Here is a 69589-nt window from a genome sequence, read left to right on the forward strand (position 1 = left end):
ATTTTCATGGCTTCTTTCCAGTGAGTATTGGTAAGAGCTTCAGTAACAGTTTTAGGTTCAATAAGGTGTGTGTCAATTTGATCTAGGGATGTATGCAATCAGAGTGATGAAGACATTTTTGTGGCTATAGAGGTGATGCATTGTTTGGGTTGAGGTAAGTGACCTGTTTTGGCTCTTGTGAGCATGGGATGAATATTTCTTAAAACATGTAAGGGAACTATTTCTATATTTTGTTATGTTGAGGACAAATTGTTCGATGAGTTTGAGAGGGGAGGAGAGCCAGGGATAGATTGAGAGACTGGGGTGGTGTTCAAGTTAATGGAAGTAATATGGTTATTATGCTGGTTAGACTTAGATGTGTAGCTGTTTGAGGTGTTAATTGTGATAGTGTAGAGGGTGATGAATCAAATTGATATGGTAGAGATCGTGATATGGCAATGGATCTTAGAGGAGAAATATGCTTAGCTAAGTGTGAAGGCACTGTATAGTGATGTGAGAATGTGAATGTATGTCTATAAGACAAGTCTGAAGTGGATAAATTTTCAGCTGAAATAGAGGATGTTGTAGATTGGAGCTGTTGGAACTGAGGATCGTGTATGAAGGGCAGTTCTGTGTCATTGAATTTTACACTTTTACCATATAGATTCTGCCATATGGGGCAAGACACTTGTAACCTTTATAACAATGACTGTAGCCTATGAAGAGACATTTCTCTATATGAAAATTTAGTTTATGGTTGTGGAAAGGTCTAAGAAATGGAAAAACAACATAGCCAAAAATTTTGAGTTGAATAATTGGGCTTCCTATTGAACAGTAACTGAAAGGGAGTTTAAACCTGTAGAACTAATAAAAGAGTCCTATTGATGAAAAAGAAAGAGGTTTAAAATGCATGCCAGCAGAATAGGGGGCCAATTTCCACTATGTGTTTGTGTTTTCTTTCAGCTCTTCCATTCTGTTGATGGGTGTGGGGACAAGAGTGTCTAAAGAGATGTCTTGACTACTGCTCAAGACAGAATAATAATAATTTAAAAAAAAAAAAGAAAACTACTGCTCAAAAGATCAAAAGATCAAAGTCTGTTATTCCACTTAAAAAAAAAAAACACAAATATATAGTATGAAAGAAGAAGCAGGAAAATGAAGTATCAAAAAATGCGAACACACTAACCCTATTATCCTTCTGTCAGCAGCTCTTGTTACAGTGTTTGTCAAAGGTCACCTATTTTTGTTTAACCTATGCAGCTCTGCATAACGTGGTCTTGTGGCAACACTCCTTTTCCCAATCGACTTATTGGTTTGCTTGGTAACATTGACTGGTGGAGTGACAACAACTGGATATTAGGTGAAGAATAAAAACTCGGAAATATGATCAGTAGAAGATGCCTTGATGGATTTATCTTCTCTAACAGGTTTTGCTACAAGTGGATTGTCCTTCTGAGCCCTAGTTTCAGGTATAGGGGTTTGTGGAATCAGTCTTTCAGTGCCCATTTTCCTCCTCATCATTAAATACTACGTGAAACAATTTTTTTTATTCCCTTTTTAGCTGAAATTGACATAGCAAAATGTAAATCTTCCAATATTTCAAACAACTTCCTCTGCTATACATTTGGTTTAAAGCATAAATGTGGTTTAGTGGAAGACTTGGTAGAGGAAGTGCCAGAGCAGATGGGAATTTTAGTGTTTTCTTTGTTACTTTATTTATATTAACATTAACTTCACTGTGAATGAGGATGGAAAGTGTAGAGCTTTGGGTTTGCTGTTGCTGAGAACTTAGGGGTGTTGATTAAAATAGTTTTTTTTTAAATATCTTTTTTTTATTATATATATATAACTTAAAATATAAAATATCTAAAATATTTTTAGGTTTTATACTTATCCAGCCAAGACTCACCCAATCAAGTATAAACTCACTCAGTCAAGACATAAAACTTACTCACTCACTCACCTAATCAAGACTGAAATATATAGTGAAATAAGATGAAAATGTAAAAAGAAGGTTGGGGCCAACCACCTAACTAACCAATTTATTTTAAAAAAACGGTTGGTCTGGTGCTTGGCCGCCCGGCCAATCCACCAGCCAATCCCAAATTTCATAATTTTTTTCTTTTAAAGACAAAGTTAACTTAAAAAGGGATTATATTTGTCTAATAAGAAAAAAAAAAAAGTTATATATGTATAAAAAGGCAAACAAAATGACTATTTTAATCAATATCTAAGATAATTTATCCATAATTTGCTCATAAATGATTCTTCATGAATCAACTTTCTTTTTGGTAGCTGAATTAAGAAGAAACTGATCCTGTCTCTCTCGACAGTTGAGATGTGCACAGAGGGTAGCCAATTTGTCACAAAAACCTTGAACAAAAGTTTGTAGAAGGGTTAGAGAGGGCAGAGGCATAGAACTAGATTTTGTCTAGATCTTGAAGACACCTCCGATGAGAGTGTCAACAAACTTGTTTATATCCTAAGATGCGTATCATCATGATAATTCAACATAGAATATAACACAAAGAACAATACATAAAATCAAATTTATTTTTTTAACAAATTATCAGTAAAGCTCGACTGCCTGACCCAGTGGCTCTACAAACCAAATTTATTCTTCATGTTACTACTGCAATAGAGAGAGAAAAAAAGAGAAATAGATAATGAGTTTTCCTCTTTTTTTTATTTTTATTTTCCATGTTTATTTTTAATTCACCTAAACAATAAAATTACAACATAAAAAGGCAGGAAATGATGATGAATGTAAAATGCTAATGGATTCATGCTTTCTTTTTGGCCGATTCTCTCTCCTTCTCTAATCGTTCAAACAGGCTTCCATCGTAAACACTTCTTACTGTATCTTTCTGCAACAATCCATTTTTGTCTTTACCTAGATAATTCAACAGCGTCCATTCTGTGAAGCTCGAAAACCTGCAATATTTTCCATGTACATCTTTTTGTTTATAATTTTCATTTAAAAAATCTTGGCATCTATGTATACAAATTCATGTACGTGTTAACTTAAATGAGCATGAGCAATGCTATGTGTATCTGATTTTTAATACCTGATTGATTATTGAATAAAACTGTACGTATAAAAAAATTATATAAACTGAGATAACAGTTTTTACTTAAGTGATGTAATTGTTTATTTTTTATTTTACTTCAAAATCACTCAATTAGATGTTATTATATCAAGTTATATAAATAAATTTGCATTATTTGTTTGTACATATAATATGCTCTTGATTATTGGATATCCCCATTATGTGCGATGATGTGATTTAATGATACTTTATTCTTAATTTAAAAGTAATCACATGATGATATATTATCTATAAGAAAATATAAATATAGTTTGTGTCTCAAAAAATCAACCTAGAGTGTCTCTTGAAATATTCTGTTTTTCTTTTTTATAAATCAGAGCAATTATAAAAACAAACAAACTTGTAGCTAACAATAATATATCATCATGTAAGGGGTGATTTCACATAGTGTTACATACGAAAAAAAAAATTTTCAGATGCTTTCTAAGATAGTAAAACTAATCATTGATGAAAATTTAAAAAACTAGAAAAGGAGAAAGAATATCAAGAACAAAATTACTTGAAGAAGAGGAAAGAAGAAAAATACTAACCATCCTTGGCGATCGTTAGGTTCTCGGTTGGCCTTGCGCATTGCTGTTATTTCATCTGAGGTCAAAGCATTTTGGTGTGTACGTGCATGCTTGCTGAATATCTCTTCAAACTTTGAAGGAACAAACCTACAAATTTATGGTAAATTTATTAATTAGACTCATAAATCGATCTAAATAGAAATTCGAAAAAAAAAAGAGCAATATTTTCTTAAATTTCCGTCTCATTCTCATTGGTGCAATTTAAGTAATCAATAATACTTTATACAATAACAAGTACAAATATATATAAAAATGTTAACATATCATTATATAATCAGAAAAATTGTTTAATGTCGATCTATTGGTTAGACAAAGATTAATCGTCTTCATCTGATTGAAGAGACTCTTCGTCTCTTTGTTGGACAAAGACGGTTCGTCTTTGTCCAACTAACCTGCTCTGATGGGTAGGTTGATTGTTAGAGAAAAAAATATTGGAGTGGTAAGCCGATGACGATAGTGGTTCTCATCACCGAAGAATGAAAAAAAACTTTATGGGGCAAAATAAAATTTTCAAACTCTTGGATAGAGGAAAATTATTAATTTTTTAAACTATGAAAGGAAAAATGATATAAACCCTCACAGTTTTAGAGTTTAATAATAAAATAATAATTTTATCTTTTATAATTAATAATTTTGGTTAAAGTTAATAATTTATAAATAAGTATTTAAATTTTTAAAACTCTATAAATAAGATTTTTAGTAGTGTATCAAAACTTGGATGGAAATAAACCCTTTGGCCTATAAATAACAATAAGAACAAGGCATCCTAATCAAGACACAAGCAATATAATTCTTGACAAGAAATAATATTTTATTTATATATATGTATTATATACCTTCCTTCAGAATTATAGACACCAGAATCGCTGCCATGTTTGGCCTTGTGGATATTTTTAACCTCAATTGGGAATAGAGGATTAGGAAACCTTCCCTGAACCACGGGGAATTTATATCAATTAATTAGTAATTTCTAAACTATATTAATTAATGGAACATGTCAGCAAATCTTAATTAAATTTTGGGTTTTCATTTCTTACTGATAGTAATTAAAATTTAATATTAAAATTGGCAGAAGCATAATTTTTTATGAGGGTGAATTTGATTTGAATTATTGAAGGTTGAATAAAACAAACCGAATTTGAATGAAGAATTTAATAAATTCTAATAAAAAATAGAATGCGAATCGATCCAAATATTTAAATTGAATATAAAATAAAATTATTTTCAAATTTCAATCTATCAATATCAAGTTTACTCTTTTAGTTTCATATCAATTTCAAGCTAAATATTGTTTATTTTTATTTGAATCGAATCTAATCTAACTTCTCTAATTAGGCTATAATAATAGTAATTAATGCAAATTAAAACTGTAAATTGATAAGTATGTTAATTTTTGTACATGAATACATCTAGAAATCATGAAAACTTGATTAAAAATAAGTAAAATTGATCAAACATTTACATTAAATAATATTAGGGTCTTAAACTTACATTTATAATTTATTAATATAAGCTGATGTGAAATAAATTATTTATCCATGGTGTGGGAAAATAAATCATATTAAATACTTTTAGAAAATTATTAAAAATTTTTATTTTCAAAATTTCAATGTAAAATGCATCTTAATTCATAAAAATTAATAAATTATTTTGAAAAAAAAACTTAAAATAATTTAAGTAATAAAAATGGACTCTATAAATAACATAATATATTAATCACACGTCACTAAATAATCTTCTAATTTACCTTATGGTAAAAATTAGATTTTTTTTTATCAAAAAGGATATATATAAGATTTCAAAGGTTAATAAAATTGATAAAATATTAAAATTATCACGTTAGTTAAATTTTAATTTATTTAATACAGTAATTATAAATTTGATTACTGTATTCAAGGTTTATCCGGCCAAAAAAAATATATATATATATCAGAAAATTACCGGACGAGTTTGGGGACCGATTTTCATGTTGACCAGAAAGGCAGCAACTGTGGACACGACGACGCCAGAACCGATTGCTTTAAATCCTGTAGAGATCATAAACAAAATGAATAATCATCGAATTATATATATGTATGAAATAAAATCTCAAGCTTAATGAAGAAGATGAAGGAAATAAATGAACCCTGAAAGGTTTCCCACGGATAAACTATCCCATCATGATTCCGATCAAAGAAAGCAACGTGCCTCTGCAGCACATCTTCTTCGTTTGGCACAAATTTTCCTACTCCTGTAAAACAGCCCGGAAAGACAGAAAAGTGGATACAAAACAAATAGTTGAAATGTATTTTCTTCAAAAATAAAATATAAAAAACATGAAAAAATTTATAAATATGAAAATATAGGTATTTTTTTATAAATACCAAATCCAAAAAAAAAAATACAGCGATTATGTTTATTTAAAAAAATATAGTAATTTTCTAATAACAATAAGTGTGTACTTATCTAACTTGTGAAGATAATTGATTAAAATATAAGATTTTTTTTTTTTTATGAAATGTGTTTTGAATTTTTTAATAATTTCAGAACACCTCCGAAATATTTTGTATTAATTTCGGAGCATTTCGATTTTGAAAAAAACATAAATGCACTATCCGTGCTTCTTAGATCAAACATTACAATAATTAAAAATAAATAAAATACCAAAAAAAATAATTTAAAAAATTTAAAAAAAAAATAAATTGCATGTTTAAACATACCTTCAGGTTTACTGATTGATGACAAAGCAAAAGAAGCCAAGAGGATGACGAAGAATAAGAACGAGAACAGACTGAAACTGAGAGAAAAGGAGGAGTTGGGTTAGAAATAGAAATAATTATTAAAATATATGAAACTTAAAAAGAAAAATTGACAAATAAATTAAAAAATTTTATCCATGAATGTAAAATATTGCTAAGGAATTTACCCTTTCTTTTTGGTTGTTCCTCTCTCCTTCTCTAATCGTTCGAACAAGCTTCCATCATAAATGGCTCTTACTGTATCTTTTTGTAACAATCCATTTTTGTCTTTGCATAAATAGTGCAACAGCTTCCATTCTGTGAAGCTCGAAAACCTACAATATTTTGTCTCTTTCATTTTATAAATCAAGAACAACTATATATAAATATTATTATATACTTTCCAAATTGTAAAAGCAACCATCGATGAAAATTGAAAAACTAAAATGAGAAAAAGAAAGTCAAGAACAAAATTGTATGAATATGGGGAAAGAAGAAAAACAAAAACTAACCATCCTTGGAGATCCCTAGGTTCTCGGTTGGCCTTGAGCATTGCCTTTACTTCATCTGATGTCAAAGCATTTTGGTGTGTACGTGCATGCTTGCTGAATATTTCTTCAAACTTCGAAGGAACAAACCTATAAATTATCAATTTGTGGTAAATTTGACTTATAAATCTATATGAACATTGAAAAAAGAGAGAGAGAGAGAGAAAAAAAAAAAACCCTCTTGTTATGCAAAAAAAAAAAAAAATCACCTAAGCTCGAGTTTGATTTGTTTCAGTGAAGTCAAGTTCAAACTCATTTTAAATGTATTCAAGTTTGACTCGTTTAAGAGGAGCGAACTTAAGTTAAAGCTCGAATCAAGCTTTGAGCTCGATTCAATACTAAAACGATATTATTTTGACATGTATTAGTCAAAACGACATTGTTTTAATCAATTCGCATTGAATTTTTCAAGTTCACAAATTTTTCGAATCGAACACTCTTAAAACTCGAGCTTGAAAATATTTAACCCTCAAACTTGAACTCAAGCTCATTTGAACCCAATTTATTTCAAACTTGTTTAAATCAAGCTCAAACTTGAATAATCTTAGTTTGAACCAACCTTAATAAAAACAATATTTTCTAAACTTTTTGTCTCCATGTCCCATGAATATACAATTCAAATAATCATTAATACTTCATATATTAACAAAAGATAAAAATACAAGTATAAACTCTATCATATCATTATGTGAATAAATTATTCAGATTAAGCATAAAATAATATTTAATTACATAATAACATATCAATATTTGGACCTAATTTTGTACTCATTATTAATGCATGAAATATCTTTAAGTAACTTAACTTTTTTTCATTTAAAAAAAAAATAAAACTATGCTAGTTAGGGTTTCTACGAGCTGAAACAAATGATGTAAAGATTAAAGGGTTGTTTGACATTTTTGCAACTTTAAACTTAATCAACTTTTTTAAGACTTTGCAAAAGAATTAGTTTTTAACAAGATCTTGAAAATATTTGTTTAATATAAAATTATTTACTTTTAATAGCATAATTATATATTTTTTATAAATATATTAATAATATTTTTAAAAATGAAAAACAAAAAATATTTATCAACTACTATACATTAATAGCTATAATTTATAAATTTAGTATTATTTATTTATTAATGTTTTCCTAAAATTACACCTTTAATAATACTCAACAAGCATTAGGATTAACAAAATTAAACTCTTGTATTTAGTTGGCGCTGCCTTGATTAATTAATCAATCACATAACACAATTAGATGAATATATAAATAAAAATTAAAATAATTCTTAACAAGAAATAATGATTAAAAGAAAAAATAGAAAATATATGCATATATACCTTCCTTCAGAGTCATAGGCGCCAGAATCACTGCCATGTTTGGCTTTGTGGATATTTTTAACCACAATTGGGAATAGAGGATTTGGAAGTCTTCCCTACATCACAAGAAATCCATATAAATTATTTAATAATTTCTAAACTATGTTAACTAGTGGAACATGTAAACAAATATCAATTAAATTTTGGGTTTTCGCTTCTTAGTGGTTAAAATTTAATATTACAACATGTAGAAGTATTCGGTTAGATTTGATCTAAAATAATTGAATTCAAATTCAAGTTTAAATCAAATGAACTGTATTCAGACTAATAATTTAACTCATTTTTAAAAAATAAAATTATTTTTTAATCAAATTCGAATTTCAATTTGTTTATTTTAAAGTAGCTTTTATAGGTTCAAATTAATTTCTAATAAGATCTTATTAAAACTTGATTTAAATCGAACTCAATTCTAATATTTTATGAGTGGTTATTTTAATGGTTCAATTTGGAGAAAGTAACCTGGCGAGTTTTGGAACTCATTTTCATGTTTACCAGAAAGGCAGCAGCTGTGGACAAGATGAAGCCGCAACCGATTGCTCTGAAACCTGTAAACGTCATGAACACGATGAGCATAGTTTTATTTTATTTATTTATTTATTTTTTTTTTACAGAAATAGAAATCTCAAGTTTAATGAAGAAGAAGACGAAGGAAGTAAATGAACCCTGAAAGGTTTCCCAAGGATAAACTATCCCATCATGATTCCGGTCAAAGAAAGCAACGTGCCTCTGCAGAACATCTTCTTCTTTTGGCACAAATTTTCCAACTTCTGCAAACCAACCCAATAATCATGCATGTCAACAATTATAAAAACCAAAAAAAAAAGAAAGCAAAACTGCATATTAAACCATATACCATGTTGTTCAATTTTTGAAGCCATGAAGAAGAAGGAGAACAGGCAGAAACTGAGAACGAGAGATGGAGGAGTTGGGTTTTAAGTTCTAACTTGAACGGATTCTGAAGACTACACAAGGAATCACACAGCTATATATAGAAAAGAAGGAAATAATAGTTAATTATAATAACAATTAAATAATTTGTAATGAACATGCAACTTCATTGTAACGCTATTCAATAAATCTGAACATTAATTTTCCGCAAGCAACAGTATTTTGAGCTTTTTATTATTATTATTATGATTATTATGGTGAGTGTGGTCTTGAGTTTTTGTTCTTCTTTCCAATTCCGGAGGATAATTTTCATTACTTTTTAAAATTTCTAACTCTACCGATTCCGATCCATTAAGTATTTAAATTGACTCAAACTCATTCTATATACAATTTGACTAACTTATAATATTAAAGAATGATGCTATCAAACATCTTTTTGGAAGCATTCATGTGATACTAAAGAATGATGCTATCGAACATCTTTTTGGTTGTATTTATGTGATATCAAACATAAAATATACTGTTTTTTGCTGCATTTTGCTCCGGTAAAAAGTACGGTAAGAGAGTTTAAATATTATTTTGATAATTTATTTTTTATTATTTATATTATTTAATTTAATTTATTAAGTAATAAAGTATTATCATATTTCTTATTAATAATAATAATGTGATAAGTAATGTAAGATATAATCTGATTATCATTTTTATAGAATTAAAAAATAATCAAAATAATTTTAATTTGATTATAAATTAATTATATACATATTATTTTTTAAAAATAAAAATAAATTTATTTCAATTAATATAATAAGTAACATGAACAATATTTTAAAATAATTATGTTTAAGAGTATTTAAGTAAAATAATATCTTTTGATTTTTTAGTATCTTTAAACTAAACATAATAATAATTTATACTTATCAATTTTTATCAAATATAATAATAATAATTTACCCTTATAATTTTTTAAGTAATCTATATTTATTATAATTTTACATTTTTAATGATAAATAATTACCCAAATCAAACACACATTTAATAGTAGTTTTTCTAATTGAATTTTTTTATGGACAAGTTATATCAGATAATTTATTTAATATGGATTACATTTTAATATATAATTATTTTGACAAAATTATATTGAATGACTTTTAATTTTTCGTGATTTGGAAATTTAAATTATTGTTATATAAATAAAAATAATTTTCCCGACATTTAATTATTTTGGCAAAATTATTTTTGTTTTTGGGTTTTGTTAGCTTTGGAATTAAATTATTTGGCTTGATTAGATTTATCTCGGACCCTATTTTCCTCCTCATTGCAAATATGAATAATTACATTCTTCAATATTCATAGTTTTCTCTAATGTTTCGTGACTTAAAAATAAATAAAAATTTAATCGAAAAAAAATGTTAAGAGGATTTAAAGACATTATTTTCATAATTTTAATGAAAAATATTTATATTTTCATTAAAACTGAAATATTTGTACTTTTAATAATCAACTTTTTAAAATTCATGTTATAAACTGATGAATCTGCTGTTATTAAATAATATCTAGTAGGAATTTTTTCCATAATTATTTATCTATAATATGCAATACACAACACTGCTTATGGCAAAGATGATGAAATAAAATAAAACTTTTTTGAATTTCTAATGCTTTATTTTTGGAGATGACCAAAATACTTGAATTAGAACCATGAACATTAATTACTCGACTTTTACTTTTGGTTTTGGTTCTTATATAGAATTAGAGATGATAATTTCGATTCAAATTTAAGGTTTTTGATCTTCCCCAACATTAACATAAAAAGGTGTTATAGATTTATATTACCGAACCCCAAGATATTCCGATCCGAACAATATAATAGCGGAAAACAGGAAAAAATATAATAAACACGATATATTTGGTTTGGATTTCGTAAAAGAAATCCTACATCAAAGGCAGAGATGTTCCTCTAGTCAAATCCACTAATATCAAGTTCAATTACAATATACAAACACACAGATCTTAATCTCTGTACATCCAAAACAATATACAAAGCAAATACATGGTAAAACAAAGTCAAAGAGAACTTGACTTCACCGATGAGACACCGCCTATCGAACTTGGAGAGCAAAACTCAGCCACACAGCAGCCACAAGACGCACAAAACAGAGAAGAAGAAACCCCAGCAGCCTGCTGCCTCTATTTTTTTTCTTCTCTTCTACAGCTCTCAGCCAATGCAAGCTTTATATACTTAGGTCAAATAATGTGAAAGCCCAACAGAATTACTAAACTGCCCTTACTTAATGAAAGTAATGACTCGTGCATCCTTAGCTCTAATTACATTACTGCCCTTATAGTTTTTAAACAAAACATTACAAACTCCACCTTATTTGAAAACTATAAGACTCAAAACATGAATTTAACTGCAAAAACACCTCTGCAAGACAGACTCACACCTTTCCAATTTGTAACAAGTCTAAGGCACTCTTAAACTTGTTTATTGGAACTACCTTTATCAAAATATCAGCAGGATTAACCTTTAAAGCAATTTTCTCTAGAATTACCTGACCTTTAGACAAAATTTCCATTATAAAATGCAACCTAACATCTATATGTTTTGTTCTCTCATGAAAAACACTATTTTTAGACAAATGTATTGTACTTTGTGAGTCACAATAGATCACAAGAGTATCACAATGCAGCCCCAATTCTTCTGTTATACCTTTTAGCCATAAAGCTTCTTTTGTAGCCTCTGTCAATGCAACATATTCAGCTTCTATTGTAGACAAAGCAACAATATGTTGAAGACAACTCTTTCAACTTTTCACATTGTCACCAAAAGTGAAAATATAGCTAGTTAGAGACCTCCTCTTGTCTAAATCTACAACATAATCTGAATCACAATATCCTTTAACATGTAAACTGTTAGTATCAGATGCAGTGTATACATTGACTGGTAGAGTGACAACAACTGAATAGGTATTAGATAAAGAATAGAAACTCGAAAATATGATCAGTAGAAGATGCCTTGATGGATTTATCTTCTCTAACAGGTTTTGCTACAAGTGGATTGTCCTTCTGAGCCTTAGTTTCAGGTATAGGGGTTTGTGGAATCAGTCTTTTAGTGCCCATTTTCCTCCTCATCATTAAATACTACATTAACAAAAAGAGGATATTTTGATAGAAACAAGAACAAAAACAAGGACGAAAAATATCCTTGTAATCGAAAACGGGGATACATATGTCCTTACCTTGCCCTGTTTTTGTTCACATCTCCATCTTTATCGCCGTCCTTTTATATTAATATATTTGTTTGAAATACTAACATATCCTTATAGATTTAGATTATTTATGTTTTTAAATTTATTTATATTTTTGTTATGCATATTAAGGTGATTAATATATGATATTTGTGACATCCAAAATACTGGATTAATTTTAATTTTAATTAAATTTATTATTTAATATATTTATGTTGTGTTTAAATGGTATGGGTGAGGAGTTTTTTCCACAAGGATGGGGACAAGGAGGCGATGAAAAAGAAATTTTCTTTATAGGTGTGGGATGGGACGAGAAATCTTTATCATTCCCATAATAATAATGAAAATTAATCTCTCTTAAGAAAACAAGGATTAAGATCCTCTACTTGCTTCTCCCCTTGTCATCTCTATATGGAATTAACCCACTCCAAATAGATTTTGATTCCAATTTTTTTGAAACCAAATGGTTTTGATTCTACCTTAAAAAGAATCAAAACTGATCCAAAACTATATCAAGAATCATATGATAGGTACTTAATCTGATTGGTTTTTTTTTTTTTTTAAAGAATAGGAGTATATGTATAATTTTGTATAGAAATAACGATATATCATCATGTGATTAAATAGTTAAAAATTAAAAATAAAACAATACTAAATTTAGATTTTCAGTAGTTAAAATAATACCCAATCATATGAAAATATATTATTATTTATATATAAAATTATATATAAAAATTATATACATAATTTTATTTATTTATACATAAAATTATATATATAAATTATGTATGTAATTTTATTGTTTTTTTAAACTTATGTAACAAAAGGTAAACCTAACTTTCTTTCCTTATTCCAATCAAATTAAAATAAAAACATATAATTAACTACTCAATCTCTTACACCAAATTTATTGTCATCCACCGAACCTTTTTTTTTTTAAAATTATTATGCTGTGTTTGTTTTTTAATTAAAGAATATTATTTGAGGTAAACCGTTTTTTAAAGCCAGGATCAATCAAATTAAAAAGGTTAAACCCTAAATTTAATAATTAATTTTATAATTATTAAAAACTTCTTTTTTATTATTTAAAAATTATTGTTTGGAGATTGCTTTGCCTATGCCTAACATTAACAACCTATTTTTTGTTTATTTTTTTATTGTTATATTATATTATCCATGGTCTTTTTTAAATATATTCCAGTTAAGTAATACTTCTACTATTATACATGATTAATAGAGGATGAGAATTATATTAGTCAAATTATATATTAAAATTTTAATTTTTTGTATTATATGTCAAATATTATATTGTATAATATAATTTTTTAAAAGTAAATTAATAAAAAAATTATAATTAAGACATCATTATTTTAAAAAATATCAAAAAATCTTCAAAATTTAAAAATTTTTCATGTATATCCTACTATATCATCGTTTTCTCTAAAAAAGTATATTGATTTATATTGATAAAAATATATTATATCATATAATATATTTATTATATCAAATTAATTTAATATATCTATAATATGTATCATTTTTATATTATATTGTATAATATGTATTATATATGTACACTAATAATAGGTATATAATTTTTAGGGCAAAGGATTATTTCCCACCCAAAGTATGTCTTTTTTTTAAGTTTCCACCTCATAACTTTGAAAACTCTATTTACCCACTCATGGATGGTTAAAATTAACTAAGTCTGTTAGTGATATCATTTTCCCCATAAACCTTAAAAACTAACAATTTCCCTCTAACAAAACTTTTCAAAAACAGCATTTTCCCTCTAGGGTTTTCAAACTTTCAGACAAAGTTTTCTGATGAAGAAGAGCTTATCTGATGATCTCTATGCAACATACCCACCCTTAGACGCATCCTCTTTTTGGTAGCACTCCTTTCGACTCAATGGGAGTCGTCTTCGTTGGAGAATGAAGACAACTCATCTTCGTCAAAACGAAGATGACCTCCACCGAGTCGAAAGGAGTGCTGTCGGAAGGAGGATCCTTTGGAGGGTGGGTACATTGCCTAGAGATCACTGGAGAAGCTCTTCTTCATCGAAAAACTTTATTTGAAAGTTTGGAAACCCTAGGGGGGAAAACACTATTTTTGAAAAGTTTGGTTGGAAAAATTGTTAGTTTTGGGGGTTTATACAGGGGAAATGAATTCAAATTTAAATTTATTTTTAATATTACAGATAAAATGATAATTTTACCTTTGAAACCGTTTATTTTAATCATTCATGGGTGCGAAACAGTGCTTTGGCCTAATTTTTACAGCACTTTTTATTGGAAGTATGACCATGTGTCGTGTCCTGGTCATTGGCAATATCGGCCCAGTTCCTTGATGTAAATTATATTAATTAATTTAGGATGATAGAGAAGCTTTCCCTTCAAATTCCTTACGTTCCAAACATCAATGAGAATTGACAAACATCTCAGCTCATATTGTTTGTAAATAAAACAGATTGATTTTGCTATTTTAGAAAAAAGAAATCTCATTTACAGTTAAAAAAATAATAAAATAGATAAAATTTTTTGTAAAGGGTGCATGTACATACTCATTCTCCAATACACATTTTAAGTCCCAAATACATGTGTATATCCTTTTCCAACAAGGAATTTATTATACCAACTGATAATTTCAAATTAAATAAAAATTTGTAGTCCCAAAATTTTGGCTTATTGTAAGCTTAATATCACCTTAATTTTGATTATTTGTGTCTTTATAGGATTGAGTGTAGCAAAACGATGGAAGAAGACAATAAGCAAGAAGAAGAACAAGTTTTCCAAGAGAAAGAATGACTGGTCCTAACTAAAAACTTTAAAAACAAGCATGAAGACAACGAAATAAACGTTTCAGGAGGAGGAATTGACATTCTAGAAAGAATAAATGTTCCTCATTCCCCTGACTTTATTTGAGTTCAAAACAGATGTTCCAGCCATTCCATCAGTTTTATATATTGAATTGTTATGGTTTTTATTTATTTTAAGTCTAAAACTTCTTAGATTTAGAGCATTTTCTCTAAACTTTCATGGATCTTTGGGAATGATTTTAAAGGCCAAGGCTACTAATTGATAAAAGCGGGCTCGATCAATCTCGTGATCCATCTTGTGGGTGATCTACGGAAGTCCTTTTTACCCATTTTCTCACTTAGTTTTTGCACATTTCTTGTGATAATGATGTGTTTTTCTCTTCAATTTGATGGATTTAATGTTTAATGTTATATAAATAGCTAATTTTCTTACATTAGGGCCATGTAATAACCAATCTATGTAATGTATTGTAGTTAGGCTTTATTTTAATTAAATAGTTTTGGATTATGTTAGGTTGTATGATAATGATTTTAATGTTTGTGTGAGTGTTTGATCTTCAATTACATCATTTGATGTGTGGTTTTGAAACTGAGAGGAGAGACATGGTTTCATTAGCTATTATATACCATGAAGTAAAATCGACTAGAGTTAGAATTCGATTATTTTATACAATTTTCAATGCTAATGTGTTACTAAACGAACGTTGACTTTTAGACCCAAATTATGAGATAAGGATAAAATTGAGGTTTAACAAATGTTAGGTAAATGAAACATTTAATCTAATCCAATGGAGAGCTTATTCACACAACTTGATTTTGGGCATTTTCTTCTATGGTAAACCTTCAGGCTTCATTTGGTTATTCTCTCAAATCTCAACTTTGATAATTATTATTTAGTGGTAGCCATCAAATCAAATAGCCTCAATCCACCAAACCTTTTCTCTAGCATATCACAACTTGAGCTCGAGCTCAAGTATTAAGTTAAGCTCAAACTGAGTTACACCCCTAAACATGCTAAGCTAATTGGAGAACTAGAAGCGGGCTTTCAACTCAAAATAAAGCTTTAAAGTGTGTTAGAATCGGATAACATTTTATTATCCAAATTAAAAAATTCTCTTAAAGATAAATTCTTTAAAAATTATAATATATAAATTATTAATATGTTTAACAAAATTTAATAAAATTTGATAGATATTAATAATAATAATTTTTTTTTAGAGAATAAAAAAACATTATTTTACTTAAATTTCTTATAATATAATTATTTAAAAATATTTTTATATTATTTGAAAATGAAATCATTTTTTAAATAAAAAATTAATAAATAAGAATATAATTATAATAAAATTAAAATTATCTTAATAATCTTTTAATACCTAATGTAGAAATGATAACCAGAGTATCTCTTATATTATTTGTCACATTACTATTAACAATAAAATAGTATTAGAATATTTTATTATTTCACAACCAAATAAAATAATGTCAGTAATAAAAAAAAAAATTATTAGAATAATTTTTTTATACATTTAAGCAACCGCCAAACTAAACAAATATTTTCCGCCTAAACCCACACATAATTATATCATCGAATGAAGCCTTGATTCAACAAGCTAATTTCAAACTTGTTTTTATCTTATCCTTTTTCGCTTGAATCATTCTAGAGTACCCACACACAAAAACAGTAAGGTTCAACATACTGGCATTGTTACATCCAGAAATGTAATACACCTGAACGGGAGGAAGATGAGGATAAACTACACAGTTAAATGATGAACATGTCATTGATTCATAAAGAATCCAGCTTATTTAGCCACCATTTGATGAAGCTAATGACAACTTTTCTCAGACATGCATGGAACTAGCCGCGGTTCAAATAATCTATATTATAAACCTTATATATACATTATCACCTGCATACAAAGAGTCTTTCAGCGACTCAGAGAATACAACACTTGAGCACTAACCCCTTGTGATCCACCCTCGCATCTTCATTGCCTGAAAACACAATATGTTATACCTACTACCCTGTTTTCTCAACCTGCAAGAAGCATAAAAATAGGTTCGGACAGAACAGAAAAAATACATTGACACACCTTCTGGAGGTTGAGGAAGCTTCCAATTTTGAGGAGACATCATTTCTTTCTTCAGTTGAGTCAAAACGTCCTCCATTGTGTAGTCCCTTTGCCAATTAGCAAGCATTGGGAAAAGACTAGGTTCAACCTGGTTATTTAATTACACATTGGTAATTATCAAAATCACTACCGTAAGCATATAATTTCAAAACTGTCTAATGAGGAAAGACACTGACCACTCCAGTCTCTTGATTGACACAGGTTATGTTTATCCGGGTTTGAAATCTAACACTCGGTGGATTGTCTGGATAATCTGTGCCACAAAAAAGCTTCAACTGGTAGATACGCCCCTCATGAACAGTCTGACATGAAGAATCAATACATAAGATAAATTTTGCTTCTGAAAAAACGATAAAGATTGAGATATAATATGTACTCATTAGAAAATTACAGTCAAACTCCTAGAAATGTCAAAAAATCATATTAATCCAAACATAATTAGTTTCCAGTGTTGTTGAGTAATCTAGCTGATTGTATTGCAGCTAAGATCTGTAATCACTAGATCAACCCAATTCACCAATTCAGCTTTGTGTTACAGTCAATATGTTTCTCTGCTCTGAAATTAATTAGTTCATTGTTGCTTGATGAGCTTTTATTGTTCTGTTTGGCTGGAATTTGGCTGGGTTCTCATCAGATTCACTCAATTATATTTCTTTACAATCCAGCAGCTGACTTCTTAAGGATTATAAAGCCTATAAACTTTCAAGAACATTCGAAGCAGTCTTGTGAGCCAAGCTCTCACACCTTCCCAAAATAAATCTCTCCTTGTTTCTCTTTTATATTCATGCAATCATTCTCTCTTACAATCTTTAGTCTCACTTTTCTTCAATTAATTTCTTTCACATAAGTGTATCAAATTCACTATTCTTTTACCTCTCCAATTAATTGGTTCCTTTATACTTTGTGAAGCTTCCTATTCTGTACCAAACTCCATGGAAAGGCTAAAACGAAACTCATTTTTTCTCTTTTCTTCCACTCTGCCCTCTTTCTTATGCAATAACTTTCATGAGACAACCAACAAAAGCATCGGCAAACAGTGAAGAGATGATGAATGATGGAAAAGAGAAGTGGAAATGGAAATGGAAAGAGAGAAAAAGAGAAGTTATGGAACGGATGCAGTTAAGGGAGCTTGATCTGGGAAGTCTAGATAAAAAAGATGGGTGTGGTGGTTTATGGTCGAAAGTCATCTTATTTACTTTTATTTTCACAATAAGAATGTTCGCAAGTTTGGATTTGTTGCACTTGTACTAGATATAAGAGAAGATTTGAACATGTAAGAGCCAATATCAGGACACATATAATACAGTCAAGACTGTTATAAGAAAAACCAAACTCCAAGTATTTAGAAAACTAATTGTGTAAAGATCTACATGTATCACCCTTTAAAATTTTTTGGGTGAAGCAAATTCTGTAAATCTATATGAATTTAATTTTATCAAACTAGTTTAACAAGTTTCATAAAATACCAGTTCAGATAGCTGAACATGTCCATGCAACATCACAAAGGACAGTTGAATGCCAGACCAAAATAAAATCCTTTCACATGATTACTGATATACAAGACAAAAAGAAGGAGATATGGATGCCACAAGAAGTCAGAAGGCATTGATTCAAATTATTTATTAATTGTAGATACCATATCTCCATCTGTTTTCAGCTATATATTCTGTGACTGCCAACTCATCAACTTTAACCTTACGTCCTTTATACAGTCCAAAATGAAATACTGATAACTAAACAAGAACTTTAAGTACCTTCTCAAATCTCTCTTCTCAATCACACTCAGCCTTTAAGCGTAATTTCCACACATGGTACACAAAACAACAATTTTCAGCTAATCTATAAAATGTAAATCATTAGACCACCAAATCATGGGTCCTTTCGCCTTATCAATAAAATTCTCACAAAATGTGTTTCAAGTTTCAGCCAGGTGGTTAAACAAGTATAAAATGAAAAAGTCAATAAAAATAAATAATAATGGCTTGCAGAGATGAAAAAGTACACAAGAAACAAGGAGAGAGAAATGTTTGCATAAGACTGATAAAAGCAAATTTAATCGCCAAACACTGAGATAGGCTTTATAGTCCCAACAGATCATCAAGGCACAGAAGCAAGACACTTGGTTAGAGAATTAGCAGGTCATTGCATTAGAGGCAGAACGACTTCACCAGGGCAGAGCTCACAGTGTGGCAGATCTTAGATGAGAGTTTGTGCTTCCAAAGATTGATTGTAGCATCCAATGTTCAAGACTCAGAAGGCACATCCTTTTTTTAATTCCTTGATGAAAAATTTAAAAAGCCTTGAGGCAGGCCAACAGGGATTAAGATGTCTTAGAGTCTGATATTATTTGCTTAAAACATGTTACTCACAATATATATTGGTTCCATAATCCACATATATTTATTCATTTTGTTCTCAGCTGCTTTATGAAACAATAAACTTGTGTTTTGGATCCACTAAAATCTTTGCTTAAATCAGTAGTAAACCAATTGCAAATTTACCTTCCACTTCATAAGCATCCTCAGTTGCAAACCAACCACTAGGTCCTCTAAATAATAAGTCGCTATCTTCTATGGCACAGACATCCTCAATTTCAAATGTAAGCCTCTTGGATTGAACATGAGTCTCCTCCCAATTTTGTTTTGGTGACCCAAATTAACTAACAACAAATACAAAGATGAACTCAAAGATTTTGTGGCACTTGAAATCTAGAATTATGGCTTCTTAATGTACTGTCTGTCTCAACTACTCAGGCTTTTTCACTCTAGGACTTGATATTTATGGGTATGGAGATTAAGAATTAGATGAAGGTTTTGAAAATAATGAGTTCATCACCGATCAAAAACAAAAAGTTATCAAACTCAATGAAAGTTGACTCTTTAGTAACGGAAGTACAATAATTCTTAGTTTATTGAATATTCGGCTGTAAAACTTTCTGTTCACTCTTATGAAACTAAAAAGGATAAAACACAAACTCAATTGCTTTTTGGCATTTTTTGGGCAATATTTTGACCATTGGATTTGAAAGCTGATTTGTGTGACGAGAAAGGAATATTGAAATTTTCGTTTTAAAGACACAGTTTGCTTCTCCATAATTTTTCTGTACATCTTAACTGTGTTTTTATGGTGTTTTAATGGTTGATAATGAGGAAAAATAAGCAAAGTGTCAATTCAGAAAAGAATCAATTGTAATATTTTTGTAATTATGATGTTTCCTGAATTGTAGAGAATGCGTATGTATAAAATCAACTCTAATCAAAGGGAAAAATACAAAAAAATAAAAAAGAATGCAATTTCTTCCCATTTCTTCCAAGTCCCAACTGACAGTAAAGGAAACATATAAATGACACAAATCTTGACCATTCAATATTAAGTTTTCCTTTGCCATGTGTCATATGTCAAAAGGTCCCCTAAATTTTTAGAAAAAAAAAAAAAAGTAGGCATCTTGTCCATTTATGTCATACCATGTAACTTTGTCAGCATTGGTAACCAAAGATCATACAGAAATTGGTTATCCCACAATAAGAGACTATTAATGGACCAAAATTATGAGATCAATACAATCCTGTATCCAATTCCATTCTATCCGATGTACCAAATACTCCTTGTAGCAATGACGAGGACATGAGATTAAACTATGATATTTATTATCAAAGTCCCAAAACCATGTTTGATGTTTAGAAGGGGTAGAATCAGGACCCACCATTTAGTTTCACATTCTCGGGATAACTAATCTCACAGGGAGAGTCTTAACATATGCCCAAAGGCCACATCTCAACTATGAGATTATTCACATAGTACGGTCTTATCTTACGCCTAAATGACTTGTAATGAAGATAGTTAAAATATTTAAATTTCCTATAATTATCTTTTTTGTTTACATTAATTTTAACTTAGAGATGAAAATGTGATTATTCACAAAACACGATCTTATCTAATCTTGTACTACTAAACTATATGACACCATACATACAATCAACTTCCATTCAATCCGATTTTACTCAAATTGAACAAATTAATCACATCCAATTGAAAATATCAAAATAAAGCTTAACGATGCAGAATGAAGCAGACTCCTCCAGATATGTGCTTGGCAAAATGTTAACAACGTTGAATTAGAATGTCCTTAACCAATATATATAAAAACAGGACAATCTCTCACCCATGTCAACTAGGCACTCCACATGACACCTTGATAGCTAGTCACTAGACACTTTTATCCTAAGGGAAATAACCAAATTTCTATTAACTAAACTCAGCACGGAATTGTTTATTTTAGCAACATGATTCAGATTTACCATTACTTTTCAAGAAACATTAATAACTACCATATCAAATACAATAAATAACACTGCTCACAGTTCAATCAATTAGGTCTATATTGCAGATTATTTTGAAATTCTCAACATCTACTACATCAAAACTTTATATGCGTATGAAGACTCATGCACATCAAATAAATAGGTGAAAGGATGAAGACATACATTGGGGGGACCTATAATAGTCCCAGTCCAAGATTGCATTAATATGTCATCAGCATCATCCATTCCATAGCTGACAGTTCCATCCCCAATCCCTTTTTCTCCTCTCTCAAGCTCTTCCAGTAATCTGAAATTCCTAGGTACTGCAAAAATTCATAATTTTAGTTACGCGATCACAACTCAAGGATGCATGCAAATTAAATACCAAAAACTACTAATAAAGGAAAATTTATCCAGTATGGTATTTAATAATGAAGGATTTCCCAACAATAAAAAAATATTAAATCTTGTACAACGGTTTATTTTAACACCACATAGAGGTTCAGCACATCAAATCCTTTTAGAAAAGGTATCAATTGAGTAACACCACACGAACTCACCATGAGTAAACATCATTTTGTTTTGAATGAAAATTAAACAAATTTGAGCCAATGTTTAACAACTCTCGGTGAAAGAAGTTTTGTAGCTTTGGAGTTTAGTTGATAACTTGGGTGTTTTACAGAAGCACATGACATAATTTTCAATCAATGAGCTAATTATATGACCAATAAATAAATAATAACAGGTTTCAGCACAGAAAACCAAATTTGGCCAATTCTTCACTAAGGACAAAATGGTCTTTTCTCTTTATAAACTTATTTAAAGCTTTCTCGACTTTTTCTTCTTTTATGTAAGAGTCAGAGGAGAATGAGAAATTTTGTACAGAAAATTTATATTTTGCATTCCAATATTAGAACATTGCTTGTTACTTGAGATGAGTATATTTTTTATTGTATTCTAGTATTAGAACATTGCTAGTTACTTTAGATAGTATATTTTTATTCCAAAAATATAATAATGGTTTTGAGAGTTTCTTGTAACTCTTGGTTTGATTCAAAAATCTAACTACTGAATGCAAAAAATTTAGCCAAAACATGTAAATAGTTACATCTTCAGTGATGGTTGTGTTATTGATCTTTCTATCTTTTAACTTGATTGTATGAGTAGGTTGGACATCATTACTTCTTGTTCAGATTTCTTTATTAATTTCCACACCTTGAGTGATCGCAAATTGACAATAGAGTACTCTCCACTTTGGATGTACTCTCCACTTTGGATCTTTGTAACATCAAACAATATATTGTCCATAGTCAACTCTTTAAATACTTTTTCGTATATGACATAATCATTCCACAATTAAATTAATGTTTAAGCTTCCTTAGCGAGTATACTCTAAAACAATTCCAATATATCAACAACAAACCTCATCAGCAGCACCAAAATTACATTTTTGACAGTAACAAATTAGAATCTCAAAGATTAATAAGATTAAAAGATAAAAACAAAAAAGCTCCAGTAACTATAACCCATTTTATTTTTCTACTTCTTGCTACTTGTGACTTGAAACACATTGTTCAAGTACACATCAAAGCCAGTGATCCACCAAGAATTTTCACAGAAACAAAAAAAATTAACAAGATCATGGAACATTGACAAGCTCAACTCAAATAAAACCCTAATTTATGAAAATTCTCAAAGCTACAGCAGTGTAAAGAGAGTAACGATAGCTGATCAAATTCAAAAGCGGAAAATTAATAGTGATTAATTAACAAGAAAATTAATATCTAGAGTATCTAGAAGCTCACCGACAACAGTTGATCCTTCAGAACCCATTTTGAGAACGTCGGATTCAGAGATTTGCGTTAGGGTTTTCCGTTAACAGCTGTAGTAATTAAATAGTGCAAAGACAGAAGAACAACAGGGGTAATGTTTCAGTGTTGTCTATCTACGACTGTTCCTGTGAGCCCTCGCATCACATCCGATCAAAAAATATCAAATATCAAATTAAGAAAACCATAGCACGGACTTACAAATACATTCACTGAATTGACATTTTCTCAGAATTTAATTAAGTTTTATCATTTATGCAAGGATTTCAAGACCCACATGCCATATCTAAAATAAATAAATAAAATTAATATTCTTCCACATTTAAAATAAGTAAATAAAATTAATATTTTTCTTTTTTATTAAATTAAAATTTGGTCATATTGAAGATGTTAAGTCCAAGTCCAATGTATCCCCTAATAGTAATTCTCATTTGAAGATGATACAAAAGTTATTAAAAAAAAAATATTTGGTACAACAACATCACAAATGTGTCAATCTTGTGCTAAGTATGAGATTAATACACAAAAATTTAAGCTCGAATTGGGGTTGTTGCCAACCACCTCTACTTCTAACAAAAACTTTTGCATCGTACAATTTTCATGTCAAATATTTAAGACTTTTTTACTAATTTTGCAAAATAAAAAAAAAAAAGGTTAATGGCATGAGTTCTTCACAAGATTTTTTATATAAAACATTATAATTCCAAAGATCTCTAATATAAATTGCAATGACATATATTAATGGATTATATGAAGTAATAGATCATATAATATAATATTGCATGGTTCATACTTACATGATAAATAATTTGTAACATAGTTCATGCTTACATTAATTAAAAATTGGACCAACAAATAATTAAACAAGGAGACAGAACAACTTGTACATATAATTCCTTTTGTTTGGAATTTTGCATGATGAAGAACATTCATAAAATGATTGATGAAAATTAAAATGCTTCTTCCATTCATTTTGTTGCATGGTTTAATAATTTTTTTTTTAGTGCAATGTATATATTTAGGGCAATGTTATATGTGTACACGTTCAAGTACATAATTAAATATACAAATAATATATTATATAATTGTGTGTTAATTCATTCTTAATTCAAAATTATTTAATCATGTAATGATACATTATTTATGTACCAAATTATATACTCTATTTAACCAAGTGTTCCATCCATAATGGGTAACAAATTCTATTTTGATTTCAATAAAAATTAAGAAAGAGCAATATTTTGCGTATAAACTTTTTGTATACAATTTAAATATATAGATGATGTATCATTATGTGATTGAATGTTATTAAAGAACAATACTATATATGCATATTTTTTAGTATATAATTGGATATATAAATGATATTATATGATTGTGTGTTAATATATTCTTAATTTTAAATACCCAGTCATATAATAACACATTATCTATATCAATATAACTATATGCACAATAATAATAACGTGTCATTATATAATTTGATGTTATTTTATCTCTAATTTAAAGCTAATCAATCACATGATTACATATCATTATTTGCGCACAAAGTTATACACAATATTTATATGGATAACATTACTCTAATCTATGTACTGAGTTATGTATTCTATTTAACCCGATGTTCTACCCGAAATGGGTAAGAGATTCTATTTTGCTTTCAATATTCAACACTCCAAAAAAAAACCCAATGTGCTAAACGTTAGTTGGCTTATATCATAACAACGTTCATAGCAACAATGATATGCCACATTTATACATATAGATAGAGAGTAAGTCAAAGGATCTATTGCTAAGTTCAAATCATAAAATGTTTTATGATATTAATTACACAATCCTAATCACTTTAAATATAATTAGTACACTTAAATTGAAATTAGGTTACTAAACAAGAAATAATATAGACATTATGTATTAATGATTATGAAAAATCATTACATCGGAGCCCTCACCGGAATCCCTTTTCTTGATCGCTTTTGATTTTGCCTTTTGGCCGATGGTGGTGATGAGTATTCTTTATCCTCCTCTTCATCTTTGATGATAAGTTTTACATTATTTGATTTATCTTTTATTTCTTCTCTGTGTCTATCTCCAAATAGAGCTACAACCTTAATTATCCAAAACATAAATGTATGTATTTATCCAAAACAAATTAAAATTAAAAATAAAGGAGAGAATTTAGAGAGAATGACTGACCTTGCATGCAATGCTACAATAGAGTGAATTTTCCTGCAAATTCCTATCACAAATAATGCAACTATAGTCCTTTGAATTAATTTGTTGCGGTTGTTGTTGTTGTTGTTGTTGTGGTTGATTCCTTTGTTTCAAGAACAGAACTTTTGTTTTATTTGTATGATAAGTCTATGAAAAAGAAAATGCAATTTCATTAAAATTAAAAAAATAATAATAAATTCTCAAGCTAAACCATGAAGAACCTTATCCTAAAATTAAACTTTATAGTAAATTTGGCCTACTCTGATGGTTGATTTAGGTGATGTAACATAAACTTTGTACTAAAATTAAATGTATTGGCAGGTGCATCATAAATTCTTCTTGACTTGTTGAAGTATTCTATCATTAATGAAGACACATAAAGAATATATTGTAAATTTAAATAGGGAAGATGAAGAGTTTCAACACAAATTTGCGGTTTTTTCAAGGAAGACGAATGAGTTGAGGAAATGAACATACTTGAATGCCGGAACAGTTGAAGTGTTTGCTCAAATCGTGTCGATTGATCACATTATTGTAAACATATCGACGAATCTGTAAAAGCAAAACCAAGCTCTATATATATATATATATGTATGAAAAAATCCATATTATCGGAGAAGATGAAGAAGCAAGACCTTAACATGTTTGTGGTGAATGTGAACGGGAAGACAGTGAGAGCACAAAGAAGAAACACAATCAATGCAAAAGCGATCGAGCTCGTTCTTCTTGGTGTTTGGATGAACCATGCAGTTCCCAAAGAACACTGTGTTGTACATAACAATTAACCATGGCGGCACAACTGTGCCATTCTCCTGCAAATAGATGAAACCAAAGGAAATAAACAAGACATAATGCTGAAGGATCTAAGACAAATCTTATAGTAGATGAAGAATATAATATGAATACATTCTTTGTTGCATGGAGTCGTCTGATGGCCACCGTGCTGTTTTTCATGGCTTCCTCTCCAGAAACACGCACTAACATCCCACGTCTCTATCATCGGATGTTTTATATATATATATATATATATATATATATATATATATATATATATATATATAATTGAGAGCCCAATAGGAATTTGACACCTTATCTTTAGAGAAGGGAAGGGCTACTGACATTCTTTTTAAGTTCAGAAAAACTAATTTCCCGTTCATTTGTTTGAAGTGAACTATTAGTTTTAATTGATCCAAGTAATTAATAAAATTGATGGGTATTAAAATTCTTCGATAAGAGAGTTCGGGTTTGAATTGCATTAATAAAATCTTGAATTATATAATATAATAACTATGAGTTTAGTTATACTGCCTAAGACTTTACCTGTGTAATCAAGTTAAAATTTAACAGTTAGAAAGGTATTTATATTATTTTGTCTAAATAATTTCATATAGGGTGTAAATATAATTTTTTAAAACTTACTAAGGGTAAACATAAATTTCTCTTATTTTATTTTAAAAATTATCATGTTTACCTCATATTTTTATAAATATATTTATAACTTTAATACTTTGTAATATATTTATGGCTTTAATTTGTTACATTTTATTCATCTCTTTGGGAGTAATTGTATTTTTTAAAACTATTGAGATACACATTAAAATTTGAAAATTTTAAAAATATCCCAAAATTTTTTCGGAATTCATAAAAAACAATCAAATATTTTTATTATCACCGGTCAACTTTTTTTAAAAACTATAATTAACCTTAAACATATGACAAATATCATTGATATTTTTATTTATACTTGTAATAGTAATTTTTTATTTTAATTGAGGTTAATATAAATATAAGGTATTAATATTATATAATAAAATTTTGAAGACATAGAATTATTTAATTTGAAAGTATTTTGTCTTTTTAATTATTTTTTAATCAATTTAATGGATAAGTGAAAAATTAATCGTGTCAACTTGAAAGATAAATTTGTTATGTCATCTAAACTTACGTGGGATAGATATAGAGACTCAGTCTGAAGTTTAAAATTTAGGTCTAGTCTGATACTATAATATACTAGGTTTGGCTTATGGGTCTTTCGAATCGAATTGTGAACTTTAATATTAGATTCATGGATTACTCGACCTGACCCGACCTAGTACTATTTAAAAAATTAAAAAAAAAAAGGCAAAAACAAGGCTTCTGTGCAGAAGTCTTCAGTTGCTTCTGTCATTAGTAGACAAAAACAAAACTTTATTTTTTTTATTTTTTTCTATATAAACCAATCCAAATCATTTTTATTTTCAATTTTATTTATAAATTTCTCGATCTCAATTCTTTTATTATATTCTCAATCTCATTTTCTCTCATCAACTCTCTTTCAAAAATTGTCTGAATTTACAAATAATAATTCTTTTTGTTTATAATTTCATTTTCATTTCAATTTTATCATTACAAAATATTATAAATGAATTCAATATCAAATGAATTCAGAAATTCAAATGTTGAGAATGAGTAGATAAATAGTATGGTATATATATTTTATTTATGTTTATAATAATATAATATATAAATTAATTTATTTGTCTTATGATATAAACTTATAATATTTTTAATTACGTAACTACGATATTTTTCCATCACAAGTGAAAAATTATAAATAAAATATTTGAAATACTGTCATCGATTTTAATAATTAAAAAATAATTTATGGTTAAAAATTTTAATTAAAATTAAAAAAAAAATTAAATGAGCCAACTGAATTAAAGGTCGATCCAATCCTATAAATATAAGGTCAGACTTTGAGCTTTCAAAAATCTATCGATCGACCTTGTTTGAAGGCCTATTATTGTACGGGTTTAGGGTTTGACTTGCCCATAAGCCCGATGGACCAAACCGAAATCGGCCCAGCGTGATCCATTGATGTGTCTGCCTAGAAAGTAGTCATTTGGCCATAATTTAACAGTCAAATCTTGGTACAAGATGCTATGGTCAGCCCTTAATGATAGAAGAACAAGATCGCTTTGCCTTGCCTTGCCTATATGACCTAATATTTGTTAATAGACGAGTAGCAACCACCGCTAAATCTCAGTCCAAGTTATTGTTGTTTAGCCATCGATTACAAGGCTTATCGTTGCTTTTAATGATCCAAGGGTTGTCATTTATCCTTAAGCAAAATCATGTCGTATCTTACGTAATTATTGTGAGTTTACTCACTATATTTTGAATTTATCTATCTGATATAGTTAGATAAAGTCTTGTTTATTAAAAAAGAAAATGATAATTTTGATAAGGGTGTATCCGCATGCCTATCACCTAAATATGATAATTTTGATTCAAATTTAAATGTTTTAATTCTTCTTTATCCTAACCAAAAAAAAAACTTTTTTGATAGAAACAGATAAAATGATGAGGATAGGGATATGGATAAAATAATATTCACAATCAGAGACAGAGATATATGTATTCTCTCCTCATCTCGTCCCCATTTCAATTCTCATCCCTATCTTTATCCCTTCATATAAATATAATTTTAGATTATTTATATTTTTCAAGTTTATTTAGAGTTTTGTTTTGTATATTAAAGTAGTTAATATATGATATTTGTGACATTTAAAATAGTTGATTAATTTAAATTTTAATTAATTTTGTTATTTAACATATTTATATTGTGTTTAGACACAATAGGGAGATGATTTTTTTCTGTGGTATAAAAAGAAAATTTTTCTTTGTAAAGAAAGGATGGGGAATCCTTGTCATTCTCGTAACAAAAACAGATCGAAAAATGGGAATAATATTCCCTGTAGAAATAATATGTATCTTATAATATAATATATGTTATCGATATAAATCAATACATATTTTTTAGAGAAAATAATTAGGATGTGTATGAAAATTTTTAAATTTTTGAAGGTATTTATAACATTTTTTAATTGATTATTTGTCAATTATAATATTTTATTATTTTATTATTTATAAATTGTATTATATGATATTTGATATATAATATAAAAAATTAATTTTTTATATATAATATAATACGTGATTTGGCTATTATTGAAAGACTTATGTGTTAATTCTTTCTTCTTCTCCTCAATTCAGGTACGTTAACGTTAATGGCAAAAAGCATCCGCTACTTACTGCCCACACCAAAATTAGCCCTTTCCGTGTTCTTCATCAGTACTCCCTCTTAATATTCTGATGCCTGTTGTTGGCTACATAATTTGCCTCGCTTCAATTTCACACCAACCTCACCTGCCACTATAGTGCTCTCTATTTCAATTTCCACTGCAATAAATTTATGTATGTTGTGTAAGATTAGATTCGAACTGAATCAAATTTAAACTCGTTTGAACTCAACCTCAGTTTAGTTTATATATAATTGAGCTCAAATTCATGAAAATTAAGTTTAAACTCGATTCGAATTCAATTTGACTTATTTTTTGTTATTAAAAATGTTATTTTAATATATATTGATTAAAATGACATTGTTTTGTATCAAAATTTTTAATTAGAAAATTTGGTAAGTAGCTCGAACTCTGCTAAGATTGGCTTGTTCGAGCTCAAACAGGCTTGGTTTGAGTTTAGTCCTATTAAAAATAAAATAATATTTAATTATATAATAATTTATTATTTATATATTTAATTATATATTAAAATATATGTCTGAAATAGGACAGAAAGTTCAATTGAGCACCCGCAAATGAAGGCACAAAGAAGCGGTTAGATAATCAATAAAACTCTACATTTTTACTATTAGGGTACGTTTCTTGGTCAACTTAATAATTAACTTTCAGTCTTTGGTTATAATTTAGTTTAAGAATAATATTATATGTATAATTTTATATATAAATAATAATATATTATTATATAATTAAATAATTAAAAATTAAAATAAAATAATATTTAATTATATTATAATATATTATTATTTATACATAAAGCTATACATAATTTTATATACTATATGAGTGGATGTTCGTTTATTTTTAATTTTTAATTATCTAATCATATAGTGATAAGTCGTTATTTATATATAAAAATTATATATATAACACTATTTTAATTTTAATCTGATATTATTGGTACACCCAGTGTTTTTATCTTTAAAATAGAGTCAATTTCCTCTCCTTCTAAGGTCAGTTTGTTACAGATTAAAGTTTTTTTAAATTAAATTAAATAAAAATAGACTGTAAAAATTCTAATCAAATTATTTTAAGTTTCAAATTAAATCAAACTAAACTAAAAAGATATAATTTAATTTGATTTGGATTATCACTTAAACTTATTAAAAATCATTCATTTCTAAATATATCATATTTTAATAAGTAAAAATTAAATTATAATTTTTTAGAATATGAAATAAACCTATAAAATATATATATATATATGTCAAGCTAATTGTTTATTAAAAAATTATATCAAATATGAATTTATATATATATATTAAATATTATTTATAATTTTATTTAATTTAAAAACCGCATAAATTGTAATATAAATTATAAATCATTTTTTTAATACATCAACATAAATTAAATTATAATTTTATTTAATCATTCTTTCTCACAATTCATTTTGACGCGTCATCAATCTCACCACCAACATCTCTTCTCTCTCCTTGGTAGTTTCTCAGTATGAAAATCACCCAAAATCCAATAGAAATGGTCACACCTGGTACACATTTTGGCTAGATTTTAAGTGGTTTCAACACCAGAAAACTATTGGGGAGGGAGAGGAGGTGGTGGGTGGCAGGGTTAACAACATATCGAAGTAAATCACTGAAAAGAATGATCATAAAAAAAAGAGAATACATTTTTCTGAGAATGTAAGTGTAATATTTTTTAACTTTGAAGATGTGGTTGTTACCCCTAGAATATAGAAACCCTAGAAGATAGGGATGAAAAGGTAAATTTTTAAAACTAAATTTGAGAGAAATTGTTAATTTTTAAAATTAAGATAAAAAATGAGATTTTTTTTAAATGAAGTCATTAAACGACGTTTTTACCTATAATAGTAACAACAAAATTTAATAAATAGATGAATATTTATGTTTTTAAAATTTAATAGATAAAAGTTTGGAGATACACTAAAACTTGGGAGGGAATAAGTCTTTTGGCCAATTGTATAATGCCTAAACACATTATAAGTAAATAATTTTGAATTAGAAACATTTGTTTTAAAACACATTAAATATATAAATAATGTTATGAATTATTCCATCGCTCGATCACTATAATTGTTAAATAAATTAATTTAGTGAGAAATTAGAGGTAATTATATGAATAATATCCCATGGTTAGAACGAATGGTCAAATTAGAGCTACAACTAGGTAGAGTCAAGTCAAATGTTAGTTGAGCTAAGAGAGGATCGATTAACTTAAGTTCAGTTTGAAAAAATATTATAATTATATTATATAACTTATATATTTATCGGTTATTTTAATATTTAAAATTAAAAAATACAATTTTAGGAATATAAACATAAAATTTTAAACTTTTAAAAATAAAATTATATGTATATATTTTTAATATAGAATTAGATATATAGATAATATATCATTATCTAATCTAGTGATTTTGAATTAAAGATAAAATCATATTCAATTACATAATAATATATTATTTATGTATCTAATTGTGTACTTAAAAGTGAATGCATATAACATTGCTTAACTTTTAAAGGTTTATATATTGATATTATATTCAACTTGAGCCATGAGTTTGTGAGTTTAACAACAAGAAACTTGAGCGACATATTATTTTATTACTCTTAAGAGGTAATTTGAGTGACAAAAAATAAGATTTCATGTATAAAAAATCACGAGTTTAAACCAAGGTTTAAAGAACCGAACCGGATGATGAACCTTTTTGAGGTTCGATTTTGATTGAATCGGTCAGGCCGTTTTGACTGGCCGGTTCAACCAGAGTTTTAATTTATAACTTTTGCAACTTTAAAAAAAAAAAATTGGATTCTAATAAATTACTAGTTCAACTGCTAATTTATTCATTTTCTTTCTTGCTTTATCACTGATAAATTTACTGGTTCAAAACATCCTGCATATTGTGTTGCATGATGTTTTCCCATTTGATAAATTTATGTTAGAATGACAGTAAAATATTAAAATTAGAGAGGATTGCATTGGATGTCTTTAAAGGGTTCCCAAATGAAGAGTTTTTTTCCCCAGACTAATCCCTAACGAATACATTACCAGTAAAAGATCAACACTCTTAACTCTCAAAGCACTTTACATGATAAAATATTGAAAATAAAATAGCCAAAAACCAAAATACATATTTATATTATATTCAGTGAATCAACATTAAGAATCTTCCCCAGAAGTCGTCACTGTTATCAATAGAAGTCGTCGTCGTCATTATCGTCGGAAGTCATTCATGTACATGACAATAAAGTTTTCTGCACTTCAGTAGGAAGAGGCAAACGGTCATCGGCTGGATGCAAGCTTTTGTGTCGACAGTTCACAGGTTACAATCGAATCGAATGCAAGAATTTTGAGTCAACTGGATGTGTTTAATTTAGGGTTGAATTATGCGAAGAATGTGAATGGGTTTAGTTATTTAGGGTTGCTGGGTAAGCTGGGTTTTGTGCACTGGAAAAATTTTCCAGAAATTTTGCACATTAAATTTCATGTTTCCACTGAACCAAACCAAAGATGAACCGACTGAAACCTTGAACCGGAGACCAACCGCCAGTCCAACCGTGGTTCAATCCGAATTTTAAGTAAAAACAGTTTTTTTATAAAACAAAATTGCTTAAACCACCGGTTCATGGTCGGTCTGGATCGACCAGCTGATCCGGTCCGATTATTAAAACCATAGTTTAAACCTCCTCTAATAACATACCAAAATTAAACTATTAATTTATTTATTTAAATAGTTATAAAGTTTATTCTATTCAGTGCAGATGATTCGATCCTATTCATGTGTGGTTTTTCATTTAATATATATATATATATTTCATTATTAATCTAGGGGATTTGGTTCATATCTCAACCATATTAGTAAATATTGATTAATTGCTAATTACAAATTTCGTGATCCTTCTATCATAAGAATTTGGAACCAAATGAATAATTTTAATTTTTTTTTATTAATTTATTGATACAAATTAATATATTTTTATTGTAATTATATGTTTAAGAATTAAATATAAAATCAATAATTAAATCAATAAATTTTATTATACAAAATAAAGGTATGGATGAACAACTTTGAGACAAAATAATCGTCCATTTCAATTTGAACTAATTAAATTTGAGAAATGGTTTTTAACAAGATTTTTTTTTTTCACTAAATTTGAATAAAAAAATTTTAGAATTAAATTAATTATAATGGTTTGTTCCATCTTTTTATTTAGTTTTAGTTATTAATATTTTCTTAAAAATTAGTGCCACATTTATAAACAATTAATTAATAATGGGTATAAACTAATTAATATATAATTGTGTGTTTTTTCAAAATAAGCTACACCGATCAATCAAATATGAGAAAATTATACGATCACAATTACTATATCAGATAAGTTAACATTTGATTTTTGATATGTCTCTAAAGAGTTTGAAACTCAAAATGTCTTGTTAGATTATCTTATTTTTGTCATTTAATCTATCATTTTACAGATAATTTACAAGTTATTTGATTCATTGAATTTTGTCCTATATCAAATGAATTTGAAAAAAAAATTAAATCAAGCCAATCTAATTAAATATTTTATCTAATCAAATTCAATGAAAATTAATGGTTTTTTTTAGCGATATTATTGTATTTGAACGTGTTTGTTTGTTAATCTAATTTGGCATGAGTTTAATTTTGGGCCTGCGTTAGGTGTGATATGAACATAGTGGGCTAGTTCTGTATTCCATCTTGGTTAATGGACCGAACTTGATAGTGAGTTTTTTGTTAGGATACAAAGCATGAGATAAATAGTTAAAGTCCCAACAAAGGTCTGGTGAACCTAAAGACGTCAATTGAGCTGGATCAGTCCCAGGTTCGAGAAAAAAAGCCTGGTATGAAAGGGCTTGACCCCTGGGCTGTCTAGATTGAGTCGTGGTCTGGCCTAGCATGGCCCATTACTCTTGGCAATTTAAAAAGAAACATGACTTTAAAAAAATTAATTAAAAATACTTTTTAAAGAAAATTACCAGACCAACTTGTAGGCTAGACCCCGTTATTGTGGGGTTTGGCCCGACCCTATATATAAGGTCAACCCGTAGGTCTTATACTTCCACCAAGTCAACCCAATCAATAAGATTCGTTATTGTGTATGTCTTAGGTCTAACCTAACTCATAGGCTTGATGGGTTATGCTGGTATCAACTTGGCCCACAACAACCTCTAGGTGAACAGATAGATTTCTATTATTTTGGTTAAAAAGTCCAATTTATTTGGCCTTTGTTAGTAAATTCCGTTTAATATCAATGTAAATTTTGTTTAATCATGTGTTAATATTACCAGGGAAATGCCCACACAATTTAATACATTCAATTATAAATGTATTTTATTTATTAACATTATAAAAAAATATCAAAAATGAAAATTTAATTGACCAATTTATCTTTGTCATCACTTTTTTTTTTTTTCAATTTTATAGGAAATCTCTTAATAACCCTATATTTATTTTCAACTGAAGTGAAAAGAAATGAGTACGATAAAGTAGAAACGATAGATTTACAATTTTTAAAAATAAATAAGTGGCAGATAGGAAAGAAAATTATAAATTGATATTTATGGAAAAAAATGAGTATATGAAATAAGAGGAAGAGATAGATTTATATTAATTAAAAAGAAATGAGTGGGAGCATAAAAGGAAATAGACAAATTAAAATCTACTGAAAATAAATGAGTGGGAGAAAAATAGGTAGCAATAATGGAAAAATGAAAAACTAAGGGTAAATATGTAAATATTGTGAATACGAGAAAATTATAAATTTTTTAAATTGTTGTTTTTAGTTTGTATTAAAATAACTTTTTTACTTTTGCACGTATAAAATTCACCAATACAAATAGATGACAGTAAAAAATTAGACTTTTCAAACTTAAAAAGTGAGAATGCATTATTTCACCAAATTTGAGGTCAAAAATAGTCATTTGGCCTTTTTTTTTTTGGTCACCTTCAAGCCATCAACCACCATTAGAGTTGAATTTGAGTTAAGTTGACTTGAGTTTATTTGCTAATTTAACTCAAACAAGACTAAAATGAGCTCAATTTAGATAAACTCAGACCTAAATGTTTTATTTTGTCAAGTTCAAGTTTGAGCTTGGAGTGTACGCTCTACTCGCCAAACTTGCAAACTCAAAAAAAAAAGATATTGATTCAAATTGGCTAAAATGACATGGTTTTGATTAATATGCATAAAAAAAAAAATCATTTTGATCGATTTCGATTCAACTACAGAGGTAAGCCAAACTTAAAGCTTGACTTGATACTGTAATTAAACTTGAGCTCTATTCTCTTCAAATTGAGTTAAACTCGAATTGGTTTAAAGAAAGTTTGTCGAGCTCGAGTCTACACTTGAGGTTGACTTTTTCAAATTGAATCAAACTCAAACTGATTCAAATTTGAGCTCAACTCGACTGACATCCAACCTTAACCACATTATCCCACCTTCCACCATCTTATCAATATCAACAAATACACAACAAGTCATAAATGACTTTATCAAGGCTTTTAAAACAAATATGTTTGACGGACTATGGTCAAACATCAATCTCATATTACAAATAAGGATGGGCTTGGATGAGATGAAGATCGACTTGGCTCTTTATAAGAAGGTAATAACAATGAGACTAATCATTATTTCATATCAGATTGTGATCGCATGTGTTGAAACTCTTAGATCTAAGAAGTATGATGAGAAAATAGATACGAAAGTTGGATAATTTCTTTTGACATATAAGGTGCTATTTTAATACGATTAAGTTGTTCTATGAAAAGACAAAGTGACTTAAGCTAAGTTAAAACATACCAATTCAATAGTAAACCATGTCCTAGTATTTCTAGGCATGTGCTATAGATTGATGAAATAAGCGAGAAAATAAGCTCTTTAATTTCATGGGTGGGCTCCAAAAGTGGGCGCAAATTGAAATATGATTACATGGGTTCAAAATGTAGTCACAACTATGACATTGTTGAGAACCTCCAAGATTAAAAAGATGCAAGTCTTCCTTTGATAGGAAAAGTTCCGAACTGGAGCATGCCAAATGTGAAGGAGTTAAAGAGCACAGTTCTAATGATGGAAAGAGCCACACCCCAGCCAAAAGGGAATGGAATAGATGAAAGAGGAGCATAGTGAATTTTTTCATAGAAAGAGACTCTACTTAGAAGGCTCAAATGGGGTCATTACAACTCTTCAATGCCTTAAAGGTGAATCTAATTTCATTAAATCCAAATGAGAAATCCCTCACATATGTGGAGGTCCATAACAATGGGAAAGATAGACACAAGAGTCTTTCACAATTTATTCCTAAAAAACGTGAAAACATGTTTTTCATAAAGAAGTTAGTGATGAGTAGAAAATAATTTTCACTATCCGAATTTAATCGATGACACATATCTTCAATCTAGTAAGGTACAAAGAGACTTCAAACGTCCACTTATTGTTCATCAAAGTAAAAGGATGAAAAGTTTAAGAAACCCTACCCACATTCTAAAAGTATGATATAATTATTGTATGAGCAAACTATTCATTATTTAAACGCGTGTATATAACACTAAATAAGCGACAAACTACATGATTGTGCCCTAATGCATCAAGTGCATGTAAGACAATCCAACATGCATGTAGAAGACTTTTCATCTAAAAATAACAAGACTATTGAAAGATGGCACATGTGCAAGTGCTCCCAAGTCCTCCCTAATATGTCAACCTTTCTTACATTCATAGTATTACATTCTAGTTACATCTTTTACAGTAATGGGATAACAATCACTTCCTCCTGGATCCGGAGTACATGGAAAGTTGTAGGAAAATTCGCTTGTAGATATGAGACCCGTATATGCTTAACAAAATAAGTTTAATCTCTTTAATAGTAAATATTAAAAATTCGATATCATCGATAAAAAAATAAAGTTAGTCAAAATTTGTTGAGCAATATTAATACATTTTTATTTTGAGTATATATTTATGTATATTATCATGTAATTAAGTGTCATTTTATTTTAAATTTAAAATCTTCTAATCAGATGAAAATATATATCAAATATATTTTTATTTATATATTTTAAATATCAAATATATTTAAAATAATTTTATTATTTTGTTTAAAGTTTTTCGGACATTATTTCTAAATTAAAACAAAAGTCCAAAAGTAAAAACCCCTTTGTGTTAAGAAATTAAAAAATGTTTCTTTTTTTATTTTGTAGCTTCTTTGATAGCTTGTTTTCTCGAAAAAAATTGTTGTTTATTGCAGTTTCTTCCACATTAAAGCTGGCGCCGTCTCCATCTTCCAAATTTCCACGAAGCCTCGCTTCATCATCTTCAATCTCTGCCCAACCACTTTCCTTCAAAACTCATCGTCCCCGTTTTCCAAAAACACAACAGACAACCAACGAATTTCATCACCATGAACACCCAGCAACACTCGCACGACAGACTCCAAGAACTCAAAAACTTCGACGACGCAAAACTCGGAGTCAAAGGTTTAGTTGACTCGGGCATCACCGCCATCCCCCGTTTCTTCATCCACCCTCCCGAAACTCTGTCGGATCTTAAAAGACCTGGGGCCGGTGCCGGGCCCGAATCCGATATCATTCCTACCATTGATTTGTCCGGGGCGGAGGCTGAATTGCGGTCGTCGATAGTGGAAAAGATCGGCCGTGCGTCGCGGGAACTGGGGTTTTTTCAGGTGGTTAATCATGGGATTGAGGTGGAGGTTTTGGAGCGTTTGATTGGAGGTATTAAAGCGTTTCATGAGCAGCCGACAGAGATGAAGGCGCTGGTGTATAGGAGAGAGATGAACACAGGGGTTTCGTTCTTTTCTAACGTGGATTTGTATCAATCTAAAGCTGCGAGCTGGAGGTAAAGTACAATGGAAACTTAAATTCGTTTGCGATGTCACATCATCTTTTTTACTTTTGTACTTGGAAATACACAAAATCTTGAATGCATTTGAGTATGAATTTTGATTCACCATTTGAGGTCATATGAATCTACATAGAAGCGTAGGTGGAGCTTACAATATTCTAATGCAGTCCCACAGCACTAAAGAATAGGCTTGGCATTTGGGTTATTAACCACGTGGGCTTCCTTTTCTACCCATTTGTGGTGGTTACAATTGGTATACCTAAGTGGGATTGGCATCTACTAATTTGTAGTTGTTACAAGAGTCAGAATACATGCGATAGAAAATTTGTTAGGTTGGTTGGTTCATTCCAAGGGGCAATCTGGTTCAAGTAAGGTCTCTTCGCTAATCAGAAAAGAAAGAGTCAGAATTGGCAATTGGGTAATGATCCTTTAGGTGCCTAGCCAATTGGGTTGTGTAGTGATGGTTTCAAGCTTGAAACAAAGTACATGCGGATAGAAAGTTTGCTTTGGCCTTTTTTAATGATGGGGAATTTGGCTTTGTTTGTTAACTTATATAGAGAAGGTTTCTTTCAGAAAAGTAAGATATTCAAAAGGGGATAATAGGATAAAGATGTTGACAGATTTTCTGAGTGACTTTCTAGGGAAATTTTCGAGGACTTATGGTTGAGAATGAAATGGTTACTTGTTTATTATTTAATTTTGCAGGGACACGCTGCAGATAAGGTTGGGTCCGACCCTACCAGAGCTTGATGAAATTCCTGAAATATGTAGAAAAAAGGTGGTGGAGTGGAATGAGCATGTTAAACCGCTAGGGGAGCTCTTGATGGGGCTGTTGTGTGAAGGTTTGGGAGTGGAGTCAGGAAGGTTGAAGGAGATGACTTTTTCGGAAGGCAGGGTGATGGTGGCCCATTACTATCCGTACTGTCCGCAGCCTGATCTTACGGTGGGAATTACATCTCATACCGATCCAGGAGCTTTGACAATTTTGCTGCAAGGTCAAGTTGGTGGGCTGCAGGTTAAGTATGGCGAGGAATGGGTGGATGTTAAGCCTATCCCTGGAGCTCTTGTTATCAACATTGGAGATATATTTCAGGTAAACAAATTTAAGTTTTATCTGATAACTTGTAAATGTTAAGAGCTTCAGGATTTTAATAAATTGTTATGATATTCATTAGTTACTTTTGAGTGAAAATGATACCTCTTTTTTTTGGAAAATGGATGAGAGATGGTTATGAGGAAAGGTATGATTCAGCTCACTTGCTTTATCCCTATAACCACTCTTCAAATAGAGGAAAAAGAGAATACAAATTCGTAGCCTGATTTGATTTATTTTGCAAAGAAACTACATCAAAATGAAAAGGAAAATTCCATCTTTCATTTACCAGAAACACTAACTATTTATTTAGATCAACTAAGTGGTGAAGAGGAAAGTAGGTTTCTAATTCTTTTTCTTTTAAAAGAAGATCATAAATTTTATCCGCTAGCTCAATGATGTAGCTGAACTTTCAGAATTTCTGATTTCAACAATAATATTGCTAACTTGAAAACCTTGTCTTTCCACATTCTGGGTTTATGTAATACTTTTCTGATTTTCTACTTGATTTTAGTTCTGGCTACTAGACATATGCCCCTTGCATAGGCCTCTTTTGAAATTTTTGTGAATTTCTGAGGGCTCTTATTTAGGAGATGAACAATTGTTTAAATATTTAATAACTTTGGAAATCTCTTGATATATATTCTTAATTCTGATTACAATAGATATAAGGTTCTTGTAATCCTTTCATGCGGAAAATAAAATTTTTTGTATAACTGCTAGTTATATATTTTTCACCTCAAATTTTTTTCCTTTGGTTCTTCAGATTTTGTCGAATGATGAATACAGAAGCGTGGAACATAGAGTGTTGGCTAATCCATCCCAGGAACCCCGAATCTCAGTTGCGGTATTCTTCAACTCAAGTGACAAGGGTAGTTTGCGTGGACCATTGCCAGAGCTGATATCACCGGAGAAGCCAGCTGTTTTCCGGCACTTCACCCACGCGGATTATATGAGAAGGTTCTTCACGAAGGAGTTGGATGGCAAATCATTAGTAAATTACTATAGGTTGTCAGAAACAGAGTGAACAGGATGAAGTACAATGTGAATCTGATTGTAAGAGATTTAAAAATATAATGTACAAGTCATTTGCATAATGCACAAACTTGTGTAAACATTGACAGCATTGCAATAACGTCAGTGAAAATGAAGAGAGTTTTACAATTGAGCTTCATTTCAGGCACGACTTGTTCTCCATCATACTACCACGCTATATTGCACCCTCATTGTCTACCTAGCAGAGCAGTAAGACGGTGGTCATCTCCATTTGAGCAATGTTTATTTCGAAAATTGTGGTGAAGTTGATGGAAGAAATGGTGGTCATCTTCATTTGCACCCTCATTAATTTTTTCTTGATCATCAGAAGATTCAGCTATTCAAGGAAGTCCGACCTTCTCTGGCTGAAAGTAGCACTTGAATCATCATTTTCTCGTGTTCCCTTTCCCTTCTTTCCTTTCCAATATCTCGAGCTTCCATTTTTCTCTCTTTTTTGGTTTCCGAGAAAATTCCCTCTTACATACTGCAATGGGAAAATCAACAAATCTGGAATTTGATTGATCATCGTCTTCACTTTCTTCCTCTACAAATCTCCACGCATCTGCACCCCTGTTTGTTGGACTATGTCTATCTTGATCAATGTGATTGAGATAATTCAGCTTCTTTTTTTCGGTTTTATCCTAAAGTCCACCACGGTTCTGATAGCTTCCATTTCCATGTTGTGATTGAGCCGAAGCATTAGATGACTTTTATCGTCTACGATCACATTAAAAGCAAACCATGTTTCTTCTGAAATTGATGTAGTTGCACGTAGAAAACACAAACCTCTAATTATGTTGGACATATTTCTGAGGAATTATTTACACACTGACATTTAGAGAGTATCAAAGACTAATATGGAAGTGCACTCACGATTCACATTCCCACTCCCCGGGTTTGAGTTCCCACTTCAGTGGAGTTTCTCTGCATTGCAGCCATCTTGTATTCTTTGCCAAGTTCAAGAAATTACATCTGTAAGAAATAGAGCCACAAGCATTAGAAAGTCAGAAATTCTGAATAAGAATTACTTATCACATATCCAGTCCCCCTTCTTCAGTGGAATGTAATCCTGATCCTCCCTCAGTTGCCTAAGTCTATCCAGAAATAAACCATCACTGCGCAAGCACCTAATATTTCTAGAAAAATTTAAGTTACATCTACATGATGGTAAAAAAGAGAAATATGTAGGACAAACATATTTCATATTGATAAATATCAATAGCCTATTACGTGACCAATCGCCTTGTTTCATGGGAACATTTACGTGGCTTCCTTGTGGACTTAGATGATCCCAAACCTGTTCACCCTCTTTGAAGGGATCATTATGCGAAAGCTTGGAGTCAATTTCCTTGGTGCTACAATCCACCATTTCCTTCGGCAGCCTTCTGACTGCCTCTTTAATCAGTTTGTTTAGACATGCCTTGTTCTCCACAGTACTATAACAGGATCAAGTCCACATGTCAACAAAATAAGCAAAGCATCCACTGTTCGTCCACCTTCATCTTCACGTGCCTTAACATATGCCCTCTCACAGTTTCCCCTCAAGTTGCAGGAGCTGCAAACCTACTAAGATGGTTGTCCACGTTTAGTGCATGTGATAAACAAATGATGATTCATTGAAGTATCTATTCTTTTACGAGATAATAATTTGATAACTAAAACATTTGAGCACAGAAAGAGTTCCTTCTATGGATAAATCAGTAGATAGGCAAATGTCATGAAATAAAACTATGCACATACATTTCCTTCATCAATACCCACGTTTGCCCTTAGACGCTCCCTGAGTTAACAACTTTCCTGTCGATACTTGGGCATCTACATCCAGCAATTATTTGAATATCTTTCCTTGAGAAATGCCTAGCAGAAAACCCATTTGGAGAAGTTCTAAGATATATGAAGTTCAGAATCCATGCAAACAAAGTTACCAGTGACTTCTTGTATACAAACACGGTGCCCAAACAGAGAGAATTGCTTAGTAAAAGAGTTTACCCATGCAGCATGGATAAAAGTTGCTTCCTTCAAACCCAGGCTATTTCTTTTACGATAAAAAGAGTTTCCATCTCGATAACGTGTATAATTTTATATATAAATAATAACATACCAATATATGATTGAATAATTTAAAATTAGAGATAAAATAATGTATTATCATATAATTTACATATATAGCTTTATTGTAATTAATAAATAATCTTGACATTACGATAAACAAATATAAGAAAATAAAATTACATCCTGATACAATTTGAATTGAATCCAAACAAAATTCAATTTAAGGTTGAATCAAATCTAATAAAATCAGCTCAAGATCCATGAGTGAAACTTGAACTTGACTAATAAACAATCTCACTTTATATTAGATATGAGCCAACTAAATTTAAATGTTAATCTCAGCTTAAACATGACACTTTGTCTTTAATAACAATAACACAACTATTTTGAAAACTATATTTTAAAATAATAAAACTATATGTATCTATTTTAAGTATACAAATATGTGCATACTTATATATATATATCATCATGTGATTGATTAACTCTGAATTAAAGATAAAATAATATTCAATCATATGATGACACGTATAAATATGTGTATATTTGTGTGTCAAAAGTGAGTATGTATAGTATTGCTCGAAATTAATAAAATTATGCGTACACACTTTTAATATATAAATAATATATCATTATGTGATTAGATGATTTTAAATTAAAGATAAAATAATGTTTAATCATATAATAACACATTATCTATATACTCAAATTATGTAAATATATATATATACATATATATAATATACTCTTCCTTTTTGCTAGGCTAGCTGATGTTTCTTTTTTGCCTTCCTTAATCACAGTATAGTTATCCCACTATTCTATTATTTAAAACTAAAAATAAAATCATATTTATTAATTAACTCCAATAACTTATTAATTTAATAACAATAAGTTCAAAAAATCTATAAAATTTATATGCTATATATATAAAAAAAATCAAAACTTCCATGTGTTTACATGATTCATAAAAAAATAAATACAATGTGAAATAAATTAAAGTCACGCATTAGAAATTGTTACGTGACTTTTAATTATTATAGTTGAAAATAAAACATAGGGAAATTGTTAATAGAGTAAACTACATTTTTCCCATTGCATTCTCAAAATCTTAACTTTTCGCCCCTTCAAAAGACTATATACCTCTAACTATTTCATTTTTTAGCTTTTCCTATTTTGAATCTTAAATAAATCAAATTTTGAAGTATATTAAAATTTAAAAAGTGGTCATCGATGATTTGACCATAATCTCACCAAGTTAAAGTTGTACTTGGTTTGGTGTGATTCAAGTTAAATCGTGTTTGATCAAAGTTACTTTAACAAAAGTGTGATCTTGTTGGATTGTATTTCATTTAGTGTAGTTTCAGTTAAGTCACTTATTTTTAGATATGATTTGACTTAAAATACACTAGTCAAACTGCAATTCGGAGATTTAGATTGAATTGCATTGGTCGAACCTAATAGTCTAGTGAGATTTCAAACAAATCACAAGGTGTGCTCTTATTATATCGCACTTGGCCTAGTGCAATTTTAATTAGATCACAACTTTTTAGATGTAATTTAGTTTGAATTGCACCCATCAAAGTGCAATTAGGGGATTTATGTTGAATTACATTAGTCGAACCTTATGGTTAGACACAATGTGACCCAAATGAAACTATACCAAATGTAGCACCAAGAACATCTTGGTTGTCTCATCACTTGTATCATGATCCTCTGAAGAAGGAATTGGAAAGAATAGGCAGGGCAAGATCACCAAGATTTATGAAGAAACTAGGCTTGACTAAAATCTAATTTATAGCAAGAGATAAAAAGAGTATGCCACTCAAATTCTTAGGAAGTTCAAGATTAAACTCAAGGAAATTGTGATAGATTTTCAAAGCAAAAAGAGTTGGATGCTCGTCACAATGAAGTTTCGAAGAGTAAGATCTTAGCTAAGACTTTCAGGTCCAAGAGTTTGGACTCAAAAACATCTAATGTTGGAATGCAACAAGAGTTAACTTCTAGTTTTCGAGTGAGATTCTTACCAGATTTCGAGCTTAATGCGATTACAACTAGATTTTATTTGTGATTTGACTTGAATTGCACAAACCAAGGTTTAATTTGACAATTCAAGTTATATCACATTGACCGAAGTCTTACTTTTTCAATTTTTTTTTTTTTCTAAATAAGTAAGTATCATAGACAAAACAAAGTGATTCCTAGTTTGATTTTAACCAATTTTTTTTTTTAAATTTTCGATTCAAAAAATTTTTCATTTATGGTTTTAGGAAACTCAAATGACTTTTACGTTTTTCTACCGTCAATTCTCATATAAAGGAGTTGCAATTTGGGTGTGAGTGTTATATAATTGTTCAAGAAGTTGGAAGTGAGCTTTTGCTAAACCTAGGATGGGTAAATGTAATTTATTATTACAAAATGTGAAAAGTAAATATATAAATAGGATATGGGAAAAAATTATATGTTAATTGACAAATGAATTTGTTAAGGCCTTATAAATTACTGACTTAAATAGGGGTGTTGTAAAAATGTATTAAATTTCTTGAATTCGACAATATCATAAAAAAAAAACTATTATTTTTTCAAAATAAAGATAAAGTGTTGAATGAGAATTAGGAATAGATCTAAACAGAGCCAATTTAAACTCAACTTAATGTTTGACTCAAATAACTCATACTTGAGTTACTGTTCAAATCAAATCTAATGAATAATTGAAAAACCGTTAATAGATTTATTTTTTTCTAATAATCTTTCTTTTTATTATATTTTTTCTTTTTCAATGACTTCTTTTATTCCCTAGCGATGTTTCTTCTCCATTATCATCTTTAGTGACCATTATTTTTCTCTTCTAATTTTTTTTTTTGATGGTTTTTCCAATAATCTCATCATCAATTCAAATTAAACTTTTTGAATTCAAATTAATTTTGAATCAACCCTTATTTGGGCTCAAATCCACTCCTAATGGGAATCGGATCCAAAGTGTTGCATATGGGCCCAAATGCTTAGCTTGAGAGCAAACCTTACCCTACCTAAAAGTGACGTTATATCGGCATCTTTCCCTTTCTAAATATTCAAAACAATAATTATGGTGCCATTGAAGAAGTATAGTGTGTGGTGGACATCAATAAAATAATTTTGTACCAAATTTCCATAGTGCCAAACTGACCTTTCGTTCAAAGAATAAATATCTAAGCAATTGGATTCGGTTTATGCATCCATCAATGGCATAATTAATTAAAGCATCGTTACGTCTCTTCTAAAGTTTTCCCATTACCACTAGGTTAATTTTTTTTTTTTTAATGAAAGAAATCCATTTAAATTATATTGTCATTTTCAGAATCGAACCAATTATATTGAGTATGATATACCTCAGGTCTAATAACCTATTACTAGGTTAATTGGTTAGAATTATGTTTATTTTTTCATTTTAAGTAATTTTTTATTGAGTGATATTATATGTATTTATTTTAGGTATATAAATATGTATATGCTTATACGTGTCATCACATTTTATCTTTAATTAAGAATAAACAATCACACGATAATACATATAAATATGTATATATTTATGTACCAAAAATTAATATACATAGTTTTATTATTTATTATTTATAGGCTATCATTAAGCTTAAATAATATGGAGTTATTGAATGTTGTCCCTAATGTTTTCGAAAGTATTCAAGAACGTGGTCTCAAATTTCAAAAACATATATGTAAGCCCAAAAACAAACTTACATGATCTTAAAACTACCAAAATACATGTTGATTGAAGATTATATATGTGATCCCCAAAGCAAATTTACATGGTCTTGAAACATAAACAAACAATGTTTTAATAGTGTATTAGGATATTTTTATTGGTATTAAAAAAGTTTAACTATAAGACATTGGATCCAATTACATTCACTATCAAACTTGTTCAACTCTATTAAATACATCATCAACTCTGAGATATCAAGACGTGCGTTTAAGTGAAAAATGCTTACGAAAACCCAAAAATAATTACGTGCGGACTTAGGTCCAACATAAACATTATTTTTACAATTTATATTGTCTTGAAACTTAAATAGACAATATTTTAATAATATATCAAGATATTTCTATTATTTTCAAATAAAGTCAAACTAAAAGACGTTAGATCCAAAGAGTTGAATTGTGATATTTATATTCATAGAATACTTAGACCCACTCACCTCTATTAAATAAATTGCGAACTCTAAAATGTCAATGTGAGTTTTAAGTGAAAGATATATGAATGGACTATGGTCCAAAATAAAGATTTTCTTCACAATTAACTTTAGTGTTTTATTTTGTCACATTGATTTTTTTTTATGTAGTATTATTCCATATTGACTAATTTTGTTTGAAATAACTAACTCAATCTCTTCCCAAGTGTCATAACCACCTATAAACAAGAAGAAAAATCTTGAAAATGAAAATGGAAAGAAAAGAAGAAATGGAAGGAGAAGAATCACTTGTGATTGGTTAGTTTTGAGTTACCAAAACTCAAACCCACCACAAACTTGATGAAATCGACAAAAGAACATATTATTTATACTTACTTTAAATAGATAAATGAGTATACATTTATATGTGTTATTATGTGATTGAATATTATTTTATCTTTAATTCAAATTCATCTAATTATACAATAACAAATATCAAGTATATATATATTTATATATTTAAAATGAATACATAATTTTATTGTTGATAAAATTTGCAAAGAAAAATACTATGAGCATGAAAAAGGAAGAAGAGGGTGTTAATGTCAAATTTATATATTAAAAGTTATTTGAAAATTTTAATAATTTGATATAATACAATAATTTAAAAAAAATAATTGTTAGAGATGACATGACATTTATTTATTTTTTTAAGTGTATAAGATTCTACCACTAAGTTTTTTTTTTACATATTCTAACACGCAATAAAAATTCGGTCTACCCTATAATCGATTTTTTTTTTTGAAAATTTTTTATGCCTTTGGCCACTAACTAAAAAAGTACATAGATTTAATCAGAGCCAGTCATCCTATGGCAACATAAGATGCTTCATGCTTGACCTGACAATACATTAATTCATTGAATAACACTTTCTATCGAGGCTTTTAAAATAATACCTAGACAATATCATTGCCTAAAAATTTTAACTAATGAGCATTTGTAAAGGTGTTTTATTTGAAAATTTTATGAATTGTTTTTGCCCTTCAAAAGTTTTGAAACATATAATAAATAATTCTTATTTTAATGAGTCATCAATATTAGGGATGACAAATTGACTCTCTAAACAGAGTCTTTGGCTCGTCTTTTATTGAATGAAAAATAAATTTTTTAATAAGAACAAAGACAAAGATAAAAACAATTAAAATTCCCAAAATTGGGGATGAGATAGAGGTAAATATAACCTAACCCATCCCCTCCTTGGTCTGTCCCTCAAACGCTTAAATATTGAAAAGTTTGGAATTATTATAAATATTTAATTATTTTTTTAACACTGATAGGAATGGGAGGAAAATTTTCCACGCGGAGATAGGGAGAGGAAGAAGAGATCGAGAAATTTTTTCCTATATAGAGAAGGGACAAAGATTTCTTATTATCCTCTTAATAGTGATGAGGAAATGTTTTCTTTATGAGGACAAGAATAAGAGTAATTGTCCCGTACCTGGTTCGTTGCCATCCCTAATCGATATGCTAAATCTTCGTATAAGTTATTGTAATAGCTTTCCATATTATTATCAATGTATTGTATAATATCAAGTTGTAGTGTTGCATCTATATAATTTGTTATTTATTTGATCTTGAAAGCTTACAAGTAGGACATTTTTTTTATGGATAGATTAATTTCTACAATTCTCTTCTTTATATATTTCTCTCCTTCAACTGAATCTTCTCTTCATCCATGAATTAAAATACAATTCTTCATTTGCCTCGATCCAGTTGAATTTTTTTTCTTCTTTTGTAGTTTTTTTTTCCATCTTTTTTACAAAGTCTAGAAAATGAAACTGAATAACTGGCTCTCACAAAAATTAATTGCTATTTACAAATTGATCTGATCTCTCTTCTAGCTCAACAAGCAAGAGATTACATTTTCTTCTTCTTCTTCTTGTTCATTTTGTTTCATGGGCGATGTGACTCTTGCAACTAATATGTCCAAGGCTTCCTTCATCCACCAATGGCGACAAGCTTCTCTTGCTTCACCCGCACTCATCTGCACAATCATTTCACCAACCCGATTTATAAGTTCCAGTTTTCATTTATGTTAAAAATTAATGACTCAGGTGGCCGGAAACTTACCCAAAATCTTTGCCGGACATCTTTTTCCGGCCATAGTTCAAGCTGCTCCTTAACAAGCAAGGGAAACATGTAGCCTTCATAAAGCGTGCCTTGGCTTTTGCTTAGAAATTTCCATTTGCCCAGTTCACGCTGTAAAAAGAAGATATTAAAATTATATTAGAAAATTTTCAATATGGGCTACCATTGACTCAAATCTTGATATGAATAGGTTTAAAAAAAACTTTTTTTAAATAATTGGACCATCTGTATTTATTTGATGGATAAACTCCGAATACAGTGATCAGACTCATAATCACTGTATTAAATAAGTTAAGATTTCACAAACGTAATAAATAATTTAATATGAGTTTTTGAGTTATTAGACCTTTGACTAGAGAGTCCAATATTCCGTCTCCGAAACTCCCAAACACTATTATTGTAACTTTCAAATCATATGAAAGATTTTAGGAACAGAACACCAATATTTCCAAGTGATTTTCAAAGGTCATTTAGAAATATAACTCCTACAAGTTTTTTTTTATCTCCGTAATTTTGATTTTGTATATAAATTAAACTTATAATTTGGTATTCTAAATACTATGCAAAGTTAATTTAGACTCAAAAAGTCCAAGGATACAATTATGGAAAGCTTGAAAATATACTCACCTCAACGTTGCCAAGAACTCCAGCTTCTTCAATTGACTCTCTTAAAGCCGCTTGTTCCAGAGATTCATCAAGTTCCCATCCACCCTGATAAATCAATGCATGAACAAAGATACTATTAAAATCATGAGCTTTCAAGTTTAATCTGTGGAGATTAAACTGAATCATCAAGTTTTTTGTTTACCTTGGGGAACATCAGGCCTTGAGCTCGACCTTTCTGAGAAGTAATAACAAGAACTTCCAATTCATCACTGGTCACTCCATCTTCCCCGTTTTTAAATCTATAAGGAATGCATCTGCAAATCCAAAACTTTCCCATCAGAATTAAACAACAGGAAGTAGGAGAATCAAAACAGTCAAACTTACAAATCAAAATTCTACTCACCCAACAACTAGTCGACGGCCCAGATTGTCATATCTCTGGAGCTGTCGTCCTGTTCGAGATGCCAAACAAACTGCCATCTTTAAACAAGATTTTCGGAAAACCTCAAAGGGAGATCAAAGAAGGAGAGTTTATAAGTTTGTTAAGGATTTATTGTTGAAAGAGAACAAGAAAAGAAACCCACGGGACAAAAGGGATAACTCAGAGTTTTAACTGGTTTTAGATAAGGAAGAAGATTGATTTAGCTTGACAGGAGTTTAGAGTTGGCAAAATAAAGCAGCTATAAATAGAAATATTTACAGGGAAAGCAATAGGGGCATTAAGAGAATGGTGGGGGATCCAATAAGGGGGAAGAAGAAGACGAAAGTGAGTAAATTAAAGTTAAATTAACTAACACCGTGGATGGTGGGTAGCGTATGATGTGACTACAAACCTTAATAATAAATAAAATTATATGTAATTATTTTTTTTTATGTAATTTGAATATAAATATGATATATCATCATATAATTGAATGATTTTAAATTAAAAATAAAATAATAATAAATTATATATATATATACACACACTTTACACTTTAATAATTTATACAAAGGCCAATGACTATTTCCCATCTAAGGTTTGATGTAAAGACAAGTTTTCATCTTTTAAGTTTTAATCCAATATTTATCCATCCTTCCGTCATTCTCTTTTGTTAATGAATTTATTCAATTTTTTTAAATAATTATTTTACTTTTTTATTGTCATTAATATTTAATACAAATATTAAATTATTACTATATCTTTTATGAGTTAAAAATTTATTATTTAAACTCTAAAAAAATATCAAAACTCTAATTATATTAAAAATGTTATATTTTTGTCATTTGTTTAGGAGTGTATTGAGACTATTGGGGAGTATATTAAAATTTTAAAATTTTGAAAAATTTCCTAAAAAATTTCATTAACTTCCTATATATTTTCAAAAAATAAGTTTATCCATCAAACTTTTGAAAAGGAAAAATAAATAAATAAGGGGAAAGTAAGAATAAAAAATCAGAGAAAAAAGAAAACAGAAAGAAAAACCGAAAAAATAAAAAAAAATTAGAATTTAGGGTTTAGCGAAAAATCTGTGCAAAATGATTTTTTTATCTTTTCGTTTAACTAAATTTATGAATATAGATAAATGATGGATCACACTGTAACTTTTTTAAAACTTAAAAGACGAGAGTTTACCATCTCAACAAACTTTGGGTATCTATTATAATATATAAAGTTTTATGGACTGATGTTATGTTATATTAACGGAGGGGTAAATTGATCAGACCTGTTGGGTGATTGTAATTAATAAATTATAAGCTTAGCTTCTGTGTGGCTTCCTAAGAATAGTTTAGGAGCTTTTGCTGTAGTCCACGCGGCTGGGGGATTAATACTAATGAGATGGGAGAGAGCATTCATGAAAGTTGACTTGAGAGAACATGTCCACGTGTGAGAGCATGGAAGCATCTGCTTCGGTTGGGGAAAATAATTTAATTAAAGCCGCAATTAAAGTCTTTTTTTGAGTACTCGATGGCGACGAATAATCCTAGGCTAGAATCATATGTATTGTAGTAAGGCGAAAAGACTTATTCCCACCCACGGTTTAGTTTAGTGTATTTCTAAATAAAAATGATAATTTTGATTTGGATTCAAAATTCTCAATTCTAACCACAAGAAAATCATCCAATATAAACGAAAAAAGAGATGAGATAAAAATAAAAAAAATTTTACAATTGAAAATGAAGATATATGTGTTTCCTCGTTACCCCGCTCCACCTCACCCCCATCCTCATTCTTATCCTCATCTTTGTCTTTAATATTAATATTTTTACTTAAAATACTATTATATTTTTATTGTTTTATACTATTTATGTTTTTAAAATTTATTTATATTTTTATTGTGTATATAAAAGTATTTAATATATGATATTTGTAACATTTGAATTAGTGTATTAATTTTAATTTTACTTAATTTTGCTATTTAATATATTTATATTGTGTTTAGAAAATATAGGAAGAAAATTTTTTTTCACAGATATAAGAAGGGGATCGCAAAAAAATTTTTTTTTTGCAAAGAGAAAATAGGGAATCCTCGTAACAAGGATGATGATTGATATCTCTTGCAAGGATGAGGATGGAAATATTAATCCCCTCCCCACATCTCCCTGTTGTCATCCCTATTTCTAAACTTCTATCCGTAAAGTTGCAAAAACTTAAATACTGATTAATCATCCAACTTTTATCAATATTCTTTATTAGTTGGAAAGGATAAATTGTCATTTTACAAATTCTTTATTTAGGTTTTTAACATTTTTTTATAAGTTATTAAAGATTTATAATTAAATTTATATCATCAATATATATTGCTAAGATTGCTAACCCAAAAACTAGTTTCTTTATGACTACACAAGGGCATATAAGGTTATAAATATATCATTCCTTTAACAAGTATTCATTAAAATAGTTATATTACATTTTTCTGGATTGTTTTAATTCATATGATAGTTCTTGTAATTTAATTAAATACTTATCTCTTAGATTAACACTTTTTATTTTAAATAAATCCTTTCATCCAAAGTATATAATCGCTAATATTCATTCATATTCTTCTTTTAAATAGTCTGAAATAGATTTCTCACATGTAGTAGTTGTGATTTAGATTTTGTTAGGACTTCACACTCCATTGTATTCTAGATATTTTAAAAAACAAAAAAGCCCACTTTTTCGAGGCTTTAAACATGTTTCCTGAAATTAAGCTAACAAAAAACGAAGAAGTACATTATCAACTATTTCACAAGTAAGAATTCAAGATTAGGGTTTTTTGTAAGGCCAAAGGACTTATTTCCATTACAAATTTACTCTTTTCCCAAATTTTTATTTACTATCTTTTAAAAATTCAAATACTTATTTATTAATTGTTAAAGTTAACTAAATTCGTCAGTTTTAAAATTTTATCTTTTTTTTTTTTATAAATCTTAAAAATTAATAATTTCTCTCAAACTTAAGTTTTGAAAAAGTTATATTTCTTTTTTATTACGTCTAGAGTTTCTTTGGCAACAAACTTTCTCCCTTCTTCGATGACGAAAACAAATATGCTCATTTATATTAAAGAAGATATTGTTTATACTGTCAATGATAATAACAAAGACAGTATCTTTGTCAACGATATCTTTTGTTTCTAACAAAGAAGTTTGTCATTGAAAAAAAAAGAGAGTTTACCTCCAAAATGAGAGGTCACTAGGGGAGGCAGAGTGTTTGTCACAAAAAAAAAAAAAAAAGTCCTAAATTTAACAGGGCAGAAATGCACCAAGCAAGCTCGAATATTTTTGTCTTATTATTTCTATTTTTTTAATACAGTAAATTAGCTCATCAAGCATTCTTAGATCTAAATTTGCTCGATAAAAACGTTTTTTTTTCTTCTTAATTTATAATTTTTCCTATAAAGGGTTCTTTTGACTTCAATTAAAATAATTGTAACATGTGCAAATTATCCAAGTCGATCCTTCTCTGTTGGTACAAAACTCTAGATGGACTAATTGGATATTTAATTCAAAAGACCTAAAAGGCCACACTCGTCTACAGCTATAATTAAAACATTTATTATTTATATTAAAATTTTTGTTTTATATATTGCTTATAAATCTAAAATATCACATGGAAAAATCAACAAAAGTTGGGGTATGTCTAATTTGATTCAAAGGTAAAATTAGACTAAACTATTTGAAAATTATGATGGTTTAGTTTAGTTTGAATTGATTAGTTTTAGAAAAATATTTTATGATTTAAGTTATGGTATGGATGGTTTTTACCTGAATTAATCTGTAATTTATATTTTTTAAATACATAAATATAAAATTATATTTGACAAAAATTTTTAATAAACAATTAGGTGTACCACTTGTTTTCTTATATATTTTTCATTTTCTTTATATGTTTATTGTATATGTATTTTATATTTATTTTACATGTATATTTGATATCGTAGAGAACTATAATTCGATCATTATATATGAAATACAAAATATTTAAAAGTGAATGATTTTCTATAGATTCAAACCGTAATCCAAATTATATTTTTTAAATCTGGATTTGTTTGGATTAAAATAAAAAATAGTATGGATTGAAATCTTTTAAACTATCTTTTTATTTAATTTAAAAAAATGCTTAAATCGTATTAAATCGAACTGTTTAAAACCTTTTTCTAAGTCGCTTAATTCTTAAGTTCAAGCACTAAGACATTAATTTTACTTGTTTTCAAATAGGGAAGTTTGATGGTATTTTACAAATGTAAATCAAATATTCCACACGTATATATAGAAGTTAAAAATCAAGTATCGTATTCTCTCTTTTTACTGCTGGTGGTAGTGGGTCATAAACAGTGTGCCGTTTTATTCCAATTGGGCATGCCGTATTGCATGAAAGTGGTTGTCCATATTTGACCACATTTACCAGATACATCATAAAATAAGCATCTTTCTAAAGAACCAAAATCGAATTACGATATTTCCACTGCTTAACTGCAAATTGCAATGTATATGGTCTATCAATCAAATATATTCTCTATGGTCAGAATTTTACACCCGTTACATGTATTTTATAATTCATATTCCTCTACATAGCTTTGAGTCCAACACGTAGGGTTGGATTTGAGCTCAACTCGAGTTTGAGTTTGAGTTCAAATCGAACTTCAAGCTCAGTTCAATACTAAAATAATATTGTTTTAATATATATTAATCAAAACGATGTCATTTTATATTAAATTTTTAGGTTTACGACTTAATGAGCTAAACACTTTTAAAGCTTGAGTTTGAAAATACTGAATTGTTATGCTCGAGTTCAAGTTCAAGCTCGCTTGAACTGAACTCGTTTTGGACTCATTCGAGTTAAACTTGAACTTAAACAAGGTCTGCTCAAATACAACTGTAGTTATTTAATTTTGAATATTCAATTAAATATTCAAATAATGTATTATCATATAATTAGATGATTTAAAAAAAAAGATAAAATAACACTAAATCATATAATGACATATCATTAAAGTGAACATAATATTACTCATAATATAAGATAATGGAAAAATTAAAGAAATCCAGTTATATACGAAAGGGCAATGAGTCTCTTATTATTATTATTTTTTTGACTTTAATAATATGAAGACAATATAGATCAAATAAATCTTGTAAAAGGTTTTACTATTACATACAAATTTATCATAATTTCTTATGTGACAATATATTTATTGGAGTTTTATGAGTGATAATTTAATAATTTATGATTACGTTCAACATTTGATGTTTTATACAAATATAATGTTTATATATAATAATATTTTGTGTTACACTATAAAACATTTATTATAATAAGATTAGTTAGCCTTAACATATATTATAGCTCAAATGCGACGCCTATATATATATGACATCATTCAACTATTTCAATAAGATTTTTAATAGTTTTTACGTTGAAAAACCACTAGAGAGGGAGGTAGTGGGAAGGCGACGGACGGTCTTCCTTGATTGGTTGCTTGGAAAAAATCAAAACCCTAGGAGGAAAAATACAACTTTCCAAACTTTAGGTGAGGAAAGTTGTCAGTTTTTTAAATTAAGGAGAAGAAATAAGATAAAATTTTTTGTTAAATAATAGTTTTACTCTTAATCCTAACAGAAAATTTTAACAAAAAGATAAATATTTTAATTTTTTTAAATCAAATGAGAGAGAGTTTGAAAAAACACCAAATCTGGGGTGGAAATGAGTCTTTTGGCCTATATATTAAAATAAACTCATGAAATAATAGATATTATGTGACAAACCTTCTATTTGATCAAACTCACAAAAATAATATTACATAAACAATTGGTTATAACAGTTAGTTAAATCATATGTCCATTGACTAATTCAAAATGCAAATAAAGGCTTCGTCACCTAGAAATAGTGGGACGAAAAAATCTCTAATTTTCACACCTTGCGAAAGATTACATCTTTAATTTTCTAAACAAAACTACGATAAAAATTTTTATTTTAATGATATGGTGCTAACACTTGGTTACGGAAGTCATAAATTAATATTAATAAATGACTGTTATTGCGTCTATGACTCATCTACTTTTTTCTATTTTGTATATAAATCTCTTTTAAGTCAAAAATTTTCAATATAATTGTATGGAAATTATATGTGTTCATATTAACCTACCTTAATTTATGTAAAGGTAAATAAAATTTCTCGAATGTAATTATTCAACTTTACTGTTAATCTAATTTTAGTTATAAAAATAATATAGTTTAAACTCACGAGTTTTTTTAAAAGAATTCTATAATTCTATCACTTTTGTTAAATCTTAAAGTCAAAAAATGATGATTATTGTATCTATGATCCATTTACTTTTTTCTATTTTATATATAAATCTCTTTTAAGTCAAAGTTTTCATTGTAATTGCATCAAAATTCTACATGTTTATATTATTTAAATGGTATGCGAATCTTTATATCATTTAAGTACTAGTATCATAGTAGACCTTAATGCAAATTATAGAGAGTTGGTTGATTAGTAATTTAAAAAAAAAAAAAAGCTTTCTTGCTTGTCTTCCCAAACACTTCACACACTCATAAAAATAAGGATATAATAAAATATAAAAGAATAATTGACTCAAATACTTGATGGTTAACCTACCTTAATATATGTAAAGATAAATTAAATTGTGGAATGTAATTATTCAATTTTAATATTAATATAAAGAGTGTGTATTCAATTTTAAGTATTTAATTAAATATTTAAATAATATATCATTATGTGATCGATTACAATTTTAACTATAATTTAAAATCACTTACTTATATGATAAATCTTGTGTGCACAGGAGAATATATTGATTTACATATGATTCATATTTTTGACCTAATGTTTGTGCATGCGAGGCCAACCTATTACGATTTCGTGAAGTAAGGTTATTTATAAATCGCAAGGTAAACAATTTGGGGTTCAAACATTTTCTTATATTATGAATGCCAGTCAGTAGTGTTTTTTTTCAAAAAAAAAAATTCATAATGTCCCTAATAAACGACTGCTTAGCTTGACATAACACAAATGAACAATTATTAGGGGGGTTTGGTTAGAGGTAAATAAATACTACTCTTGTAAATTGATTGTTTTATTTTATACCAATTATGTACATTCATAGCTTAAGAGAAAGTTCATTGTGTTGTCATTATAATAAAATAAATTCGATTAGATTTGAAGTTGATCTGATACTTATATTTTATTACTTACATTATTTTATTTAGTTTATAAGTAATAAAAGATTCTAATAATCTTTTATTATTAATAGTGATGTAGTAGATAATATAAGTAATAATTTATAATTTTATTACACCTTCACTTTAAGTATTTAAATATTATCAAAATAATATTTATTTTATTATAATTATATCTTTATTTTTTTATTTTTTAAAGACAAAAATAACCTTATATTTAATTAGTATGACAAATAATATAAAAAAATATTTTAAAATAATTATACTTAAGAACATTTAAGTAAATCAATATATTAGTATTATTTTATTACCTCTAATTAAACATAATAATTATTTATACCTATAAGTTTTTATCAAATACAATAATAATTTATATTCAGTAATCTTTTACGTAATTTATTTTTAAGATAATCTTTCTTTTTTAATAATAAAATATTACTCAAACAAAATACACACGTAGGTTATTTTCTCATTTGTTTATATACTTTTGAAATGCAGGTTGTCCTATTAAAAAAATGATAGAATCTGGTGGGTTATATAAGCACTTAAGATACGCCAAATTAATTTGTTTTTTTCCACCAGATATCACCTTCTCAGAGAGAGAAAAAAACCATTAAAATTAATTAATCTCCGCGCCAACTTTTTCCAAGAAGCCGAACAAATATATAAACTATAGCACAAAAAATGAATAATAATAAAGGCAAAATGTGTCGGCCTCAAATGAAGACTAATGCCTTCTTTGTTTTGAAATGGTCGGAGTGAAATCACATGTTGTAGAAATTTTGCATGCAGCGCCCACGCCTTGAGAATTTATTCTGTTTTCTCTTTGTCTCTTTACTCTTTGTCTTCCTAAATACACAATTCTAGAATGACTGATCACAAAGAAAATTATAATGACAATGGAGCAGTTGATTAATCTCATTAATAACTTCTATTAAATTTCTCAGAAAGCAACCCTCTCATCCATGAGTTGTGCTACACTATTATCTTGAATATTTTTTTGTCTTTTGTTGTTCAAATTTGCCATAGCCAAGTTGCTAATGTCTTACTATTCTTCTTTGAGGGTGCTTTTTTTTTTTTTTAAGGCCAAAAAAACTAATTTCTACTTAAGGTTTGTTGAAATGACAAGATCTCATCTGTCATCTTTTTTTTTTTTAATAAATTTCGTTAAATGAAAAGGTAAGAAGACTATTATATGTATTTTTTATTTCTTTATTTTTTCTATTTTTCATTTTCAAAATTGGGGGTAAACTACAATTTTTTAAAATATTAGAGGTGTTAATGAATTTATCATGGGGTTTTGAAAATTCTTAAAAAGTTGAAGGGTATTGTGAATTTTTTAAAATTTTAACATACTACTCAACAGTTTCAAAACTGATAATTATATTTTTAAAGAATTGACTAAAATGAAATATTTTAAAGTTAGTTGTGTTTTAATATTTTTAGGAAGTTGATATATAAATTTTTAAGTATTAATAACAGTTTTCTAATTTTAATAAAAATACAAATAGATCATTTATAGAAAAATTTAATAGATTCATTAATAGAAGTGGACAATGGGTAGGAATTTGATAATTTGAAATTTAAAGTGTGAGATTCAGTTGATCAAACCTTTGGTGGGAAATAGTTATTTGGCTTTTTTAAATAACTTTTTGCTTAATTAATCTGGGTAGGTTGTGGAGGTTAAGAGGCATCATCAGGGATATATTAAAGAAGTCATCAAACAAATTGGAAATGGTAGGAGGTGGAAATCATTGATATCTTTTTGTAGGTGGGCGAGGTGTCAAATGTGAACAGAAAATTAATTATAACAATCCAATTAATCAAAGTTGGGCACATGGAAAACATCATAATTAACACCTTCATTAATTTTACTCTCTCCTGATTAATGATGAACAAACATCATTAACAAACAATTTTCAATGGAATAGAAATTATTAAGTTGGAATAAATAAAAAAATTCAATTATTGTGTGAAATTTTTTAATTTAAATTGATGCAATCTAACTCTAATTTTCAATGGTTACATGCATAACTTGTACAAAGATGATAGAAAAACCCACCCACCAAATAGAGAATCCCATAAAAATTTAGGGGATAGAGCAGAGCTGAGAAAAGTTTTCTCGTAAGTATTAATAATTGTTACGAGAATGGATAGATGGTTATGGTTATGGTAACGGATTTTGCCTTTTTTGTGTAGGTGTTCTTCCTCCCATCTTTGCCCCCCCAAATTTTGGAGACAAGGATGGGGTTAAGATTAAAGTTGGTGTCTAGATAAAAACCCAATGTTGCACTTACCAACTGTTTTTACAAACTTATTGGTATTGAAAATTGCATTAATGAGAGGTATATAGGATCAAAGATGTGATACTTTCCAAGGGGACGATATTAAGGTGATCAATGAGATAAACACATCAATATTTTTATTTAAACTAATTTGACTCATTGTTCTGGAGTTTATATCCAATTATGTTATATATGTTTTTGAGGAATAACGACAAAGTATCAATTTGTATTACCAAAGAGCTCATTCTTTACCTATATCATAATAAATTGAATCTAAATCTTTATTGAATATGATTGTTAGCTTATCTCATAAAAATCAGAGATAATGATGCGTGATCCCATAAGAGTGGGAGACAAGAATGATAAGTTGAAGAGATCATGAAAACTGTCAAAATTTACTTTACACATTGTCTCAGAATGAAAGACTTATATTTGTATTGATCTAGACTAACATGTGAATAGATGATTTGTTTAACATCTTTCGTGTGGATAGTGTGTTTAATTGTATTTTGCTCACTTGACTAGTCACTCACTGCTGATAGACACTTCTTTAATGTAGCTTTTATGCATTTTTCCTAATTATTTACTTTATTTCTAATTCAGAATAATTCAAATACCATCTAATGTAGCAATATTAATATTAGTTTGATCATAATCTTATCCGAAAATAAAGTATCTAGAAAAATACTCGAGAGTGATGACAAATTACGTAAGAAAATGGATTCTTCAAGCCACTTGAACAGCGAACTTGATCTCATGCAATTTTCTTCTTGTACTTTTCTTTATTATAATTCGATTTTCAAATAGAGTGTGATGTATATATGCAGCTTATTATTGAACGAAAAGCAGAAAGTTATTCAGATTAATTCTTGTTTAAACCATGTCTTAATCGAAATAAAGATTAATTTATTAATTACGTACCTCATACGCTATTAATCTTAATTAATCTAATAATTAGTAGACCAAAGGACTATGTTCCACCCAAGTTTTCTCATATTCTCAAAAACACACCGGCGACGTTTCAGAAACTCAAATATCTATCTATAAACTAACTTCAGTTAGAATTTTCTATTAGCGATAAGAATAAAATCATCATGTTACCATTAAACCTTAAAAATTTATATTATTTTCCTCTTCTAGTTCTGAAAACTAAAATTTTCCCCCATGATTAACCTTTGAAAAGCTATATTTCCCCTTATAAGGTTTCAATTTTTCAGGCAAATCTCTCCCTCTGTAGCAATCAGCAACCTCCGACTATCTCTGTCCCTTCTTCTAGTCTCATCCTTATTGAAGAAGACAGGTATTCGTTTAGATGAAAATAAATCATCTTTGTCTGGACGAATCAACGAAGACAATTCTCATAATCATCTTTGTCAATTCCATATGATACTGGAGATCAATGCTCGATTTCCAAATAAGACTAGTAGCCTCTGGGATCTTCATTGTCTAAAAATGTCGATGTTTTGTCATTCAAATCTAAATGACAATGTGTCACTGAAGGATGCTTCTTCTCTGTTGAATCCTTTGTGAACGCTTTTTCTTTGTGGTGACTAGATTCTCTTGAGCCACTGAAAAAATTGAAACCCTAGGTGGGGGATCTGTAGCTTTTCAAAGTTTAATCATGAAGAGAAATTTTTTATTTTTTAATCTAAGAGGGGAAATGATATAAATTTTTAGAGTTTAGTAGTAAAATAATAATTTTATCCATGTCAATAATAGAAACAAAATAGATGTGTTTTTGAATAAGCCAAAACTTGGGTGGAAAATTGCTCTTTGGTCTAATTAATATCATTTTCATAATCTTGTTGTACTTCTTATCCATATAAGTCCAAATGTTCAACAAATCATAGATTATTATGATGTCTGCCTTTTTTTTTTTTTTTAACTTTGTAATTTCTTAAATTTTGACTTTTCTGATGAAAATGACATTCAACTACTGCTTCCAAATTAACCAGAATTGTTAATGTTAATGATTGATACTGCAAGATTATTGGCCCTAAAATACTAAAATAACTTAAACAATCTAGAACTTCTTTTGGGCATTTTTAATATAAACTTTTTTCTCTCGTTCTTTTTATTTTTCTTTTATTTAATCTAATTTTCCATTTCAAAGTTTGTGAGTAAATTATATTTTAGAGATTTTTTGAAAATTCAAAAAAGTGTTCAGGTGATCTTAGAATTTTTAAAATTTTGATATATTTTTTAATAGTTTAAAAAGTGATAATTACATCTTCAAAAAACTCACCAAAACATACTATTTTAAAATTAGATTCTCAAAGAATAGTTTAAGTAACAAAATAAAAAACTTCATATATAAGAGAATATAGATTTAAACTTTCTTTAATAACATATAAAGATCAAACTTTTGATTTATTTTGTTCAATAATTATAAGGTCAGTTACTAGACCTAGAGTTTGTCTTACTCAATATGATTAGTTCGGTCTCAATATGGTGATCCAGCTTAAGTGAGGTTACTCGTTACCAAAAAATTTTTTTTATTAGTTAGAGTTTTGATTTTTTTTTTTTTAGTTCAAAGTGATAAATTTTTCAACTAGTAAAAATATATTGATAATTTGACATTCATATCAAGAGTTAATAATAGTTTTGTAATTTTAATAAAAAGGTAAAACAACCATTACTTGAAAACCATACATATTTATTAATATAAGCGGATGATGGGCGTAAATTTAACTTTTTGAAATTTAGACAGTGGTAATTGCTATTCAAGCAAACCTTGGGCAGGACATAGTCATTTGGCCAATAAATTTTAATCCTATTCTTTGGAAATGAACCAATAATATCGTTTACTTTTCATCTACTCGAACGAAAATGTTTCAATTTATTAATAAATAAATTGCTTGCCTTGTGGTTTTTCAAATGTTGCGGTGAACTACTAAAATAATTGATGCCGAAATCTGTGTACTCTTGAGAAAACTGCGCCGATTTTTCTTTTTTTTGGGCATTCGTGATGAGTGTTGAAAATAAAAGGGGAAATGAAGTCATGAAATGCAAAGAAAGTTAAAAGCCTGACTTATTTTGCCTGAGCAACAAAGCCAAGTCCTTTTGGTTGGCGAATCAAATCCAGTGGATTCTATCTGTCATTTGCTGTGTCATTTATGCAAATAAGTCAAGCAATTCCTATCCCCTCCTCAGGATCATACTTCGCGTGTAAGAACACTCTTAATAAACAAAGAAAATTAAGCTAAACTTAAGTCACTCATAATTTTAGTTAGAACAATGTGTACTACTGAATTGAAACTTTTTTGTTTTAAGTTAAATCGGGGAAATAATACACTAAATAGACTATCACTTAGACAAGGAAATTAATGTGTCAAAGCATAGTGATAGAGATTTTCAAAATCCTAAGATTTTTTTTCCTACTCTTCTTGAATCAAAATACTACTAACTTTTTATTTTTTTAGTCGAGACATGTCTATATTTATTAAACGGATAGATTTAAAGTATAGTAACCAAATGTATAATTATTGTACTAAATAAATCAAAGTATTACAAATATAATAAAAACTTGAACCTAGAACTTTATCTTGAAAATTTTAATATTCATCAGTTTTGCTAACTCTTGAGGTCATAATATTGCTTAGTTGTACAAGTAACAAGAAAACAAGCAAAGTTCGAAGGGGATAACCGCATCTAAAGCTATCAAACTATCATATTTGTTCAATTTAAGGGATCAATTTTTTTTATTCTATTAAAAGAATCCGGCTTTAAAATTTTTCTATTAAAAGAGCGAATTTTCAGATTTTTTTATTGATGAGATCAAATTTTCAATATTTCCTCTCAAAAGTTCTAAAAAACACAATTAAAATAGTTTTTTGTTTTGCTTTTGAAGTATGATGATTAGTTTGATGTTTTCAATAAAAAATATAAATGTTTAATCTCTTTAATAAAAATAAAAGTTTGGACCCTTCGTTAAAAAAAAAATTGAAAGTTTTATCCATTCAATGAATGAAAAAATTAAATTCATTTGCTTAAATGAAAAAAATAATAGTTTGATATTTCCCAATGTTATTATCATGTTTTTACGTACTGAATAAAAACAATTGGTTCGACCAGTTAAATCATTAACCGCTAGCCAAATTGATTTCAATTCATTGACTCGGTTAATAGATAAGATTAATTTTTTTCAAAAATTTATTATAAAAACTTAAATCTAAAACCTTATTTATCACATTTAAATATATATTCTAGCAAACTAAACTTATGTTAATATTAAATAAATCAAATTATATAATTAATAATAAATTATACAAAGAATTTTAAATATTATTTTTAAAGAATTAATCGGTCTAATTACTAGTCAACCAATCTGATCATCAGTTGGATCTGATCGTCTCTCTGTCGAGTTAATATCTCATCATATTCTAAAACATTGGTTATTATCACAAGTTCCATATTATTCCATTTATTGTTATATAATATATGCAAGTAAATTGAACATATGAGCTGGACAGGCCCAAATGCACCCAGCTTAATTAATCAGCCGATGCCACATTTACTGCAAACAGTCTGTTTGAAAAGAATGAACAAACAAACCTTTTGTCTCCAGCCATTCTCTTCCTTTTCATACATGTCTATGATTAACGATGCCATATCTTCTAGTTGGTTTCTTTGTTTGAAGATGGAACCAAAGTCGAACAAACTTCACATGTAGATGAAGACAAATCAGAGGGCAAGCCTAAATATATATACATAAATATCATATGTTAAATTTGTTAGAATTGACGACTACTTCATTTATAAGATGTTATGTTGATGTATACGAAAGCCTCATTACCTGATTAAAGAATAGGGGTTTGGCTTCTCAATGAGTGGGCGGAAAGCAAAGAGCAACACCTCAAGTCCATAAATGATTTAGGTTTAACCCATAAAAAATTGTTTTATTTTTTTTTAAATTAAAATCTCAATAGAATTTTTCTTATAAATAAAAATCTTAACAAGGTTTGCCTTAATTATCAAAATTTTAGTGTATAAACGTTTTTTTTTTTTATATAAGTGATATAATAATTCATTAACAAATTTATTTTAAAGAGAAGGGCAGAAATTTATAGATATAATATTGATTTTATTAGATATAACCTTGTTTTAGGTGATTGTTTCATTGATTCAACATATCTTCTAATTCATTCAAAATTTTCTAGACATTTTGCAGTGGCTAAAGTTGAAGCTGTCCCATAGATTAACATAACGTGCTATAGCTTTTGCCTGGAGACTTCAAATTAATTTTTGCCCAAATAGGATATATATAATATAAGGTTCATGCAAATGTACTTAGGATTAAGGTTAGATTCAAGCTAAGCAAACCCTAAATATAAGTTGAGTTGAGTTCAACTTGAGTCCATCATTGTTAGTTCAAATCAAATTCAAATAGGTTAAAGATGTTGTAAAAAGGTTATAAATAAGAAAAATAGTATTATAGACAAGATAAATAATATTAATAATAAGATAAATAGTGATATTGACTACATAAATAGTCTCATTAACAAGATATAAATTTGTTATTGCCCATAATCAGAATAAAAAATTATTTACAACCATTAATGAATAGATAACTTATCATAGGTCTATGATGACCGTAATTGGCCTTTGAATATCTGTTTAACATAGCGAATCTATATTATAGTCTGCCAAATGGTGGACCTTATAGGCTATGCCAATTCGTAAGGATTGTAAAAGGTTCAAGGCACACCCCAAAGTCCTTAGGTTGTGCCTAGGCAGCCTCATAGCGGCCGGCCTATCATTATATATAATTTCTTTTTAATTTTTAATTCATTTTAAAAAAATTTTTGAAAATTATTTTTTGCACAGGTTGGACCTTAAAGCTCCAATACTATTCACAAAGTCCATTCACCTAGCACGGCTCGCAATTTTTACGGGTCATGCCAAAATTGAACGGGCCGCCTCAGCCGAATTAACAATGTCTAAATTGCTTAATAGATCTGTCATTGCTTTAGCTAGTAAATGACAAGAACAACTATGTTTCCGAATTTTCTTTTGAGTTTAGGAACTGCATGAAGGGTTCGGCCTAATGGGCAGGCCTGGGCTAAGGCTCACTAGGCCTCGAAAGTAATTGGCAAGACAAGGAGCTGAGTACAGAGGATTTGTGGTGTTACCTTAATAGCCCAGAAACAAACTAGGGGCCTTCAAATTGAGCCTTTCACGCTTGGCCTAGATCAAATCCGACGAGTTGGGTCTTGCAGTCTTAGAAAGGCCACACATGACTGAATAACAATTTAGAGTTGGCAGCAGCAACATCAAGGAACAATATGGTGCAAGTAGCAGCAGCAAGAATTTATGGTGATAAAATCAGCTCTTTATGCCTGTAGTTTCATAGGAGTATAAGATACATTATGGGATGTCCAAGGTTGCCTTATTCCAACTCAGGGCCGAGAATCTCCCAGTGAAACAACCGGGGTTCGTATTCAGAGGAGGGTCAGTTACAGGCACTGGTCAAGTCTATCTGGGAAGATCCTACCGTGCTTATTCCAGAGTAATATTAATCGGAACCTGGTTTTTTCCTCTGTCATCACTCCTGCAGGATGGAAAGAACGGTAGTTCAAGGGACAAAAGTGAGTTGAGTTGGTTAATGAGGTTGGAATTCAAAAGAGGAGAACATAAAGGGTGAATTGGTTCAAGGGTATTAGGTACATGATCGTCATTTTCAAATCTACAAAACACATCTGCAGCTTTACTAGAAGAAATTGCAGCAATATATATGTTATATTCCTGTACTGACTAGAAAAAAAATGAATTAATGGGTATTATGTTAAAGATTTTGTCCAAAGGTGTATGATATATATATATATATATATATATATATATATATATATATATATATATATATATATATATATATATATTATATGGGACTCTAGGAAGACCCCAATTGGGCTTTGAATATATGCTTAACAAATCTGTCAATGCTTGTAGCTAGTAAATTACAGGAACGGCATGCAGGGTTCTCCCTTGGTTAATGGGTAGGCCTGGGACTAGGCTTCCAAAGTATACAAATAACATATAATGTGATTGTATATTATTTTATTTTTAATTTAATCATATAATAACATATCATTTATGTATTCAAATTATATAGAAAAAAAATATGTCTATAATATTACTTTTGAAAAAAAATAACTTATTTTATAAAAGACATGATTTCCCAAAATGATGAGAGCCAAAATACATCATAGTCCATAGTAATTTTATTTTCTAGTTGACAACCACATAAAACATAATTTCTAGCCAAGCTCAAAAGTATATTTGAGTTCATTTGATATGGCTATTTAAATGAAATTATGAAAGTATAGTTTATTATAACTAGCCTTAGATTTTAGTTAAATCGAGTTTAAATATAGATAAGCTCGAGATTGAGCTCTATGTATTTGGATTATTATATAAAAAATAAAGAATCATTAAAGAATATAAAAGAATCACTAAAAAAAAAAATTATTTGTGAAAAATAAAACAATAATGAAAAATTATTAATGAGAAAAAATATAGTGTAACAATACGAACGAAGCAAAAGAGCTAAAACCAAACAAAGTTTGAGCTAAAGTTTGTTCAACTTGACAAAGTTCGAGTTAAAGTTTGTTCAACTAGTTTGAATTGAACAACTATCCGAGCTCAAACAATTTAAATTGAATCCAACTCTAATAATAGGAGATATTATAAAACTTAAATTTTATCAAAAAATTGCAAGTCACTTAGTTTGTAAAATAAAAAAAGCACTTTTAATATTTAGCAAAGTCCAAAATTATCTAGTAACAGACACGAACTGATATCCAAACTAATAATTAAATAAAAAAATAGGTTATCTAAACAACTAATATAAATATCAGTTTGAAAATATAACAAATCAATTTTTTAGTTCGATTAACGATTTGTTTATTTTGAAAATTGATTAATTGCACCAAACCCTTTTTTCATAATATTGAAAAAAATTAAAGTAGGGTCCTTTTCAAGAAATTAAAAATATTGAAAAAGAAATGAAATATGGTCCAATTCATGAAATAAAAAGATTAAAGGGATTGAAAATTAAGAAAAGGAAAACCCATTTAAAGACATATCAAAACTATTTTTAGGGGAGCAACGCTACATGTAGCTATCTTAGGTATATAAAATAGGTATATACATGGTGTGTTATTATATGATTAAATATTATTTTATTTTTAATTCAAAATTGTTCAGTCATATGATAACAAATTATCTATATACCTATTTCGTATACTTAAAATGTGCATACATAGTTTTATTATTTGTAGAGTAGAGAGAAACAATAAAACTATGTATACATATTTTTTGTACATAATTTAGGTACACAGACGATATGTTATTATATAATTTGATGATTTTAAATTAAAAATAAAGTAACATTCAATTACATGATGATACATCATCTGTGTACCTAAATTATATACCGAAAATATGTATACAATATTGCTCAGGGAGAAAATGACATTATCTTCTTAAATTTCCATACCAAATATATGGACTATTCAATAACATATTAATGAGCAATACTATGAGTACAGCTATTTTGGATATACAAATATCTACATACTTATATATGTTATCACAAAATTAGATATTACTTTTCCGTAATTCAAAATCATTCAATTATATAATATCATGGCCAAACGACTATTTCCCACCCAAGGTATGCTGTAATGACAAGTTTCCCCCCTTTAACTATGGAAATACCAAACACCCACCCATGGCCAGTTAAAAGTAACGGGGTTAAGGGTAAAATTGTCATTTTCTCTATAATATTAAAAAATAAACTAAAATATAATTTCCTTTTGCCCCCCTAAAGTTTGAAAACAAAAATTTCCCCCCAGCCTAAGTTTAAGAAAATGGCAGTTTCACCCTAGGGTTTGGTTTTGAAATCTCCGGCGACCTCTCCGGCTCCGTTGCCGACGGCTTCTCCCTCCCGAAGAATCCTCTCCTTCCGGTGATCGGTTTCCTCCCATTTGGAGGCCCGATCGTCGCCGAAAAAGCGGTGGGAGACGAAGAACTTCGTCGGGGAAGACGAAGTTCTTCGTCTTCCTAGACGAAGACGAAGCCGTCGTCTTCGTCTGGGAAGACGATCGGCTTCCCAGGGAAGACAACCGTCTTCTTCTGGGAAGACGATCGTCTTCCCAGACGAAGACGACGGCTTCGTCTTCGTCTGGGAAGACGAAGAACTTCGTCTTCCCCGACGAAGTTCTTCGTCTCCCACCGCTTTTCCGGCGACGATCGGGCCTCCAAATGGGAGGAAACCGATCACCGGAAGGAGAGGATTCTTCGGGAGAGAGAAGCCGTCGGCAACGGAGCCGGAGAGGTCGCCGGAGATTTCAAAACCAAACCCTAGGGTGAAACTACCATTTTCTTAAACTTAGGCTGGGGGGAAATTTTTGTTTTCAAACTTTAGGGGGGCAAAAGGAGATAAAATTTTCAGGCGTTAGGGTTCTGTTAAATTTAACTGGCCATGGGTGGGTGTTTGGTATTTCCATAGTTAAAGGGGGGAAACTTGTCATTACAGCATACCTTGGGTGGGAAATAGTCGTTTGGCCTAATATCATATATAAATATGTATATATTTGTGCATATTATATAATAATTAATATAGCTCTTAAATCATTATCAGTTTACTATTTATAATAATAACCCAATTGAGTAAACCACGTGAGATGGACAATTCATCAAATATAATTGTCACATACTTGACATATTCTTCACGCTAGAGATCACATTCTCAAACAGTCTTTTTTAATCCATATCATTGACCAAAACATTCACACTTAATGTGAAAATAATCCATTATTCAAACCAAGACCTCTT

The 69589-nt window shown here is 28.8% G+C and overlaps 4 protein-coding genes, 1 long non-coding RNA gene and 1 pseudogene across 5 annotated transcripts; 1 reads left to right on the forward strand and 5 right to left on the reverse strand.

Annotated features, from left to right (window-relative positions):
- Positions 1–2762: 2762 nt before the first annotated feature.
- Positions 2763–9170, reverse strand: LOC123213650. Its single transcript, XM_044633123.1, has 12 exons — positions 9146–9170; positions 8955–9059; positions 8752–8837; positions 8254–8348; positions 6888–7013; positions 6564–6710; positions 6358–6434; positions 5784–5888; positions 5600–5685; positions 4495–4589; positions 3620–3745; positions 2763–2913 (listed from the first exon to the last, which is right to left on the reverse strand). The coding sequence occupies exons 1-12, from the start codon at positions 9168–9170 to the stop codon at positions 2763–2765; spliced, it is 1224 nt and encodes a 407-aa protein (XP_044489058.1).
- Positions 9171–16863: 7693 nt separating this feature from the next.
- On the reverse strand, positions 16864–23655 carry LOC123213934 (ubiquitin-conjugating enzyme E2 variant 1B-like). Its single transcript, XM_044633569.1, has 5 exons — positions 23491–23655; positions 21869–22008; positions 17561–17686; positions 17346–17472; positions 16864–17247 (listed from the first exon to the last, which is right to left on the reverse strand). The coding sequence occupies exons 1-5, from the start codon at positions 23516–23518 to the stop codon at positions 17189–17191; spliced, it is 480 nt and encodes a 159-aa protein (XP_044489504.1). The 5' UTR covers positions 23519–23655; the 3' UTR covers positions 16864–17188.
- LOC123213935 lies at positions 18177–21860 on the reverse strand. Its single transcript, XR_006501779.1, has 2 exons — positions 19886–21860; positions 18177–19171 (listed from the first exon to the last, which is right to left on the reverse strand). It is a non-coding gene; the product is annotated as an uncharacterized LOC123213935 (long non-coding RNA).
- A 14404-nt stretch (positions 23656–38059) lies between the features above and the next one.
- Positions 38060–40976, forward strand: LOC123213933 (1-aminocyclopropane-1-carboxylate oxidase homolog 4-like). Its single transcript, XM_044633568.1, has 3 exons — positions 38060–38698; positions 39410–39797; positions 40564–40976. Exons 1-3 carry the CDS (start codon positions 38244–38246, stop codon positions 40822–40824), a joined length of 1104 nt encoding a protein of 367 aa, XP_044489503.1. The 5' UTR covers positions 38060–38243; the 3' UTR covers positions 40825–40976.
- A 497-nt stretch (positions 40977–41473) lies between these two features.
- Positions 41474–42832, reverse strand: LOC123213651 (annotated as a pseudogene).
- A 5926-nt stretch (positions 42833–48758) lies between these two features.
- On the reverse strand, positions 48759–50564 carry LOC123213380 (nudix hydrolase 17, mitochondrial-like). The gene is made up of 5 exons (XM_044632809.1): positions 50205–50564; positions 50004–50115; positions 49823–49906; positions 49178–49306; positions 48759–49091 (listed from the first exon to the last, which is right to left on the reverse strand). Exons 1-5 carry the CDS (start codon positions 50279–50281, stop codon positions 48945–48947), a joined length of 549 nt encoding a protein of 182 aa, XP_044488744.1. The 5' UTR covers positions 50282–50564; the 3' UTR covers positions 48759–48944.
- Positions 50565–69589: the final 19025 nt, after the last annotated feature.

The sequence above is a fragment of the Mangifera indica genome, chromosome 4 (genome assembly GCF_011075055.1).
Source record: "Mangifera indica cultivar Alphonso chromosome 4, CATAS_Mindica_2.1, whole genome shotgun sequence".
In the NCBI taxonomy this organism is placed as follows: domain Eukaryota; kingdom Viridiplantae; phylum Streptophyta; class Magnoliopsida; order Sapindales; family Anacardiaceae; genus Mangifera; species Mangifera indica.

What these genes read in the sequence shown, in the direction of transcription:
- LOC123213650 (XM_044633123.1), bottom strand. Translation starts at nt 9,170, where the DNA reads ATGGCTTCAAAAATTGAACAACATG. An exon ending in GGAACAACCAAAAAGAAAGG is followed by an intron (nt 6,435 to 6,563) that starts GTAAATTCCTTA and finishes CTTTTCTCTCAG; the next exon opens with TTTCAGTCTGTTCTCGTTCT. An exon ending in TCCGTGGGAAACCTTTCAGG is followed by an intron (nt 5,686 to 5,783) that starts GTTCATTTATTT and finishes TGATCTCTACAG; the next exon opens with GATTTAAAGCAATCGGTTCT.
- LOC123213380 (XM_044632809.1), bottom strand. Translation starts at nt 50,281, where the DNA reads ATGGCAGTTTGTTTGGCATCTCGAACAGGACGACAGCTCCAGAGATAT. An exon ending in AAGGCCTGATGTTCCCCAAG is followed by an intron (nt 49,907 to 50,003) that starts GTAAACAAAAAA and finishes TTGATTTATCAG; the next exon opens with GGTGGATGGGAACTTGATGA. An exon ending in ATGTCCGGCAAAGATTTTGG is followed by an intron (nt 49,092 to 49,177) that starts GTAAGTTTCCGG and finishes ATGATTGTGCAG; the next exon opens with ATGAGTGCGGGTGAAGCAAG.
- LOC123213933 (XM_044633568.1), top strand. Translation starts at nt 38,244, where the DNA reads ATGAACACCCAGCAACACTCGCACGACAGACTCCAAGAACTCAAAAAC. An exon ending in TCTAAAGCTGCGAGCTGGAG is followed by an intron (nt 38,699 to 39,409) that starts GTAAAGTACAAT and finishes TTAATTTTGCAG; the next exon opens with GGACACGCTGCAGATAAGGT. An exon ending in ACATTGGAGATATATTTCAG is followed by an intron (nt 39,798 to 40,563) that starts GTAAACAAATTT and finishes TTGGTTCTTCAG; the next exon opens with ATTTTGTCGAATGATGAATA.
- LOC123213934 (XM_044633569.1), bottom strand. Translation starts at nt 23,518, where the DNA reads ATGGGTTCTGAAGGATCAACTGTTGTCG. An exon ending in TCAATCAAGAGACTGGAGTG is followed by an intron (nt 17,473 to 17,560) that starts GTCAGTGTCTTT and finishes TTAAATAACCAG; the next exon opens with GTTGAACCTAGTCTTTTCCC. An exon ending in GCTTCCTCAACCTCCAGAAG is followed by an intron (nt 17,248 to 17,345) that starts GTGTGTCAATGT and finishes TTGTGTTTTCAG; the next exon opens with GCAATGAAGATGCGAGGGTG.